The sequence below is a fragment of the Melopsittacus undulatus genome, chromosome 7, assembly GCF_012275295.1.
Source record: "Melopsittacus undulatus isolate bMelUnd1 chromosome 7, bMelUnd1.mat.Z, whole genome shotgun sequence".
Taxonomy (NCBI): domain Eukaryota; kingdom Metazoa; phylum Chordata; class Aves; order Psittaciformes; family Psittaculidae; genus Melopsittacus; species Melopsittacus undulatus.
In genome coordinates, this window is record NC_047533.1 from 41,711,504 (window position 1) to 41,783,592 (window position 72,089).

General features: G+C 37.2%; 2 protein-coding genes across 2 annotated transcripts in view; one reads left to right on the forward strand and one right to left on the reverse strand.

The window, feature by feature from the left end:
* Positions 1 to 11,418: 11,418 nt before the first annotated feature.
* MARCHF1 (membrane associated ring-CH-type finger 1) lies at positions 11,419 to 45,910 on the forward strand. The gene is made up of 4 exons (XM_031048819.1): positions 11,419 to 11,609; positions 26,823 to 27,003; positions 43,011 to 43,158; positions 45,609 to 45,910. The coding sequence occupies exons 1-4, from the start codon at positions 11,419 to 11,421 to the stop codon at positions 45,908 to 45,910; spliced, it is 822 nt and encodes a 273-aa protein (XP_030904679.1).
* Positions 45,911 to 56,861: 10,951 nt separating this feature from the next.
* TMA16 (translation machinery associated 16 homolog) overlaps positions 56,862 to 72,089 on the reverse strand; it is a 15,783-nt gene continuing 555 nt past the window's right edge. The window contains 7 exon segments of the mRNA XM_034065028.1: positions 56,862 to 57,080; positions 57,082 to 57,213; positions 58,812 to 58,854; positions 62,880 to 63,028; positions 64,110 to 64,194; positions 64,994 to 65,031; positions 70,514 to 70,626. Coding sequence (XP_033920919.1) covers positions 57,014 to 57,080; positions 57,082 to 57,213; positions 58,812 to 58,854; positions 62,880 to 63,028; positions 64,110 to 64,194; positions 64,994 to 65,031; positions 70,514 to 70,626 — 627 coding nt within the window. The 3' untranslated portion in view covers positions 56,862 to 57,013.

A 72,089-nucleotide genomic window follows, 5' to 3' on the forward strand; every position in this document is an offset into this window, starting at 1 on the left:
TTAAGCCAACTGGAATATTTACAAATGCTTTTCATGTAATTATAAAATTATGTACCTCTACCCATTAATTTTCTTTTATTTTTTGTTTTTACATGTATAGGGGTGTATTTCATCACTGTGGCAGGAGTAAGGCAAAATCCTATACTTCCAGCACTGAACCAATTACTGTTTTATTTGTGGGCAAGAGTATATGAACAGTGAAAACTAAGTGTAGCAGGGCTGTAGCTCCCACTGCCCCTGTAAGACACCATGCTTTACCCCACCTGCCTTTAGCCCTTCTGTGCCATACCTACATCATTTTGGTCAGTGGGAAGGAGGGAGAGCATTTCCCCAAACTAATTTGCTGATCCCTCTCTGGGTTCTTTTCCAGCTTATTACAGTGACCTTAAATATCCTGTTCGTAGGGGAACTACTGAGTTAATTGCAGGTGTTTGAAAGTAATCTAGCATTATTTTGTACTCTCATTCTTCCATACTACGCCCAGTTCTTTCTGCCTGTTTCATGGTACTCCCGACTGACAGTCAGTTGTGGCTGTCTTCAGGGAATGTTCATATGCAACATCTGTTTATATGCTTCACCCTATACATCAATAAAACTGCCTTGGGAATCCAAGAGCAACTACTTCAGTTGGTTTTCCAAGCAGAGGCAATTAGGAAAATGTGTCAGTGCCTGATTTCTGCTGCCTTACCAGTAATAACCTAGATTTTTCCTGTAGAATCAGTAACTCAGTAAGTCTTCTTTGCCTTCTGCCCTGCTAGCACTAGGAGTAATAGCTCATTCCTGGGACTGACCTGCATTACATATTATCACATAGTGACAAAATGGAGCCTTGTTTACTAACTAACTGTAGCTTTCAAAGCTAATCTACTGTAATACATATACATAAATAAATAAAAGTATTGAAAATATGAGTTTTGAACCAGCCTTGCTGTTTTGTAATTATTATTATATTTTTAACCCTTAGACTTTCCCACTCATTTTCCATGGTCTTGGTAGGAGAGACAACTTTATTATTCTGTGTAAAAGATAGTCTTGTTCAGTGTTCTGGATTTCAGAATTAATGTTATCTTACGTGGGTGTGTTAAAATCTAATAAATTAAAAACTTGACCTTCATAACCTATTTTCCACTGCTTAGTTTTGTGCACTATAGATGTTTTGTTAAACTTGTTATGTCTTCCTAAAAATGTGTATAATTTATGAGGAATGCTAGTCTGAGAAGGATCCGGTGGATTCATTTCTTTCTGTTGTGATTAACCAGTGGAACAAATTGAGTGTTCGAATTACCATGGAGGTTATGCTTATGTGTGTTTCTGAGGCTGCCTGGTTATGTTAAAATGCTTTCTGGAAGAAACATTTCTAAAACATTGTAATTATCTTTCTGCATGTTAACTATGATTCAAGAGCTCCTCAGAGAAGGATGCTCTCTCAGCGTTAGTTTTGAAATTCTCTGATGGTAACTTTAGGCTTATTTTTTAGTGCAGAGAAACTCAGGCTTGCCTGATTTCTGTTTTGGCTCAATTGCTTCTCAAAAGCCTGGAGCAGGTGTTAGAACACTTTTTATTTACAAGTCTCTGAAGCATCCATCTAATAAAATTCCATTGAGTTACATTGTGCAGAATTGGGGGTGATTGTTTTGGAATATTTTATGTGATAATATTCATTGGTCTAATTTAGAAATATGAAAAACAACAGAGAAAGGAAATAAGGAAATAATTGATTTTACTATATCTTTATGCAGTTTCTGTACTCATTTCTTATGTCAGGTTCGTCTCCTCTTGATAAGGTATAAATCAAAACCAAAAGACTCCAGCATGTCAAAATAGAGCCACTAATGTTTTAGATGAAAAATTTATTGTTGCCAGTGATTGATTGTTGATTTGAGGTACTCAATTTGTGATTTCAAAGTATATTTCACAAACTGAGTATCAATTTATGCAATATGTAATATAATGTTTTATCCTTCTGAATCATAAAATTCCATTTAATCTTTTCCAATAAATCGAGCCTTCTCTCACATGGGTTTTGATATTCTGTTATTTTTCATCCTTTCTCAGTATGAGGTGAATGTATCGAGTCCTGTATCACAATCTAGGTGATTTACACAACATGAAGCAGAGCTCAATATTATAATATAATGCTTAGAGATACTACCATGGCTTTAGCAATGATATCAACAAAGAATGCATAATATCATCTGTCTGCATTACTGTAAGCACAAATGATAGGCTTTATGGTGGAAAAAGAATAAACAAACTTAAAATGTTCTTTTAAAAGAAATTAGTATCATTAGCTTTCAGAACCTGAAAAAGTATTGCAACATCTCCAAGATACCTTTTGTATAACTGATTGCATTTTGCTACAGGAGACTGCAGTACTGTAAGTCTATTCATGTTTGTTATTCTTACTGGTCTTTTCCAATTTCATACTAATTATAAATTACAGTTCTCTTCTGGACTGGTAGGTTTTGTGGGTTTGAGTTTGATGTTTTGTTGGTTTATTTTTTAAAAGAACCAGGTAGCTTCTGGATTACTGTAATGAGCAGCTGAGAGGAAACATTAAAGCTTTCAAAACAGAATATAAACCAAGAAAATAAAAGTCCTTGCTCTTGTAAACTGTAAAATGTCAGCCTTCAAAATTGCTGTTACAGTGAATAATACCATGTATACAAAACCAGTATTAAAATTGAGTGTAAATGTTACGTTAGTCATCTAAATGATTCTTGCTCATAAAAAGAATCATTAATATCAAAGGTGAAGACTAACCAGGCACTTAACTCTCATTCACCATAAAAAACAACAGCACAAAGTAAACAAGTTAATGAAAAGTGTTTGGTTTATCAAAACATAAAGCAAGGAAAGGAAAAAAAAAACCCAGAACTAAATACAATGGCATAATAACTAGTGCTGTACTTTTTTTCTCTGAAGTGTAAAAGTTTGGGTTTTTTTGTCTAGAGAATACTCTGTGGCTTGTCCCTACAGTTTATTCATTATTTACAATAAGTTTAACAAAAAGTGTAACTGCAGAATTTATCTAAGTCTGCCTGAAATTTACACTTCTGGATAAAATTGCATTAGATCTATCTCAGTTCTAGGTGACAACCAGTAGAAAATAATACATTTTCTATTTATTCTTGGATACACTTGGTCTGTTTTACACTTGTGTTGTAATGAGAGGGAATACATACAAAATACAATTATATGTCTACAACAGTGCATATAATTATACAGATTCTGTTTTACTAAATCACAGTTCTTACCAACAGTGTATTCTGAGTTTATCTAAATGTGCCACAATGACACATTCATATAAAATAGCATATATGCTTGAAATGTGTTAAGTACCACAAAATTTGTGTTTATACATGCTTACTTAGCGTGTAACGCCTCTATAGAATTTCCATTTTTGTAAAGACTTTGTGTTATCGCAGATTTCAGTCCTATCCTATGACACGCAAGACTGTACAGGAGAAGCAGCTCTGATTTGTTTTCAGTAAATAGGATATGCAGCTTATTACATCTGCTTGTTACTCAGTTTTCAACAAAAACTATGACCTTTAACATAGCAGCTCCATATAGACTCCTGGAAAATTTTATATGACATTTATTTTTTTTTTTACCATGACACTCAGAAACACTTTTCAAGTGTTTGTCCTAAAAAGAATGAAATTAAGAAAATTATGTATCTATAGTGATTGGATATTGCATTTCCTGTTTTCTGTAAAGATGCATTGTCAGGGTTTCACTGTCTTTTAGCTTAGTCATTACAATATTCTTTCTACAGCTATTCTGCTGGTTTTGTACTGTAAATCATAGTATCATAGAAAAGTTAGGGTTGGAAAGGACCTTAAGATTATCTAGTTCCAACCCCCTACCATGGGCAGGGACACCTCACACTAAACCATATCACCCAAGGCTCTGTCCAGCCTGGCCTTGAACACCGCCAGGGATGGAACATTCACTACCTCCCTGGGCAACCCATTCCAGTACCTTACCACCCTAACAGTAAAGAATTTCTTCCTTAGATTCAGTCTAAACCTCTGCTGTTTAAGTTTCAACCCATTACCCCTTGTCCTGTCACTACAGTCCCTAGTGAAGAGTCCCTCCCCAGCAGATACTGGAAGGCTGCTATTGGGGTCTCCACGCAGCCTTCTCTTCTCCAGGCTGAACAGCCCCAACTTTCTCAGCCTGTCTTCATATGGGAGGTGCTCCAGTCCCCTGATCATCCTCGCGGCCCTCCTCTGGACTTGTTCCAGCAGTTCCATGACCTTTTTATGTTGAGGTCACCAGAACTGCACACAGTACTCCAAGTGAGGTCTCACGAGAGCAGAGGAGAGCAGGATCACCTCCTTCAACCTGCTGGTCATGCTCCTTTTGATGCAGCCCAGGATACAGTTGGCTTTCTGGGCTGCAAGCACACACTGAAGCCGGCTCATGTTCATTTTCTCATCAACCAACACCCCCAAGTCCTTCTTGGCAGGGCTGCTCTGAATTTCCTTTTTGCCCAACCTGCAGCTGTGCCTGGTATTGCTCCGACCCAGGTGTAGGACCTTGCACTTGTCATGGTTAAACTTCATGAGGTTGGCATCAGCCCACCTCACAAGCGTGTCAAGGTCCCTCTGGATGGCATTCCTTCCCTCCAGCGTATCAACAGAACCACACAGCTTGGTGTCATTGGCAAACTTGCTGAGGGTGTACCCAATCCCACTGTCCATGTCACCAACAAGATGTTGAACAACACTGGTCCCAGCACTGATCCCTGAGGGACACCACTTGTTACTGGTCTCCAGCCGGACATTGAGCCATTGACTACAACTTTTTGCATGCGGCCATCCAGCCAATTCTTTACCCACCGAGTGGTCCACCTATCAAACTGATGTTTCTCCAATTTAGAGACAAGAATGTCGCAGATTGATGTTTCTTTTATCCTTAGACCTGGAATAAGTAGCTATCAAATACACAACAGAGTTGTTCAAATGTACTTACATCCTCACAGATAGGATTTTATCCAGTCTGTCTCCTGTATAACCCAACAGAGCATATGGTGAGTGTATGCACTCACACACGTAAGTATGGCAGGAGAATGTCAGGAATGTCATATGATTGAAAACTGCTTAGCTTATAGAAACATTTTGAAGCTTTAAGTCTTGCAGACAGAGGGATATATGAAAACAGATGCCCTTTTAAATGGAAGAGAAAGTCTAAATTATGCTCTCTCAGTACTGATACTGACTACCTTTAGGACTAACGTATTGTTATCCAGTACCAAAGAAAACACATATGTTGTGCTTCACCTTTCTTGCAGGCTAAATTTGCATTTAGCTTCTTCCAGTCAAAGGCTGCTGGTCTTAGGTCTCTTCACTTTTGTATAAAGACCAGCACATCCTTTGTTTCAGTTGCCCATATCTCTGTAATTTTTCTCAGAACTCCAAATAAGACAGTGATAATGCCTAGAAAGATGCATCCTTGAAGAGAATCTTGAATGAAAAATATTTCATTGCTGCAGATCAAAGACTTTTACAAACTATAGTCCATCTGATAATTCAAGTTTAGCTAGCAGTGCTTCTACATCTAGAGAAATAGGGGATTTTTTTCCTAAAATTTGTACCTTTAAAATAAAGATTAATATAGATCTGTAAAGAGAAATCAAAAAGCTTATCAAATCTACAAATCAAAGGTGTAATTGCCTTTCATTTTTTAAATAGTAGGATAGTTTGCCACTTGCTATTTTGATTTTACTTCAATGAAAAGTAAAGCTGCTTTAGTGATTTAGATTTCAAACCATTTTCTAACAGAATAATATTTTCAAAAGTGCTGAATGATATTGTTCAGCAGAATCATATGGATATTTCCTCTCTTTCCCTTGTGTTACTTTTCCCTTTATTCCTTTTCTTCAGAAGCAAGGGGACAGAAGAGAAAGAAAAAGTTTGGGGGAGAAATGTGCAAGAAATAATTTAAAAAAATAAATTATGTGTAAGAAAATGTAAGATAAATTATCAATTAATTTAGTGTTGCTGTAAAGCTGTCAATTAGACTATAAGAACCTTGAAATCTGAGCACAAAGCAGGAACTCCATCATAAAAAAACAAAAGAAAAGAAAAAAAAGCAAACAAAAACAACAAAGAAAAAAACTCAAGCAGCAACAAAACCCATCAAGAACCCTCCTTTAAGCAAATCCATTTTCATTTGCCATCCAGACACACTTTGTAAGATATGTCTTGGGTCATTTCCACTGTGTTTTTGATCTTTTTAGACCTAAGATATAATCCAAATAAGTTTATAAAGAGGGATGTTTTCCATAAAAGGTTGCATTGTTTACAAAGCAGAATTTTTCAGATAAGAATACACAGACTAGATCTCCTGCTGAGCTTATTGCCATGCAAACTGTTCTGATCTTCTAAGGTAACCATTCCTTGGTGTGCCATTATTTTAATAGGATGAAGTTTCAGCTTTTTAACTGTACTAGCTGGTGAGATCTGGAGGATTCTGCAATGCATCACTGCTATAAAGCATATACTTAGTAGGAGAATAAAAGCATTATTCATATTCCCTGTCTGCCCTATCATCACTCAAATTTCTGCACCTTTCTGCTTAAGCAATATTGTAAGCGAGCAGCTTTTAGAAATGCCTCTGGCCATCCTTATTCAGCATCAGAAGCATTAGAGTATTCATTAGCCTTTCTGGTGACATCTCTGAGGCCATTTTTTATCAGCTGTTTTTTACATCTGGTTTGTTAGTTTAAAGCTCGACTCCATATATGAATGCTTTTTATTTGTGGGATGTTTTTGCTCAGCTTTTCTGTTAGGTCAAAGTAGAGCCCTTTTCTCTTTTTAAGAAAAGCACAATTTGACTTGTTCTTGGACTAGTTTTAGCAAGCAGTATTAAGCAATAGTCAGTGAGGATTCTGATTTCTTGTTATTATCTGGAATATTCTGTCAGATTCTGAACACCAATGTAAAGGCAATCTTGATTTGAAATTCTTACTGTTTTAATCAGTTGAACTTCATTCTGTCCCCCATGTCTGTCTTTGCTGTAGTCTTTAACATGGACACGTGTGTGATACTGAAGTCTGCTTGTGTCAGATAAATGATTATTATCTTGCTTGTCCTGAAAACTTTGTATTTACCAATATTCTTTTTGAAAAGCATACTATCAACTCCTGTTGAACGTATCAAAAGTAATTGTGGCTAAGTGCCCTGTCATGTCAGTTAATTGAATTGCATATCCTTGAGAAGAGCGTTCATCAAAACTGGCCAAGAAGGTGGTGACAGGGGAGTCTCTCTCAACTAACAATGTTTTTGAAATGCCAGACTTAATCAGCTGGAGTTGGCATTATCCTTCACACATCTTTCTCATGTTGATGGCACAGAGAAATTAGCTGCCTTGCTTATAAATGAATTGTTAAACAACTTTATTTTGAATTGCCACATTTAATTATGCAGATGATATAATTTGCTTTGATAGAATTAGTACAGTGTTAGTTTCGTTTTCCCATTCAGATGAGCTGTGCAATATAGCTGTATGAAGTAGTCATACATTCAAGGAATATTATTGTTTTAAAATATCCTTATTCTGCCTGCTAAGTGGAATTAAATCCACAGCACCACTCTGATCCCTCCATTCAATAAATATAGTATCTCAAAATATTCAGTGTGCTAAATAGCAGTATAGCAGTGGGAAAGGAATTATAGCAATAAGATCTGTGTACTCAATACTGTTTCCAACATCTGTAGTATATAAATTCCCAAAAGAGCTGGACTGATAATGATGTGATCAGAATATATTCATATGATCATGTTTTGGTTTTTCAGATATGCCTCTAATATAAACTTAATACCACTTAATAGATTTTGTATTTTGTTAATAAAACTAGTCTTAAAGATGATTAAAAATAAACGAAAGCCTATATTATGATCAGGGGTGATATACCAGTGTTTTGTGGCATTACACTATTGCAGAGACTCCAAGGTAGCACCAACTGAGTGAACATGGAACTTGTTCAGTACTTGGTTGGGTTCATCAGCCCACTCTATTGCTCAGAGGAAGCAAAATGCAGCCCTGATACAACTGTATCCCTTCTAGGATGTAGTCTGGAACTTCCGTATAGCTGTATGCTGTGCTCTGTAAACACAACACCTGACTAAATGCTACTTTAGGTGTCTTCATGGTGAGGCTGAACTTAAGAAAAAGAAGTATTTAAAGAATAAATAAATATATTTGCTTGGAATGTGTAGGCGAGATGGCTAAGAGGGAATATCACTGAAAGAAATGAGGTAAGCCCAGAGGTAGTGCTGGCAGCAGAATTCAGGCACAGTTTATGCTGTCAGAATGTGGGTAGGATGACAAAGCAAAGAGGTTTTGAAGTAAAGGTCTGGAACAAGCTTCCTGCTGAATTAGAATTTGCAAATTTTTAAAAACAGCTTGGTGAACTGTGAATGATTATATTCATATGGCATGTGGTAGCAGGAACAGACCTGACATTAACAGGTTCTTCTACTCCTGTTTCATTTACAGAGATAAGATTGGAATTATTTACAAAATAAGGCCCTTTGCTACGTGTAAGTTCCATAACTAAACATTGAATGATGAATATCAGGAGCATAAACTTTCTTGGTTTTAGAAATCACTTTATCAGTTCATTTCCCCAACACTGGACACGTTAAAGATTCAGCTGGTTGGGTTACTGGGCCATCTTGTCTAGATTGTGCTTTTGCCAAGAAAGGTTGGACCAGGTGCTCCTTTGATGTCCCTTCCAAATTGGTATTCTATGCATCTATGATTTAACCATTAAAAGTTACTTTAGGGTAAATAAAAATCAAAATTTGTATTTAAAAGTTGTAGAAACCTATTTAATGAATCTTGCTTACAGATAAGAATCTCTTATGCACAAGTATTCTCTTGTGCATAACTTGGCAGTTTACTTGCTTTGCTTTTGAAGATTTCAGTGGTGCATAGGCTTTTTGTCTGCCCAGATGTCAGGCTTGCTCCAATAGGGATTATACAAACAAGCATAAAGTGTGTGTGTGGGGGGGGTTTGTTGTGGGGTTTTTTTTAAGATTTTTTTTTAAACTATTTTAGAAGGAAATAAACCGTCCTATGAGTTACGTGCAACTAAACATAACATCATTATGCCAATGCAGGGGAACTAGAAAGTAAATTTGACTGAGCAAGGCTGAAACAGTCCAGGCCTCTTTACAGCTGAGAGTGAAATGTAAGATTTAAGTAATCAAGCTGGTAATGTAATTTTTATCTAAAAATAATTAGATTTCCACCTGTCTCCAGTTCTGAATAATAAGTGTAAAAGCTTTTCAAGGAATTTGTTTTAAGTTTTGGCTTGATTTCAGCCCTCTGAAGTAATGTCTAGCTAACTTCCTACCTTAATAGCTGCTGAAAGTTTCTTGAACTTGTGCAGACCTACTGTACGGTTACTGGGCCAGTTAGTTATTCTTCTTATCCCTTCAAAGGGTATAATAAATACTTGTGGCAGGGCAATACAAAACTTGTTTACAGCATGGGGATGACCTGGCCTGGCCACTTAAGATCGAGAGGAAACCTTGTAGTACACAGATCCTGAAATAAGCAATGGTAAGAGTCCTGCAGCTGTGAGGGGAAAAAGAAATGGAAACTAGGCACAAAGGATGGATTTGGGAATCCACACTTTACTCTAGGGCTGGATTTCTTCTTCAGTCCTTCATCTGTGGTTTAGTCTGGAGGGACATTTTTTCACAGAGCAGCAACATGTAGCCCAGCAATGTGGCTTGTGCTGATGTCTACATATTTCCTCATTAAGAAGCTTAATTTATGCCTAATCACTTAAAGTAATCACAGAGACTGAGGTAATTATATACCCAACCATACATATGCCATCTGTTTCTAACAGGTATGTAAGAAAAAATCTTATTCCTTTATAATACATGCAATTGAAAGGTTGCTTTTTTAACATACAATTTTTGTCACTGATACTTGTTCTTTTTCCCAGCATTAGTCTGCATGTTGACACACTAAAGTTCCTTCTCTGTCTGGTGGACCAGGCATCAAAATAACATTTGAACATAAGGATTGTGCCCAAAAATGCCATCAATTTACTTTCTTGTGTTGGCTTAGTTTTCATACCTGTGAATTTCATTTCATGGAACTGCTAGTAAAGAATTACTAGTATTTTTGTTGTTGTGATATTAATCAAGAGGTAAAAGGTTTTTGAATCCAAAAGCTGTAAGATTGTTTTCATGGAAAAGTACCTTTCTTAAGTCTCAGATGATATCCCATTAAAAGCAAAAATACACATAGAGGTGACTGGTGTTTCCAAAATATCTATGCATGAGATACAGTGGGTGGAACCATGGATAAAAGTGAAGTGTCAGCAGGAACTTCCTGTGTTTATTCATTTTTACTTGTACTGTTAATTTTCAAACTGACACCACAAAAATGTCTGTGAAAGTTGAGCTAGAAATAATTTTCATTATGGACTCTACACGTGACTGAATTTGATTTACTAGTAAAAAAGCTTGGGATGACAGCCTTTACATCTTTTTATTATTTGTACTTTTTATGATTGCTTAACAGTCGTTCTTCCCTTGTATCTGGTGTGTGATCTTGCAGAATCCTTAAGCTTATAGTATTTTGTCTCCATTTGGTAGTGGTGCTTATAACAGAGTAGGGTTGCGTACTGAAGGAGAATGTCCTTACCAGGTAAAGGAAGGTCAAAGCCTCAAGAATTATTTGTATGGAATGTTCTTCCCACAATACTATACCTTATGGGTGATCCTGAATCCCAAAGCCTTTGATTTAAATTTGGGTTTCATACAGCTATGCTGCCAGTAGACTGTGAGGCAGATTGAAATGGTTTGCTGTTGACACCATCAAAATGTATTTTCAGTAGAAGTATTGAGCAACTGAGCCTACAATTTGTAGCAACAACCTGATAAGCAAAATGTCACATACTAAATGTGGTTTATATCTCTCCTGCTGTTTGAGAATGTGATCAGCTCTGTGGAGATGTAGCCTGCACTTAGGTCTTCTCAGGCTCATCAGTTTAACATTTTTCAACTCTTCTAGAAGATCAGATTGCCTTGGAAACCTTTTCAAACACGCTTTAATTTCTGTGCCGTTCTGTCAGTCCACTCACCATAGGTTAGCTTTGTTCTCTTCATCACTCAGCATAATTTAAATGCACTTCACTCCATTTTGAAAGGAATCACCATGGTTGTTTGATTGCATAAAATAAAAACATCCTTTCCCATCAGACATTCAAAACCCAAATGAAATTTAAATGTTGAAGGCTGCTTCCTCAAACAGTGACAAAAAGTAGTCATGAGCAAATGAGAGCTGAAACACTTCAGTCACACTTAGTTCCACAAATAGGTTTCACTTCTGGTCAGGCTTCCTGTATTTTGTGAGCTTGCACGTACTCAACAGTGCACTATGAACAGCAGCAACAGTTACTTTAATTTTTTAATCATGTTGCAAAGCAGTAAAATATCTGTAATGTATTTCATGGACAAAGATTCCAAACTGTCTAACTTATTTCAACAGGCAAGCAGTCCTACAACAGGAACAGCTCCCAGGAGTCAGTCACGGTTGTCTGTCTGCCCTTCCACTCAGGACATTTGTAGGTATGTGCTGAGAAAAATATACTCTAATCTGGTTGATACTTGTTAGTTGTTTTTATTGCATTATACATAGCTCTTGCTTCTGCTTAATACTATTCATAATTTACATAGACTTTAGTTCTCTTTTGATCTCTTTTTAGTTGTGTTTTTGCTTTTCAATCTCATGTTTTTCAATTAAAATTCATGTTTTCATTTTCATTCTTTTTTTTTGTGATTTCTCTCCTTCCTCTCACCCTTACCATTTCCATCCCTTTCCTTTGCTCACTGCTTTGTCTAGATCTACTACCTTGCATGATTTGTCAGAAGATGAGCTTGAGCATGCAACCCCTGTTATGGTGTTGACCCCTTCTAATAGGGAGTCTGGTAAGAAACAAGTAAAACGAAGGTTTAGGAGGAAAAGAGAGACTGAAGACACTGGTGAGCATGCAGAAAAGCAAGGAAAAGGGAAAGACTGTAAATTGCATCCTGAGCCTGCAAGGTCCAGTTGGAATGCATCTGATTCATCATCATCTTCGGATGAGAGTCAGTGGGCTCAGGCTAGGAGGAGAGCAAGAGAAAAGGCCAGAATACCCAGGAGAGGGAGAAGGAACACTAGATCATGCATTAACCAGGATGGGTCCTCAAACAATAATGCTATTGAACTTGTCGCTTTGGGGACAGTGGGGAAAAACAAGCAAGAGGTATCTGACCCTGAGAATCCTACTTTAAATCACCATCGAAGAAGGGTTCCAAGGCCAAAGGAATCACAGTCTTCAGTGTCATCTCAGGAAGCAAGGATTTCCTCAAGAAAATGTGGAAAAAGCAAAGGGAAAAGCTACTATGGAGATCGGCACCCTGCATCTTTCCTTAGACACAGTAAAAATTTGAAGGACTGCTTTGCAGAGGGAGGCTCTGGGAGTGATGCTCTGGCAGTCCCCAGTAATGGAGCATCTGCTGGGGCAGGGCCCAGTGTGACAGATGATGTTCAGAAGCCTTCAGTGTTGTATGATGACTTATCTGATGATTTAGAAGTATGCAGGTTAGTCCCTAATAAGAAAGATTTAAAATTCTTAGCAGGAGTTTCACACTGCTGTGGGTTGAGTGTCCCTCTCTTTGTCTTCTGTCACTGCTTCTCAGTAATAAACTTCTAAGCAGACCATAAGAAATAACACAAAAGCCTTTGCTACAGAGAAGTTAGCATCTCTCAGGCTGGAGATACACTTCCCTAATTTAAAACCAGTAATCCTACAAGGGAACTAGATTTTTTTTTCTCTATTTTAGTTCATGAAGACAGACACTCTGTGTCCTATGGCAGCGTATTACTCTGTTCTAAATCTCCAGCCAGAGGCAAAGAATGAGAACGAGTTCCAGATAGCTCAATACAATGGGATATGGAGTTTTTCCTCCTTAAGTGATCAGTTCAAATCCAGCTTTGGTCCCTCATTGCTGTTTTTCATTGACTTACATGAAATAAATTTCTGGTCTTGATTTAGTGTCCTCTAGAACTGCCGTTATCACAGCAAGCTGATGGTCAGTGCCTACATGCTTTCCAGTCTGGCATAAGTTGTACAAGACTTTGCACTGCTGAGCAGCTCTGTACTGTGAACATGTATGGGCTCTTATTTTGGTACCCATGACAAGAATTAGAATGGTACAAAGGATGAGTGGGCACAATAAGCATTAAAATAGAGTTTGGGATAGAAAAAGCAACACCAGCAATTCTCTCTGTTTCTGAAGTTCAGGCTTCTGACAGTCTGAAACCCCTGGTGTGATGCATGCAATCAGAAGGTGAGGATATTCCTCTGGAAATGAGAGCAAGTTGGCTCCTGAGCAAAAGTCCAGATTTAGACAGCTGGGTGTACTTCGGTTACTTAACGTAGTGGTAAACGAAAATGTGCCATCCCATAAGTTTAACAGAACTGAAACAAGTATTTCTTTCTCCTTTCTCTCCCTCCCCCCCCCCCCCCCCCCCAAACTTGTGACCCAGCATCAAATTTTATCTACAAAGTATAAAAAGAGGATTAGGCTTAGTTTCTTTATAATGGTAACCCAAAACTTCTCACTTACCTTTGCTGGGAAGAAATTTGCATGGAAATGTAAACACAGTCAAATAAGGAAGTTCGTGATGCCACATCATGCAGTTTCACAGTATACTTCAACTTAGCAACACACTACAAATATCCTAGTTTTAAAAAAGAAAAGATGACAGATAAGCATGGTTCCTTTCACAGCAGGAGACATAGCCGTTGCTAATACAGCTACTGCTATGCACTGCTTGTTGCACTTGTCAAGCAAGAAGGGTTATTTCTGTTGTCTGACCATTGTTAGTCATGATCATTTAAGACTCTTCAGAGTAAAGCCCTGCTGTATTTGTACATCAGTTTGTACCAGGACCATATTGCTGGCTTGGGACCTCTTTATCTTATACAAATGCAGAGAAACAGCAACAATGGTAACAATCTTACACATTTTTTAAGCACTTCATATATGTTTACGTGGTATGATGCAGAGACATGCACAGATAACTACTTCAACAACTTCAGAGTTAAGAGTATGAGCTACCCAAAACCTGAAATAAATTATTTCAGCACAGTCTTTTATATGGGCTTAACTATACTGTGTTAATAAAAAAGAGAAAGTCAAAGTTTTGTAATTGTTTCAAGTAGATTAATCCTAATGGCTCCCCAAGTCCCCAGACTTAGGCTTTCAGATGGAAAGTGGACTCTAGTTTTTTATATCTTCTCAACCCATTTGATTTTATTACAGTTATTTAGACATTTTTTGTAAGACTTGAAGCTTAGTTCAAGAGTGGATTTTTTCGGATGTGCATGCAAACTTTTCTACTAGGCTTTTTTCTAGAAGAGGAAGGTCGAAACCTGTTGATAGATATGTGTTCCTAGGCTTACAGTCAGTGGAGATGCTCCTTGAATAACTAGAGTTAAATTCAACAGAGCTGATAACCTGGCCTGTTGTGCAATATTTGTCAAGAAAATCATAACTCATTTTTCTCCATGTCAGGGATAATGCTTTTTTGTTGTTGTTGTCATTAGTAGGTGTATCACGGTGATTAAAATGCAGCTACAAAAAACATTTTAAAAATCAAAAGCATGTTAATTTTTCACTATTGGTAAGTTGTCTTAATCAGTTTGCAGACAGGAGAAGACAAAGGAAGACATGTTTTTACTCCTGATTCATTATAGAATCATAGAATAGTTAGGGTTGGAAAGGACCTTAAGATCATCTAGTTCCAACCCCCTACCATGGGCGGGGACACCTCACACTAAACCATGCCACCGAGGGTTCTGTTCAAACTGGCCTTGAACATCACCAGGGATGGAGCATTCACAACTTCCCTGGGCAGTACATTCCAGTGCCTCACCGCCCTTACAGTAAAGAACTTCTTCCTTATATCCAATCTGAGCTTCCTCTATTTAAGTTTTAACCCATTACCCCTTGTCCTGTCACTACAGTCCCTAGTGAAGAGTCCTTCTCCAGCATCCTTGTAGGCCCCCTTCAGATACTGGAAGGCTGCTATGAGGTCTCCACGCAGCCTTCTCTTCTCCAGGCTGAACAGCCCCAACTTTCTCAGCCTGTCTTCATATGGGAGGTGCTCCAGTCCCCTGATCATCCTCGTGGCCCTCCTCTGGACTTGTTCCAGCAGTTCCATGACCTTTTTATGTTGAGGACACCAGAACTGCACACAATACTCCAAGTGAGGTCTCACGAGAGCAGAGGAGAGCAGGATCACCTCCTTCAACCTGCTGGTCGTGCTCCTTTTGATGCAGCCCAGGATACGGTTGGCTTTCTAGGCTGCGAGCGCACACTGAAGCCGGCTCATGTTCAGTTTCTCATCAACCAACACCCCCAAGTCCTTCTTGGCAGGGCTGCTCTGAATTTCCCTTTTGCCCAACCTGTAGCTGTGCCTGGGATTGCTCCGACCCAGGTGTAGGACCTTGTACTTGGCAGGGTTAAAATTCATAAGGTTGGCATCAGCCCACCTCACAGGCATGTCAAGGTCCCTCTGGATGGCATTCCTTCCCTCCAGCGTATCAACTGAACCACACAGCTTGGTGTCATTGGCAAACTTGCTGAGGGTGTACCCAATCCCACTGTCCATGTCACCAACAAGATGTTGAACAACACTGGTCCCAGCACTGATCCCTGAGGGACACCACTTGTTACTGGTCTCCAGCCGGACATTGAGCCATTGACTACAACTTTTTGCATGCGGCCATCCAGCCAGTTCTTTACCCACCGAGTGGTCCACCTATCAAATTGATGTCTCTCCAATTCAGAGACAAGGATGTCATGTGGGACAGTGTCTAATGCTTTGCACAAGTCCAGGTAGATGACATCAACTGCTCTACCCCTGTCCGTCAGTTCTGTAGCCCCACCATAGAAGACCACCAAATTGGTCAGGCAGGAATTCCCCTTAGTGAACCCATGCTTGCTGTCACCAAGCACCTTGTAGTTTTTCATATGCCTCTGCATGCCTTCCAGGAGAATCTGCTCCAAGATTTTGCCAGGCACAGAGGTGAGACTGACTGGTCTGTAATTCCCCGGGTCATCCATTTTCCCCTTCTTGAAAATGGGGGTTATATTTCCCTTTTTCCAGTCATTGAGAACTTCACCTGACTGCCACAATTTTTTAAATCTGTTGGCCAGTGGCTTTGCAACTTCATTCGCCAGCTCCTTCAGGACCCACGGATGGATTTCATCAGGGCCCATGGACTTGTGTACATTCAGGTTCTTAAGATGGTCTCGAACCAGATCCTCTCCTACAGTGGGCCCAAGGTCTTCATTCTCACAGTCACTGCGTCTGCCTTCCAAGACTTGGGTGGTGTGGTCAGAGACTTTACCAGTGAAGACTGAGACAAAGAAGCCATTCAGAACCTCAGCCTTCTCCAAATCCTGTGTAGCCAGTTCTCCCAAAAGGTTCCAGAGGGGGCCTGCGTTGTCCCTAGTCTGTCATTTATTTGCTATGTACCTATAGATTATAGATTGTAGGTTCTGTTTTTCAGGATGGGTCCATGCACTTAATTGGCTCATTATCTGTGGTATGATTTTCTTCAGATTCACTGTCTTGCATCTGAAGCAAAAAAATAATTGCTTTTCAATGCAGATGTGCACATACACAGTAATGATTCTTCTGCATGAAAAATAAAAAAAGGAGATTTTTGTTATGTTTAATTTAAGACTTGTTTAACATAGCTGGTTGTGATGTAGAAAAATTGTTTCATAGAGATGTGTTTCTCCAAGATCCAAGCTTTTTATCCTAGTTTATTCATATGTTCTAGTTGTGACCAAGCTGGCTGAGACGAATGGCTCTTGTGTGGAAATAGCAGAGAAACAGGGATTTTAAACATTTCCTGGTGCCCGTTATTTTGGTTTGAAGCGTTTGGGTAGGCAATTTTTTCCATTACTTCCTCATGAATTGCTGGCAGTGAAACACATTTATATGCACATGTAAAGGAATAAGCTGTTTCCTCAATGTGTGTTTACCGGAATGATTTGGAATAGGACAGGGCACATCCAATTCTAGCATAAGCACATATCAGATGAAGTATAGTACCATGGCATGATATATACTTTAGGTAGTTTAATGTAGACCTCTTGGTCACTTCAAGTGAGACATTTCCCCTTCTAGTGTCATTATTTTTCTGTTTCCAAAATGTTGAAACAATGTCATCAATGATGACTTTTACAATCTTTTCCTTGAACATACTCCTTCCTTCTGCAGTCCATTAGAAAGCAAGCTTTCTGCTTCTGGGATTATGGATGCATACATAAGTTTTGACCCTGCTAAATTGTTGGGATAGGCTTCCTAAATCATACAGTTGGATCACCCTCTTCCTAAGCTGCCCTTTGAGACTTTCTTTTTGTGTACTTTATTCTGGAATTTGCCACGTGGCTTGAGATACAACCTCAGAAATATCTTTCTTTGGTCGGCATGAAGGTAAACTCCCTGAAGGAAAAAGCTATGTGTGGAACATGATAAAGTGAGTGGATTATGAGGATTTAGTTCCATGGATTTTCATGTGGGAATTACTAAGGAAAGAAAATTGCGTAGTGATACTACCATTAGTGTATTGTAAGTGCTTTGTGTATTGACTCTGAACTAATCTGACGGTATTTTTATTATTTATGATAGGAGAACAGAAATATATTTTCTCTTTGACTACTTATTCTGTTGGTGTGAAATATTTTTGTAGTAGATGCAGTCATTTCAGCAATAACACCAAACTATAACTAGCTGAAAGAAACCGCATGTACTTAAATAAAGTGGAGTTACTCATTGTTAAAAAGATGCTTAGAGGAAGAGTAATTTTTATTTTGTTTAATCACAGAATCACAGAATACCAGGTCGGAAGGGATCTCAAGGATCATCTGGTCCAGCCTTTCTAGGCAAAGCTAGACTAGATGTCCCAGTACCCTGTCCAGCCAGATCTGAAAAGTGTCCAATGTTGGGGAATCCACCACATCTTTTCCATGTGACTCCTGGTAAAACAGGGAGTTTCCATCTTCTTTGTAGCCACCCTTTAAATACTGGAACATGGTAATAAGGTCTCCCCTGAACCTTCTTTTCTCAAGGCTGAACAAGCCCGGTTCTCTCAGCCTTTCCTCATACAGCATCTTCCCAGTCCTTTTGTCACCTCTGTGGCCCTTCTCTGGACCCCCTCCAACCTGTTCACATTGTCTTTGTATATCAGGGACCAAAACTGGACACAGTATTCCTGATGTGGCCTGACAAGTGCTGAGTAGAGTAGGATAATGACTTCTTTATCTCTGCTGGCGTTGCCCTTGTTGATGTAACCCAGGATCCTGTTGGCTTTCTTTGCCACAGCTGCATGCACACTGTTCGCTCATGTTGATTTTGTTGTCCACCAGAATCCTTAGGTCCCTTTCCACAGAGTTGCTCCCCAGGCAATTAGATCCCAGACTATGCTGTATTATTGAATTGTATTTTCCCAGGTGCAAGACCTTGCACTTGTTCTTGTTGAACTTCATCAGTTCTTGTTAGCTGTTTTCCAGCCCATCCAGGTCTTCCTGTAGGGTGGCTCTCCCTTCCGAAGTTTCCACTTCCCCACTCAATTTGGTATCATCAGCAAATTTGGTCAGGGTACACTTGAGCCCATCATCCAGATCACTTATGAAGACACTGAACAGCATTGAGCCCAATATCAATCCTTGGGAGACCCCATCTAGAACAGGTTGCCCATTTGAAAAGGAACTATTTACCATTACCATGCAGCATGTCAGCCAGTTTCTCACCCTATGAATGACTCTGTATGCAGTCAGAAAATGGCAGCCCCTCATCTGAGGATTAAAAGAAGAGTATGGCATGGCCGAAGACTGGTAGGAATGGGGAGAAGTAGTAAGGGAGATGTTGAAGTTGATTCATGAAATCTGCAGAATCTACGTCAAGTATAATTTTTTTACAAATCAGCTTTGAAATGAAAAGACCATTATAAACTTAGGAAAAGGCTATAATGGGAATTTCTATGTGTTAGCAGAATTATAGATAGCAAGAAATAGTGCATATTGTGCATGATGAGGCAATATGATTATGTAGTTTCTCTCTGTGAAATAGTATTATAATGGGTTTGGGTTTTTTTTTCATAATGTAACTTAGTAGGACCTGCAAAAGTAGTATCTTGCAGGAAAATACATCCTGAAATATTCATCTGGTAGAGTGTTCATAAAGTCAACAGAAAGCCGCCTGGGAGGAAAAAGTCCTTATAAACTTCAGGAAAAAAGAGAAAAGTGAACAGAAGATAGATACATAGGCTCAGATTCTACCATTGAATTTAACACTCATTTTAAATATTTATACTGAAACCATGAAGCCTGATCCAGTAAATAATTTAAATTGTAGAATATGTAAGTTTAAAATACAATCCAAAGCTTTCTAGAATCACCCAAAACTGGAGATCGCTGAACTGCCAGACTGTGGTGTTTGGCTGAAGAGGGTTTTTCACCTGTTTCTCCATTTTTGGCTCCTCACTCCTTCCTTTTAAAGAGCTGTGACTTCTGTTTACTCTCCTCTTCAAAGCCTTTTCACAAGGGGACTTTCTGATAGGAAAAGCCTGTGTTTTGAGGAATGTTCTCTGTATGATGGTCTAGTGGTTCATCAGTCTTGAAGCAGTATTAAATCCTGGTTAATTCTATTCTCTGCCTGATGGTTCAAAGACCCATCTGTCACCTCTTTAGCCATCTGGCTATGAAATCTCTTTTGGAAGCTCTCCATGATTCAGAAGGATGCAAGGAGAGTGGAAACAAGGCAAGCATGTCCATGCTGTGGTTCAGGTCACTAAAATGGGGGAGAACCGAATTTTGGTTTCTACTTCTTTTTCTCAAAACCTATTATTATTTTTAATGCAAATAGGTGAAATGGCACCACTTCCTGATAGAAAGCTTGGGTGAGGAGGCATTTGGTTTTAAGAGTCCTGTTATTAAATATTTAAAGCTTGCTTATGTTTTGTAGGGCGTTTAGTTACTTAAAGCTTTGACTTTCACTGGGTGGGTGGGAGAAAATGTAAATTCCTATTCAAGTTGCAATCCCTAGTACTTTGAGGTATGTTCAGTGCAGTAAATCTTGTCTGGCACATATCTTGACTTGTAGTGACAGTGCATCTGAGGCAGGAATTCCTTGTAACTGTTTAGATGGCCAGATATCCTATTTATCACCTATTATGGAAGATTAATAGAAGGATGAAAAATGTTGACAAAAGAAAAGATTAAGTGTGCCTTTGCTAATGTTGTTTGCTCTTGGGTCTCTTACGAATTCTGGTCACGTTTGCTGAAACCAAGAGAAAGATTTACCTAGGCCATTATGAAATTCCACTGGTGTGGTGCAACATTCTGGAAATGTTTTTTCCTCTAATCAGATAAAGACAGCTGACTGCATGGCATAATGGAAGGGCAGGAGTGACAGGGAAGGGCTATACAAATTGATAACATTCGGTATGGAGAATTAATGTGCTTCATTCACACCGTGTTTAAATGGAGAGAAAGGCCAATTTGTCATTTAGATTATCATTTAACAGTGGAAAGAGTGGAAATGAGATTTAGAAGAAGAAAAGAAAAAGCCTGCAAAATGAAACCAAGGAAAACATGGCGTGCTGTAGCCTATTGCAGGGTGAACATATTTAGTGAATTTACCTTTCTTTTTTCCCCCAAGTATAAATTATGCAGAGGCAGAATTGTTGATGTGGTTTGGGTTTTTCTGTCTATAAATGAGTTAATTATTTGCTCTGAGCTGTTCATAAAGTTGTTTGCTTTAATTTTAGGTTCAATATATCTAAAAGCACTGTAAGCACTTTATAAATTGTCAGAAAGAGAAAATGACCTTTTGGGACAGGAGGACAGTTTTTCCTGAGATGATCAGCAGCAATGACAGCAGTTTTGTGCATCCTTTTGCAAACCTTTTGCAAAAGGAATTGGTTCCTTTTGGTCCAATTAAGATAACCTAGGAGCTCATGGTATTTCATGCTGGCAGCTAATAATCCTCATAGCCAAAATCAAAGCCAAGCATTCACTTGGTCCAACATTTTCCAGCTATGCTACTTCTCCCTGACTAAGCTCCCTTTAGAATAGTGAGCTATAGCAACAAGATATACCCTCTGAAACAGGGTAAGAATTTATCTTTGCATACTCATTATCAGTCCAGCTATGCTTTCCAGTGAAGGGGAAGATTTTAACTGCCTTTGCAGTCACTTCTCACCAAAAATAATGGTTTTGGAATAGGCATTACCTTCCTTGACCGTATTTATATGGAGAAGATATTTCCCCCTTTTGTTAGGGAGATCTGTTAAAGGTTCAAAAGCATTTTTATTCTACCGGCATAATTCCATCTGCAGGAAAATAACAAAATGGATATTGTGCAACTGCATTAATTTAGTTCACAGTGCATAGAAATCACATCACAGTGCTGGTAAATATGTCACAGTCACAAGGCAGCATCTCCTCCTAATTTTGTCAGTTAGCATAGACATAGCTACATAGCGCCAAGGAATATTACAACACAATACAGTTTTACATAATTATGTCATTTATAGCCCTTAAACATTCCCATACATCTTTATCAGTATGCCCATGTACCCATATATACTTCTACTTTTGAATGCTTCAGAGGCATTCCTGTAGATTGTACATTTATTAATGAGGGTGAAATTTGACCTGCCATATTTTTAAATAAGTCTATAAAAAGTTATCCACACAATGTGTAGCTAAACCCTGTCTCTACATGTAAAAGTCAAAAATCCTTGAAAATTTTATCAGGTACCTATCTGAAATACGGTATCCCCTGAAAGAGTTCTGGTAGTGCAGAATTACTGCAAACTCTTTTCCACCGGTGCTGCTCCTAACGACAAGGCTCTTACATGGCTTGAAGCACAAGCAGGGACACACTGATTCATTCTTATTCTTAATCACCTTCCTTTGACAATAGTCATCTATGGAAATCAGCTGTACAGATACTGTCATAGAGGAGCACTTACCAGCTGGGTAGGGGTCAAGCACTAATTTTCACAGTGCACACAAGACTCCTGCATAGTGAATGCATTTTCTACTTCACTACAGCAGCAGAGAGATTGGCCCATTTTCTTAATTATAGAAAAGTGAAGTGGATTAGGGAAAGACAGGTTAGGATAACTGCTGTTTTTTCAATGAGGGTAGAGATAAGCAGCTATTCTCTTTAATGAGACTAAAATTGTTACCTTGCATATGAAGAAAAGCTACAAACCTGTTGGAATCTACCCATATCTCTTGCAATAAGAAGCTTAGATGGTGACTAACCATCTAGTAATTTTTGTTGCTATGGTTTTGCCAAACAGAACCACTGTCAGGAAAAGGTGAAAATTTTCCATGTGAACTCCTTGCTTCGTACTGATTTTAGCTGACCTTTTAAACTGAGATTTTGTAAGAAATATTTGTCTGTATGGAAAAAATTATAAAATCTTAATCTGATGAGAAGTGAAGGACAGTCATCCAGGATAGCTCTCGCTGTTTTTCTGAATACCAGCCTAAATCAAATTAACATATGAATGGCTGCAAGCTATAGCCGTTTTGTTTCCTACTTTCCTTCCTGCTAATTTTTGCAATGAACAGGACCAGGAAGAACTGTACATAGTCATGGAATTAAAGACAGCATGACAATACTACATTCTGAATATGCCTGATTTCTGAGTGCCTGGTTTAACAGCATCTCATGATTTTAATCCAGTAAGAAATTTCTCTCTTTTATATATGTATGGTGTCAGTATGCCCTTTAGTGAAGGAGACAGGGTACCTTAAACTACTGGCAACTTTACTTACTAATTTTGAATACTCATTATGGTACACAGTTTAATATGTCACATTCAGTTTCTCAATGAGGCATTGTACTATCAGTGAGTTTTTCAGCATCATTTGAATGTGCCTTAAATTTGGTTAATACTTTGAACAAAAAAGAAATGCTGAAAAATAATTATAAAATGTTCTCAGAAAACTTTAACTTTTCATTGTCACATAAATCATTCTCTAAAAAATTTCTAAATTGAACTATTCTGTTTCTGTTTGAGAATTATTTTTTTTCTGTAGGGAACATATAAGAAATCTGCAACAGTTTTTATATGGATTATGCAAAAATGTTTCACAAAGACTAATTTTGTTTTCAGTTTAGCATTTTTGATTTCTCCTGAAAAGTATTTTTTCTTTTTGCTAATTTATTGCATCATAAGTGAACATGCTATTTAAGAACATCCTTTAAAGAATTTTAATGGATTTTTGCTGATATATGCACAGTGTTGGCATAAATTTCTCTGGTTTGTACATCTGTGTGCTGAAGGTTGTAAAAATAAGTCGGTGGTAAAGATATGTGCTGGGTAATTAAAATGCTGGCATGTAAAGCAGAAACTTAGCAAAAGAATGACTGAACTGTTACAGCAATATTTCATAAAGTTTCACAGCCAACTTTCCTTAAAGAAGTATATTCTGTGATCTCAACATCTAGGTTGTGTATATAGGTGTGTATTTTATACACACCAGAAAAGAATTTTGTATATCTATCTGAATCAATAGTTCCTATATGCTGTCTGGTGATGATTAACAGAGCAAAAACTCCTTTGGAGCCTTGTATTCATCTTTTCCCGTAGCAAAGCAAGGTCCTGTTCATAGGCAGGAATCTTGAAAGCACTAAGCTGTCAAACTTACAAAAAAAATAAATCTAATCAATCAGGCTCAATTTGTGATAAAGGGCTGAGAACTAAAAGGATTTGGTCAAGTAGCAGCCATCCTTCCTCTCCATTTCCAGATAGCCATAAGTATTGTTCTGTAATGAAGGCCATTTATCTACTAAAGGACTAGAAAGTTGAGAAAAGCTGCGTATGTACATTCTGTAGGTGTCTGAGCAGCTGAAACTGCAGCTATTAAGCACAGACAGCGTTGGGCTACAACTTGTAAATAGATCAGTATAGATTTAGCAAGGTTTTTCTAGTGGGGTTTTTCATTCAACTCATTTCTTATGTAAACAAATTTTACTCTAAGAAGTAGTTCAGCCCTGTAAATAGTCTGATGGGGGAAATTTTGACAAGTTCGGATTGTGTGAAAAAAGGAAATCAGAATGGAAGTTCTGACTTGGTTTAGATAAGTTTTAAGTCTATACTTTGTATCCCTACCTCAGTTCTGTTCACACAACATATTTTGCAAAAACATTATTTACAATTTATTTTCTATAATTTGAGATAATTATCTTGTACATGTTGGATAAATAGAGCAAAGGACAAAGACACACAGAATTCTGAGTCAATAGTAATGGCTGAGCAACATATTACAGTTATCCCACCCAAGTCTTTAAAAGATATTTGAGCAGTTAGCCAAGAGTCTGTTTCAATAGCTGTCAGGCACACATGTATCTTAAAGACTGTGATTGTGAATTTAGGTAGCACTAATTTCTTTTAAGCTAGTTTCTTCTGGCTAAACAAATAATGAAGAGCTAAGTTGCACCAAAGAGCATTCAAGCTAATGAAAACCATGCCTTTGGTTATTTTCTCTGAACCTTAATTCCATTTGAAGTTTGTTTTTATTCTCATTACATATGTCATGGTAATAAAGTTAGAAGAGGCCATTTGATTATTTAGTTTGAGCTTCTGCATAATGTAAGCTCTTAATGTCTCCCTGTTATTTATATGTTTACCTTGTAACTTCTGTACAATGAAAGCACAAATAGAATGTATAATGCATATAGTGTTTTCGTGTAAAAGTATAAAGTATCCTTCATTTCAAATTTGCAGTATCACTTTATTTTAGGTTTGAATTTTAGCTCTTAAAATAATTTTACACAATTCTGGCAGTAGTAGAAAAAAACACTTTTGGGTACATAGATTAATTGTCTAATTCCTAAATAGTTTAAATGCTAAGCCTGTAAAATAAATTATGTATAGCTTGAATTTAAAGGAACATAGAATAATAGTTTCCCTTTGGGTAACAGCTTTAATTTTAAAAGAAAATTATGAGGTTTATGTAACTCTCATCTGGAAATGCATTTGTTAACAAAATAGCTATTCAGTGTTTTGAAACTTTAGTTCTGCCTAAGTTACAGGCTCAGTGAAAAGTCAGCATACAGCCAGTTTACACTTAGGAACTAAGCCCCTAATGCACCTTGTTTGGCTGGGTTAGTAAAGAAATGACTGCAAACTAATTCTTGTAAAATGTGTCTCGAAAAATTAATGTGTGCAAGATAGTTATGTGTATTTTCTTCTCCCATCCTCTGCCATGGGATATAAGATCGTGTACAGGTACCATCACAGATATTGAAACCTTCTTAACAGCTTTCCAGAGCTTCATTTATTTATTTTTTATTCAGCAAAGCAACTTCGTTCTGCTTTCCCAATATTGTAGATTTATTTTCTCATTGCTCTAGGCTACATTATGGAAGAATAGTGAAGCTGCTGGTTTTGATCCACAGATCTTCTGCTTAAACGTTGAAATGTCTTCCTCCCCCTGCTTGTAGACTTGGCAGCCTCAGTGCTATGCTGTAGGCAATCTTTCACAGGGTGTCTGTGCCAGGTTGCCTCCTCCTGATACACATCAGGTCCACCTGTGCTATGAAGAATGTTGCCCTTCTTCCCTAACCTGGTCAGTAGGAAGGCAACCTCACCAGACTGGCCTCGCCAATCTGTGCTGTTGTTGCTACTTCTCTATTTTGAAATAACATTTCTCCCCACCCCCACCTCTCAAGCTCCCCATGCCAATTTGACACTTCAGAAATTCATTAATGCTCTGGTGCTTTGTTGTGTTTTTCTGGGGTGGGGATGGGAGGGAGTTATTAGTTGTTGAGGTGAACTTCCTTAACTTCAGGTGTTTGGTTAAGCCTTCTGCTCACTGTAGAGCTTTCTCTGCGTTCACAGAGATGCTTCCTAATAAAGCTGTCACGGGGTTCGATGGGTGAATGTTTTTCTGATGTGATAAGGGGTCTGTTTGGAAGGGGGGAGCATCACAAAGATGTTTGGACATGTGCCACAGAAGAAAACCATCCCATTTTGATATTAGGACACTGATCATTTAATGCAAAATCACAATGTGAAAAGCTCTGTATCCCATTGCAAGGTAACAACAGTTCTGGGACCAATCTCTATAATAGTGTCTGCTTACATCTGTAGGGACTTTTTTTTCTCCTAAGTTACACAGCTATCTGGTTCAAAGGGATAGTGAAAAAGGAAAAAGAGGAAGGATCATAACTTTTTAACACCTGCAGTGTGTGTATACACTGTCCCATATGCATGACTCCAGAGTACTCAAAACTGTTCTCTAATCCTTTTAACTGTGTAACTCCAAAGAGGTATTGTAGAAACTTCTTATAATTTTTTATACTGGATATTTTCACCTTGGGTTAGATCCTGCTAACTTTGAGGTTGTTATTGGCATTACTTACAGGCCAAGAACTATTCAGCTCTTAGAAAGAGCACTGATATTTTTCTTAAAGGTTTTCCCATGCATAAAAGGGAAAAATTGTGTTATTTCTGTTGGTTCACCTTCAGACCACGTAGCAAATTCAAACAGAAATAACTAAGTGAAGAGAAATTGCTAAGTGGAAGAAGGGAATAAGGAATATGTCTCTGAGCCTCAATCTGAAAGGTCACATACCTGGTGTCTTATGAATGTCAAGTCTGAAAATGAAAAAGCAGTGAACATAAACCAGTGCGTTTGCATTGCTGGTCGGCAAGTTCCCTCACTAGCTCTTGCTGTCCTTCCTGTCAGGATCTGTCACTGTGAGGGAGATGATGAAAGTCCCCTCATCACACCGTGTCGCTGCACAGGGACCCTGCGCTTTGTTCATCAGGCCTGTCTGCACCAATGGATTAAGAGCTCAGACACACGCTGTTGTGAGCTCTGCAAGTACGACTTTATAATGGAGACCAAGCTCAAACCTCTTCGGAAGGTATGTTGCTTTTGAATTTCATTATCCTTCAGTGTCAAATAGCCACAATGGCAGTGCAAATCACTGGCCCAATTAAAGAAACATCTGCTTGTCCAAAATAGTTTTGTATTTGCTGTTGTTCAGTCATGGTGATTTTATGTCTACATTTAAATTAGTTAATTTACAGCAGCAGAGGATTTTGACTGAAGAATCTTTCAGAACACATGCAATGTAAGTGCACAAATAACAGTTTTTAGTGTTTAGAATTTTTATCTGCAGCTTTTTGTTACTGGCTCATCTGCATATTTTTAAGCCAAAAAGGAATTTTTCTCATCAAGTTTTGCTCCTGGATAACACAGACAGTTCACTCAGTAATTTTTACATTGAGCCTATAACTTCTAGTTGAGAATGATATACCAATGTGGAGACAGCAATTATGAAGTAACAACATCAGTCAATTTAGCAGCATCTGTTCTGTTACACTTGTGGGCAAATTAATCACTCGTACATTAAGGTTAGTTGATAGAATATAAACTACAGGGTGACCTTACATCCTGAAAGTCAAATGTACATTATCTGTGCTCATCTGTTTTCCAGGATAAATCAATATAATGGTACACAGGTTGGCAGTATAGGGATGGTAAGGAGTTTGTCAAACAAATGTGGGGTTTATTTTCTTTGGAGTGAATTATTTATTCTTTAATATCTCTTTAAAAATGCTCTCATAATTTTGGGGTTTTATCTTTGAAATTTGAGTCAATCTAGAACAGGGCAAGTTTTGATTTAGAAGAAATTTCAGTGTAAGAGACCTTGAAAAACATGTTGAAACTATTAGCTTATAGCTAGTATATGGCTACATAGTAATGTTTTGATGGCAAAAGACATTTTGATTTTGTAAGCCTCACAGAGGTAGCAGCAGTTCAGAGAAAGGAGAGCAAATGGAATTCCTTCTCATTTCCCATTCAGAGAAACTTTCTAGTCAGTTCCTGATGATAACCACTTTTGAAGAGAGAATTAGGATTGGTTTGACAAGCAGAGCTTGTGATAGGAAAGGACAGACTTCTCAAGTACCAAATAGATCTTTCCAGGGAGACTGAAAATTGAAACAGATGTAAATAAAAAAAGGATGACTGACGACTTAATTATATTGACTTAGGGCTTAGTAATTGCAGATAAATTTTAACTAATGTGACAAGAAAGAGATAACTGTATAAAATCCCCTTCCTGGTGTATGTCTTTTGGGTTTTTTTTTCTGAAAACAGGTTTTTATTTCAGTGTTTCCTAAACAAAAGACGTCAGATTTAGTTCCTGTAGAAGAGTACATATTTAGTTCCATATGAAACTTATTTTATTAAAACAAAAAGAAAGAAAAAAGAAGGAAACTATTTTCCCTACAGTGTAAGTTTCAGACCTGCTCCAGAAGATGTCATTTACATGGCCATTAGACCTGCATTGAATTGACATTTTAGAAGTGAAAGGGCCACATCTCTCAACCAGTTTTCATTTTAATCTCTACTCTCTACTCATGATGTGAGATTCTAAAGTTTTGTTCTTTCTTGTGCATTGCAAAATACAGACTACAGAATTTAATTACATGCATCTATACTTTTGTTTTTGCAGTACCACAAAAGCAGAATTTAAATATATACCAAACTATTTGATTTGAGTGGTATATTACCATCTTTATTCATGCCTCAGCCTTTCATGCATCCTCAATGTTTCCTAACAGCTTTTTATCAAAATCTCACAGCAAAAACATATAGTGAAAACGTTTGAATATTATATCATACTGCTGTTAGCACCCATAAGTGATAATGTGCAGCATACTGTTAGCATAAATCAAGATACCTTTACTAAATCAATAGGCTTGTGCCAATATGCTCCGCTTACTTAGTTACAGAATCCTTGAAAGCACCAGACATCAAATAAAAGTTTAATCATTTTAGTGAGTCTCTGCCTTGAAGTAATCCTTTTAAGCATTGATCAACAGGTATTGCACGTGTTTCATATATTTGAGCAGGTCTAATTATTTGGTTGAATATAAAATTAGAAATTAAATATTAAGCATTGCTTAGTGTGTCTGTTTTATTTCTCATGGTCTCTGTTATGTCTATCTATGGTTATAGTAATACAGTTACATTTGTAGCTTTACCTTTCAGCATTTGCAATCCATAATGCAGAATTTCTCATTTATAAAGTGACTTTATTTGTTATGAGTTAGAAAGTGGCAAGAAGCTTGTGGGAGTTCCTTATTGAGCTTTCTCAGATAATAACTTCATCCTGAGAAAATCATTTCCTCTTTAAAAGGATATAATCCTCGTAAAGTAACAACCTGCATTTCATATCTTTTGAATTTGGTGTTTGAAGTGTAGTAGAAACAGGAACTGAATGAAAATACTGTGAGTATGAGATGGATTAAAGTGTCAGATTAAAAGATGTTCAAAATGCAGGAATGTCTTCAAATGGAGATTTCTCCACAAGGTCTTGCTAAACTCCAGAATCATAGAATCATAGAATAGTTAGGATTGGAAAGGACCTTAAGATCAATTTTGCTGTCCAGTTAAGGTGTCTGGTATCTGATGAGATGTGTTACTTCGATGCATTATCCCAGCAGATTATTCTGTGGTGTTGGATGTCTGTTTTCTCTCCTGATTTTATTTAATCCTTGTTAATAATTTGGTTTTGTGAGGCATTAGCAATATTGCACATTGTAGCCATGTAGTTACTCTTGGTCATTAAGGAAGAGCAAGTTAGTGTTTTGTTCAGGGAAGGATTATGTACCAGTTAAGGTTGATTTTCTTTCTGAAAGAAAAAGTATAAGAATTCATCCCTTTCAACACTGGGAGTGTTCTTTTTTATAACAGAATAATAAGAGTGATAAAATGTCTGTGTCAGCTTTAACTCCTTTACAGGATCAAAAGTTTTAAGTCCCAGTTGGAGGCACGTGGTTTAGAACTTTCCAGAGCAGGGTATTTAGGTTCTGGAGAGAAGTTTCAGAACACACTAACTCAAATTTCCATGCAAAGCAAAACTCAGTTCAAGCATATCAGTGCCCCTTTGTGGTCAGATTAGTGATTAACTGGTTAAATCAGTTTGGGAAAGATTTCAGAGGTTTGGTGTAATGCTGATTATACTATTGGACCAAAAGCAAATATTTAGTTTTACTGTAGTAAGTTAAAGATACTGTGTCTGCAACAGGACCATCAGAACGGTAAGAGCTGTGTATCCAAGTAAGATGTGTATGCGCCAACAGACAGTTTCTGGGTAATGCCCATCTGCAAAGCAGAGGAATCAGCAATTCCACAGGCTCCTTAATAAAAATAATAAATTGAATCCCCTATGGAAGGAACGGAAGAAAATCAGAATGCGGCTTTGAGAGCTTTGATAGATGAAACAAAAGTCTTAATTAAATCTTTAAGTAACATTTCTCTTGTAGACTTGTTGTTTCACTTTGGAGGAGGGACACATCTGTTTCTGCTCTCCTTATTGGAGACTGCACAGGGGACTATTTTTTACAAAACAGTTGTCATCTGCACCATTTTAAATCCAGTTGTCAGAGCACTTAGGTAATGTGTGAGAGAGCCAGATTCAGCTCTCTTCTCTGTGCTCAACATAGTCCTAGAAAAGACTGCCTGGGGAATTTCATTCATAACTGGATGCTTTGTGGATAAATGTTTTTTTTTTTAATAAAATCTGGTAGCATGCAGGAAAAGTTCAGTGACAGCGAAGTATGCTAAGGGTGTTTATTTTTGGTTAAGTACTACCTGTGTAATTCATATTTACATTTCTTACTTATGAATACGGTGGTCACTGCCAAAACCGATATAGCCTGCAGAGACATCTTTGTGAAATCCTGCTATGAAATCAGAAGTGGTCACCATTGGAAACCATTTCTCCTACCAAAGTAGACTCCCAGAACCAGAAGCAACCTGCAGAGTCTCTCAGGAAAATAAAAAGAGAAACTTGGAGAACTTGTTATTGTAATGCTTGCTGTTCACTTCTTATTGCCCTGTGCTGTGAAGTATGAACCATCTGGCTTTTTCATCAGTTTTCTAATAAGGCTCATGGTAAGAAGTGATAGCTAATATTGCATAGGTCAGGTAGCATTGACTTGCTGTGGGATTCATTGCCTTGTAACCCAATTTGGTGGATACTTTGCAATCTTTAACATAGAAGATCCTACATTTCCTTTTAACTTCTTGTGCAGCTACACAGTGTTGTCAAGGCAACCTGCTCTAGTGTTATCTTTTTTCCAGTAAACTGTCTCAAAACATTGCTAGCCACAAATCATTTCTTGTAATATGTGGGGTCAGACACTTCACTAGTATGCACAAAGGCACAAAGCTATTACTTTCTTATTGGCTATCATGTCATTATAGTGAATAACTTTGTGCTCGAGGGAGAATGTGTATATTAAAGCTTTTAAAGTAAAAATAATTCTATAGCATTTATATCCTATTGTGACGCCTCAAGGATGCAAAGGACTACATTGTTCAGACAGTTGTATTCCCAATTTGTGAGAGAGAGTAATAGAACTCTACTGCTAATTTATCTGTATATAGACCGCATGTTGTAGTTTGCAGAGTAATGTTGTCATGCATTTTGTGCCGGAACAAGAATAATAGACCTTAGCTTTCTTGTAATGGTAGAATTTGGGTTAGCTTTATACCTCTGTATTTATTTCTCTTTCATTCAATATGGCTTTTATTAACACAGCTGTTCCAGTTCCCATGGAACTCTGACAACAGATTCTGACCTCATGTACCGCATACCTTAAAACCATCATAACATCCCCTTTGGCTTGCAAAAAGCTGTCTTGCTGTGATACTTTGCATTTGTGATGCTATTGTCGTTGCTTTGAACATGCATTCTTTTTAGAAGTAAACAGAAAAAAATCTTACACCATAACATGAAATTAAAACTGTCATCTTCTAATTAGCTGCTAGTAATCAAAGTTGCTCCTTCTGTTGCTTGGTAGCATGTACAAAAGCAAAAGGAATTCAGGAGACTGGCCAGATCTGGCTATTAGTGGTGTTACCCACTTTTGCACAGTACCATGAACATCAGGTCTGGAAGGTACAAATCCTTCTGTGCTTTCTGAGGCTGAGAGAAACAGTTTGGTCTGAGCTGGTTTACAACTTGGATCAAAATGTTTCATTTCCATTTCAACTAGTGGGTCCTACCCTATCTTGCAGTTCAGCAGCCTCTCATTTACTTTGTAAGAGCTTGGATTATTCTCGTCTCCCTTTTTTACACAAAATGTATAGCTACTAATATATCATTTTAAAAGCATAATCAACCCAAGAATTGACCTAAACCAGTCATTGTAATTCATGGACTTCTGTAAAAATTACATTTCTGCTGTTTAAGTTTGAAGCTAGGGATTTTACCAGCTCTAATGGGACTGGGCTGCTACTCATGTTCTGATCTGATTAATGTAAATATTAATTTCTCACATAACTAACATGTACAATTTTATAGTGATATTTGCCTCAAATTTATTTGACTGAGACCTATTGATGTGAGATGATCTGAATGGAGTTTTAGTTCACAGGCTGATGCTGGAAGGTGAAAGGCATGCAAAAAAAAGCCTTCTCTCAAACACAGGAACATAGTGATATTCTCTTGAACATAGCAGTATGGTACTTGATCTAAATTATGATCTAATGAAATAATAATCAGTTTATTCAGTATATCTTATGATTTAATGTTATTTTAATTTTCTTCATGTAGTTTTTTATTAAAATTATTTGGGAAAAAGAATGAGATTTTTTTTTCTCCAGGAATTATTCAGATCTTTATTCATCTTTATTGATTTATATCTGTCAAAATTGGAATGTAAAGCATTTGTTGGAGGTCTTCCAGACAGAATAGCTTCCCTCAGCTCTTTGCCAGAGCACTAGACTGTAGTTTTATGTTAATTACCGTAGTCTTTCCTCATCACCAATTTCATTTATTTCATTTTTATTTAATTGGATCAAAAGAATCTCTCTTGTGGGAAAATTAAAAGACAGGGAAAGTAACTGTAGCTATTCACTGAGAAATCAGTAATCTTGTTAAATTCATATTTATAGCTAATGAAGCACATTGGCTCCTTTTTTTTAATCTTTGTTACATGGCAGTTCAGATAGATGCATATATACTGTATATACAATTGCAAAAATAAGATGCATCTAGATGTGTTTAAACAGCAATGTATTTAAAATGACCAGGATTTTGGTATACATTTAAACTAAGCTACATCATTGTGATGATTCAGACTGCTTTGGTTAAGGGAAACTCAGAAGTCAAGTTACATTTGGTAACAATGTAGGTCAGTTGCTTTTACAACTTCAGGGAAAAAAAAGACCATTTAAAAAAATTAGTATTCAGGTTCACTTGTACTATTAAATTAGTGAGTGATGGGGGAGAGAACTGATAAAAGCACCTTTGATCTATAGAGATAGAAAATGAGTTTAAAAGACATGCAAGATGTTCATGAGGTTCATCCAACAGTACCAAATGGCTATTCTTCATTCAATGACCTTCAGATATTCTGAAAAAACAGCTTTCTGTTTCCAGTCAACTGTACTCCTTTTCACACAAGACTCCTTAGCCTGCAAGGGGACCTTTGTACCTTTCCTTCCTCCACTTGCTGCTCTTCTTCTCTCTGTTCCTGTTAAGATGCTGAAGGGCTTTGGGCTATAGTGATGTAACACACGCTTCTGTAGGCCAGGTTGCGCATCAAGTTCCCCAGGTAGTTCCCCTGGCTTTAGGTTTTTATTCTGTAAGACACAAACTGGAACTCTAAGGAATTTTACCTATTGGAAAGATTGTTTAAACTAGTTACGTATTAAATGGGAGAATCAAGGACATGATCAACAAACAAAAAAGACAAAGCACACATAGCACAAGGCAGTAATAAAAATTTTCATGCTTGCACTGTTTTAAGAGAAAGCAAATCTAGATGAAAAATATTTTCTAAGTAAGTGGACGATGGAATAACTAATATTCTGTTGTAACTCCCAGAGAAGACTCTGTACACCATTTATAACTACGGCTAAATAAACAGAAAGTATATTTGTTGATTTAGCTTTTTATGTGTCACCAGTTTTATTTCATCAACTCTAATTTTAAAATGCGTGCTTCGAGATACTTCCCAGCAGGCTAAACAATTTGATATCGAGGAAATTAAGCAGTGTGATAAATACTGAGCAGAAGGTGATGCAAGAAAAGACTGTAACAAAACTGTGACCATATATTATAATAACTATGTCTTAGGTGCCTAAGAGGAATTTCACTTTAATTGGACAGGCCTAAAGAAATTTGGAGAAGCGTGCCAAGACTATGTAATAGGATGTTGATTTCCAGCATGTTGCTATATCCATCCTTCTGTCTAATTCCTCTCCTTTTCCTATTTCTACCATGCTATCCCAGCCTTCTGTCCACATCCATCACACTGTTTAAGGCTAAAATACAATCAGATATGCAAAGGGAGCCCATGCTCTGGAGACAGAAACTTTGGTACAGACTGTTGGGAGATGGGTTGTTATGGCTTCTGTAGTGGAGGAAGGGCTCATCTTTGCTTCGACCCTGAAACAATCCATCTCAAATCTAGCACGGAGCATGTGTCATGGCTTCTCTTGTATTGCCTGTAGAGTACACAATACAAAATGCAGCGCTCCCCCCTGCTTTGTTTGGAAAATGGAATCTCAACTGGCCTTGCAGCAAAATTATGATCTGTGCTTTGTGGTATGGTAGTTAGATTGGTTGATTATTTTCTTTCATGTGCAGTTTTGGGGGGATTTTTTTGTGTTCCTAAGTTGTTATTTGAGGGCTGGACTGTGATTTATAGGCATTTACTACTTAGTGACTGCAGGAGAATGTCTGGTGTTCAAATAGGTGTGCTGCTCTTTTGGAAAGACAGAGAGAGAGGTTGAGACAACTAGCTGCAAAGAGAGTAAAAGTGACACACGAACCAGATCCTTTCAATAGAATGATTGTAGAAATACTGTAGGAAGAGCAAGTAAAAGCATCTATTCTTGTTCTTAACTGTGATAGAAATTAGTGGAGACATAGATTCTAGCCCCTTTTTTCCTTGCTTCTTTATGAGTTGCCCATATGTAGCTTGGTTGTTTTTTTTTATTTTTATTTTTGAGTAATAAATATGCCCAGTCACCTAATATAAATATTTTCTAGAGTTCTAGATATGTGTCTCATGTTTTCAGTACCAGATATTATCCATAGTTTTGCATTGTGGTGATAATTCATTCCCGACCAGTGGTTTAGTGTTTCACCTGCAGTTTATCTGTCAGGATCATCTTTTTAGATGAGGGAGATGAAGTGTACTGTGCTAGGATATAACGATCCTTTTCTTAAATAGCTTACAAGGCAAGAAGAGAAACAGCAGTTGTAAAAAGGAAGTTCATGATAGCACCAAAGTCTGATCATGTAGACTTCTAATGAACAAAGAACTGGTTAATGTTGTATCAGCATTCAAAGAGGATGCTTGGAAAATAAACATTTGGTAGAGTATTTTCACATTCTATATGTTGATGCAATAATTTCTAGCAGATGGGAGCTAGGAAGAAGTACCCAATATGGAGAGATTATGCTATAATTACTTGCCTGGGGGTTTCTTGCACATTTCTCTGAAGCATCTGGTGTTGGCCGCTGGCTGAGACAGACCATTGGATGAGAGGGACACAAGGTCTCACTAGTCCTGTATTTCCAAAGCATAGCATTTTTTTTCTTCTTTATTCTGTGTTGGGATGATGAGGATGCAGATACTGAAGTTCTAGTTGTAAATTACAAGTTTTCTCAATGGTACTTTCAGATTGCAAAAACATCTACTTCATTTTAGAAATTGTCTTCTCTAATTGCTTAATACCCCCATTTCACACTTTTTAAGGGTCTGCTAATTGATGACATACACAGCTAAAAAATCGCCTAAGTTTGTGAAGAGTGCATCCTGATTATATCGCTCAAGTCCAGCTCTTTTAACTGTCAGTTATTAAAGATTGGTTTTGATAAAACTGAACTATTAGTCTTTGCAGATGATAATCTTAAAGTGTTTATCAAAATGAGATTTTCCATTATGTGATTCTTTTATTACTCTAGGCCTGCATATCCCACATAAAGGCAAATTAAAGTGTGCTTGTCTTTAGATATGCACCCATTTCTGGTTCAGTTTTAAACTTTTAACAGGTGTTTTAAATACACCATAGATATTCATTTGAATTTCAGAGGGCTTTATTTACTATCACCTGGGGACAGAAATAGATTTTAGGCAAACTTCAAACAGGTTTGCCAGAAAAGGATTTGTACCAGCTCATCTAATGAGCTAAATAGATCAAGGTAGGGTTGTGCATTGATATGGCTCTATGATGCACCCTACAAGTTGGGATTTTTTAAATTGCTTTTGTTTTTGTGTACTATGGCTAATGTTACAGGTCTTCTAATCTTGATCCTTACAAGAGTTTTTTTTTTTTTCTCTGGGATGTACCTTTTGATGACAAGCAACAACAAATACATTTTCTTTGCTTTTATGAACCTGCTCAGTTGTTTGTCTCTAAAAGTGCTCTGGATGTGTTTGGGGAAAAGAACACAAAGGAGGTGTTTTCAGGGGCCAATCCCTTTTCTTTTTAGCCATCAGACCTGACACATTCTGTTGGACTGCATGAGGGGCGCTTCTTATGTTGGAGAAGAGTGCAGTGAGGCACGCATCGTCCCTCAGGTACACTCTAGCCACATGTTTAGGGTGGCATGGAGTGGCTTTTAGTCAAATTACAAGGTTTGAGGTCTCATCTCTCATCAGCACTTCAAATCTGCAGGAGGCTATTTTGTTCTCCCAATGTGTGTGGAGCCCTGTTGTCCTTTATTACTATTATTTCTCCCTCATCCACCTGCTGAACAAATTCCCTTCCTGCAAACTACTGTTACAGCTGCTTTCCTCCAGCTGATAATGAACAGGTTACTGTGGAGACTGAACCAATTAGTACTGCAGCAAGTGACCAGAAAAGCCTGCCTAAACCACTCAGTATACTCTAAGCTACATGTTCAGACTACTGACATATCTTGAGTGCTTGGCTCACTTCATCATACACTGCCCCAGTTCTTTAAAGCTTTTTTCAGAAGTGCTGGGTAGATCATTCAGGCCTGGTTTGAGAGAAGAAAGATGGTTTTTGTGTATTCCTAGTTTGTGTGCAGAGTGCAGTTTCTACGACAGCCCTTAGTAAATTATTTTAGCCTTCATTTTGCAGGCATGGCTATTCCAAAGTAGAGGTTGGCGCAAGGTCTTTCTTTAGATTGTAGAAAGAATCCAGGAAATGTTGCGTGATGACTTTAGCTCTAGGTGAGAGCAGAAGGACATCCTTCCAGCTGTGGGTACTGTTTACATTCCATTTGTTGTCATTTTTTTGCTAAATGATGGATAGAAATATGTCAGAATGGGAAAAAATATTTAATATTAGCAATGTCATGGCTGTATAAGATTCCTCTGTCAAATCTCCTTATCTGCAATTTTTAAAATCGGGGCTCCTGAAAATACCCAGGAGTTAGAAGTCCAAGCATTTATAGCATGTTTCAAAGCAGCCCATTAACTTCATCTTCAATTTGGCATTGTCAGTGATGAGCTCCTGTGAGAGTTGTAGAGGTTTGAACCTACAAACCTGCAGCAGATATGGAGTTGCTTCAGGACATCTATGTAGATGAACTGTCATGGCCAATGTGAGGGAAGATTACCACTAGCAGGAGGCAATGTGTGGACACAAAATGGTGGATGGGGGCAGGCAGGCAATCAACCTACAATCTGAAAGGGGGGGAAAGGAACACAAGCAGCAGTCTGCACGGTGCAATTCTGTGATGTGGTAATAGCTTTTGTGTATGAATCAGTGTGAATCTTTTGGTTCTGCATTGGGCAGTCATGAAACCACTTTGCAGAAAGCTTAAGTATGGGAGGGAATTAAAATTGCAGATTTGCTTCTGTTAAGAAGAGAGGCTGTATTGGGATCTCTAGGATATGAAGCAGACAATCTGTTTTCAGAGGATATTAAGAAAATATCCATCTTTAGTTGTTGATACTGATTACCCAACCTTCTATTAGAAGTGACGTCCAGGGAGGTAGATTTTGGTCCTTTAAAATAAACACCAGGGATTTTATGAGACTATGTTACAGGAAAGGGAAGTGGTTGGTTGCATATGATTTAGATGTTCCCTGTGAGTAGGCTATATTTTATTTTGGTTTTGTTTTGATTTTCTTTAACTTTACCCAGAAGACTCATGACTGCATTTTGTAATTGCAAGAGTGGGTTTTGAAATCAGTAACCATTCCCTTAAAATTTCAGAGTCTTTAAGAACCAAAACCAGAGCACGAGGTAGAAACCTTAGAACAGTGTTTTACAGCTGCCACTTTCAAGATTATTCCAAATTTATCCAGCAGTAAAGCTCAGGAATTCAGGCTGAGGTGCACATAGTTTTTTAGCAGTAGCTGTAAGTGGTGTTTGGGGTGGGAGGACTGTTTCTTGTCACATTTACAATCCACCTTCTTTCCTTCTGCAGTTCATTCTTCCTGGTAGGAGCCTCTGAAGCAGGCAGACAGTCTCCTGTCACCCTCCTGTGGTTTGCAGAGCACACTGCAAGTGTAATGTTCAGAAAGCTCATTCAGAAAATAGAAAGGGGGCTGGGGCTATTTCAAGCTTTCTTCTTAGGACATGTATCGTTGCGTTGTGTGTGGGGGGGGTTTGGGCGACTTGTGTAAAAGATGTTGCAGTCTTTAGATGTTAGAGTGTTTTGGCACACCTGTTGTGGCATACCTGTTCTGTGGAGCATAACGGTATTCAGACAATTGCTTGCATTTGCAAGACATTAAACCATCTGCATCTCTCATGATTTCCTGTCTGTGTCTGTATTGCTGTCAGGATTAAGGAATCTCTGGGTGAGGACAATTAGATGTACAACAGTGGAGGGGTGCTTCAGAGGTGGTCAGGCAAAAGTTACAGTGTTTGGGTGTCTATCAATTTAGAGTCTCAATAATTTGGAAGTCATTATAAATGTCTCCTCTAGCTGTTACAGTCTCTTTCATTTCTTTTCCCCCTTCAAGTCTCTTTATGTGTATTAACATATGGGTTTCCAAGGAAAATTGCATTTGGGCACTTATTTTTGTGTTTTTCTGTTCTTGGTGGCTCTGATATTCTATCCATGGCATGTGAGAGCATCACAGAATCATAGAATAGTTAGGGTTGGAAAGGACCTTAAGATCATCTAGTTCCGACCCCCCTGCCATGGGTAGGGACACCTCACACTAAACCATATCACCCAAGGCTCTGGTCCAACCTGGTCTTGAACACTGCCAGGGATGGAGCATTCACAACTTCCTTGGGGGTCATCACCCTGATGGTTGCACATTTTTCTGGAGCACTGATGAAGATGATAAAAGATGATGCATTTTATTTTACCTTGTTGTCATGAATGTAGAACTCATGCCATGAGAACTGCAGAACCTTCCAAATACAGCAGGGTGAATTTCTGAGTTGTTAAGGAGGCATTGGTATGCTCTGTAACATGGTAGCACCTGCCGAACTTATCCACATAACTTTAAGGTATATTGAGTCCTAAAGTACAAGTGGGTAATGGTTTCACTGCTCAATATATTGTGGCCTTTGCTGTGGATATTCGAGCAATTTTTTATTTCCCTACCTATGCTTTTATCCAAGAAAGTCTGTGCTAACAGAAACAATTAAATTTTTTATTTAAGCCAACTGGAAATATTCTAAAATCGTGAATTGCCTTTTTCTGCTCCAGGACACCATAAATTGTTGCCTTATCTACTAACATCAGTTGTCTACTAGGGAGTGACAGTAGTCATATAGTACTCTCTGTTCAGCCAAGCTAAAATACATGAGTAGGACAGATAAATTGCTGTGGCTACCACAGGAATCACCAGGTGAAAAGCGCAAAGTTTAACTGAACTTCCCCTTCTGAGTTCCGCCCATCATGACTGGAGTTGAGATGAGAACTGGGACTGCAGCTGTGGCAGGGCAGAACAAAAGCACACCTCTTTTACTCTTTAAGAGCATTAATTGCTCCCAAGTACTTTGATCCCCCCCGTGTCTGTGTGAGCAGGTCTCTAGGTCCTTTCTTGCATCCCAGTGGGACTCTACACAGTCCTCCAGTTCCATAATGACCAGCGTCCTGGTGGCCTCTCTGAGTCCCCTGCCAGCCAGCTTATTTCTGGTGGTAGACTAGACACACAGGCATGCTGTCTGGTGGGAGAAGTAAAGGGGCCAGAGAAAGGAATCAGAGTCGGGCAGGCCTTCGCTTGCTTTCTGGCTGGATCTGATCACAGGATGTTAGCAAAAAAAGTCTGCTTTAGCCCATTTCTGCTAGCTCCCTCTTCTGATATACCTTTCTTGTCAATCTCAGCAGAAGTCTGTGAGCTTGTTCCTTTATTTACTTATCCTGCCTGTTGGTCATTCAGTTTTGCTTTTTTTTTTTTTTACCCCACTTACAAAATGTTTGCATTTAGAGAAATTGGACCAACCTTCTTCTTTGACTTTAAAATGTCACATGAAATAGCTGTATTTGTCTGGGTGTTCAGATCGACATTAAGACTTTTGTGTATCCAGTGATAGGACAAGGGGCAATGGGTGTAAACTGGAGCATAGGAGGTTCCACGTTAACATCAGGAAGAACTTCTTTACTGTAAGAGTGACAGAGCACTGGAACAGGTTGCCCAGGGGGGTTGTGGAGTCTTCTACGCTGCAGATATTCAAGGCCCCCCTGGACAAGTTCCTGTGTGATATACTCTAGGTTACCCTGCTCTTGCATGGGGGTTGGACTAGATGATCTTTCGAGGTCCCTTCCAACCCTTGGGATTCTGTGTTTCTGTAAGAGTAAAAAGGCTGTAAGGAGACTGGAGGTATACATGACAGTGAAAATTTAGCTCAGAATCTTCTCTCCAGTAGACCAAAATGCATAGCATCAGAGTTGAGATTGCAAAAAAACCTTCTGTTTATAAACACAGTTCATTCTTTGTTATGTTCAGCATTGATTTCTCACAAAGCATCCACAGGTAAATGAAAGGTTAAGGTAAAATCTCTTCTTCCATGTGGACAAAGACCACTTTTTCTTTGGAAAGAAAGCCTTTTGCAAGGCCTGAATTGAATTTTCGCTGCAAAAAGGATGAAAGTCTCTAGGTCAAATGCTGTGTAACCTGGTGACGGTAATGATATGATAAGATTGATGATAATGCCACAGTCTGTTTGCTCAATACTACCTACATGAACTACAATGAATATAAGGTTCTGGGTTTTTTTGTTGGTTTACTTTTTTTCATGCCTCCCATTTTCCGAGACTGCTGTACAGAACCCAGGAAGCTTAGTTTTCATTTCTAAGTAGATGTATCAGAAAATGAAGTATTAGCTAGGAAATAAACTGCTAGCACTGTCTCTTTGTATATAACTCAGGAAATAGTTCAGTTCTTCTATATAATTATGTAAGCCTTGTGACTGTAAAACTCTAGTAAGGGCTAGAAAATGCTCCAGAGATTCTGTTTTGAGGCAACAGCTCTGAAATGTGCAAGTTTAACTGCCACTAAAGACTGAAATTTGTTTGGTCCAGTAACTACTGTTGTAAAACTAGGGGCAGGAAGAAGCATTTCTGAAAGTTAGCCGTCTTGGTGACATTGCATGAACGTTTTAGTGCAGTTGTGCTCCTTCAAAATGTGACAGGACAGCAAGCAGTATTCAGACAAGAACTGCCATACTGGTTCAGGTTCAAGTGTAAGCATCTAGCTTTAATGCTATCTCCAAAACTATACATAAGCAATTTAGGGGAAAATTGTTATTTTCCTATAACAAATCAAAACAAAATATAAAATCCAAGCCAGCCAACAAAAACAACAAAAAAAAGCTCCAAAGCAACCTCAAACAAGGAAAACAAAGCCAAACTCGTACCTTCAAAGCAAATTTATACCACCTCAGTGTGCTGAAGTGGCCAGTGGTTTTGATCCAGGTTTAGCACCTGAAAAAGACTAGGAACCACTGCAGGAGTGCAGTAAAGGTACATGTTGGCAACGAGCAGCTTTCCTGTGCTGGTGGTCTGTGCTAGGGCCTGCACACTGAAGCACAGTTCAGTCTTGCATGAGCACAACTGCAGGGAGGTGGCACTGTTGTATTGTGGTTTGTACTTGTTCCATGTATCAGATGCTAGCGACCAGCTCTGAGATTATTCATTGCAATTGAGGCATTTTGGTTTTAAATGTCATTCTTTCATCTGTTTTTCAAGGTAAGCATTTTAGTAGAGAAGAGGTTTATTTTAAAGAAGTGCTAAAAAAAATACATCTTCACAAGCAAGATGATTAAAAATTGGCCCAAAGAGTTGCATTGTTTAAATGCAGAGAATAGCTTATTTCATCTTAAAATAGCCTTAAGATAGGATTTATTGCCATAATTCACAGATGTATGATGGATTTAGGGCCATAATTCACAAACATGTGCCTGGAAGATCCTTCTTGCATTACCAAGGCAGACTGCTTTCATGTACAATCATTTCCATGTAATCATCTTTTCAAATTTATTGAATTTAATCCTCAATGCTGTTGCATTTCTTATGCTCGTAATTTACTGCTCCATACTGATTCCTCTAAGTTTAAGCAACTGAGAATAGGTGAGAACAGTGTAAGTATTAAAGACTAAAGTCTGGGTTTTCCTAATTCTCTCATCACCAGAAGTGTGCATCAGGTAAAGTTAAAATGAATATTCAGCTTCTTACCTGTCTATTAACATGTTTTGGCTGTGCTATAATAAGATTACTTCAGATGTCATTTGCAAGCAGACAGAAACGGAACTCTTCATTCCTCTGAACCCGTAAAAGTAATATCATTATGAATTTTACAGTGATGATGCACATACTACTCTAATGTGTATTATAAAAATAAAAGGATTTGTTAATTTTATTAATTACTGCTTTTTTTTTCTTTTTGGTAGAAAGAGAATCAGTTTATTGTACTATTTTAAAATTCTAACTTTGATTTATTTTTTTCATTACAGTGGGAGAAACTACAGATGACAACAAGTGAGAGGAGGAAAATAGTTTGTTCAGTCACATTCCACGTAATTGCAATTACCTGTGTTGTTTGGTCATTGTATGTTTTAATTGACAGAACCGCTGAGGAAATTAAACAAGGCAATGATAATGGTAAGTATTTTCTACCTTTCTCAGTCTTGTTGATAATGCAATGGATGGCTTTGAGAGGCAGGTATGTAACCAGTCACATTCTGTTCTTAAATAACAGCTCACTGATACATGGCTACATCAATTGCTTTAATGCAGAAGTAATGAGTGCATCAGTGTTAAAAGCCTGTTATGCCCTGCAGAGAGACCTCTACTTAGTGTAATCATTGCCATGGCTCAACTAGCCTGCTGTTTTTTCTTAGGTTAAACTCCCATTATCTAGATATTTCTGAAGTTCAGACAAAAAGCTGCTGAGTCAAATTCAAACAGCCCAGTGCAAGTTCAGGTCAAAAAATAGTGATTTGTTTATATTACCCACTTGAACCTTGATATCCTGTAAAACATGATAGAGCCCTTTCATCAACAAGCTTCCTCATACAAAGTTCCAAGAGACTGCGTTCCAGTTGTGTTAGTCCTTCATGTAGAACTTAAGAAATATGGAAAGCCATCCCTGCATCCTTTTAAATGGAATTTCACTGTGAATGCCAGTTGGTTTTATTGTGAGGGTGGTCAAACACTGGAGCAGAGAGGTTGTGGAGTCTTCATCTGTGGACATAACAAAAACCCAACTGGCCATGTGTAACAAAATATGTGTTTAACACAACTAGGTTTCTTTGTACCCCATGTGGAAACTGTGTTCCAAACTGAACTACTGTTTTCCATTTCAAATCTAAGTCTGTTTGGTCTTAAATTTAATCTTAAATATGATCATGATGATAAAAGCCTTTGTGTTGCTATCTGAATTAACTTTAAGCGCAGCAGAAGGACAAGGGTCTGTAGCTTTGTGATATGCTCTGAAGTTAACACAGAAAGCAAAACAGGCAGAGCTTTGTGCCTTGATAGATAAATATTTGATGATACTCCTGATGCTTGCCTTTCTTCCCTATGAGAGGAAAATATGTAACAAGCCTCAGTAACTCACAGACGAATGTATACTGTATAGTCTGTTTTGCCTTCTTTCTAGATGGGTAACTTTATTTTCCATATCTCAAAAAAAATGTTGGCAGAGGGGGTGGTACTTTTACAAAATCAAACCTCAGGGAGGAAGAGGACAGGGAAGAGCCATATCTGTTGTTTGCTTTTCTCTTCATTATCTCTCTTTAAATGGGAAATGCTGGGAAAAAGACAGTGAACACAGGAGGAAAAAACACTTTATAAACATCTTTAGAGGAGAAAATCTGAAAGCTCTGAGCACTAGTATTGTTTGTTAATATTGTGTAAGTTCAGATCTTTTTAACATGTATTTTAAAACATTTAAAGGGTTGTTTGATTTTGTTTTTCTCCTTAAGAAAGGATATGATACAAATAAATAAAAGTGTAAGCCTCTTCATTGGTAAAACTGTCACTGGTCAATAGAAAGGACAATTTAAAATCTATTTAAAATATTCTAAAATTTATATGGCACCACTGGTAGGAAATCACGTTTCACATAAATTTGCTCTGCATGAAGAAGAAGGTCTGAGCTTTACCTCTCCTAATAAATCTCAAGTTTGTTAAAATACAGCAATTCTGGAACATACTGCATGATGCAAAATTCACTGTGCCATACTAGTTAAGCAACAAATGACACTTTCTGTATAACCATGGATGAAGCAGCAGCAGCACATCTTTAATATTAAGAAGTGGAAGAAACTCTGAACGAAAGCAGAGCTGTTTATTCAGGCTCTTTCTTCTGAGCTCAGCACTCCAGCTGTGACTTGCCGATTCTAAGTGCCTTTACCCACTGGTAGGCTTAGTCAGATGCTAACCGTACTGTTTTCACATTTAAGAGCAAGAAAGAGACAGTGATATTTAAACCCAGTTATTAAAGGGGAAAATGAGAGAAAGAACACATCACTGGATATGACACCTTGGCAAAGTGTTCTTTGTTACTTCTTCTGATTCCAGGAACAGGGGATTGAAGAAAGGCATGACAAACATTTTGTGAACGAATTTAATGAATACATAAGGGTTTGTCTCTGGCAAGTTCAATTAAGTAGAGTAATAGCAGTTTAGGCAGATACAAAGTGATTTTCAAGGTCTTTGTATGCTTTCATTTTGCTGCAAATTAAAAAAAAACAGCTGGCACCATCACTTAATAGTTACTATTTCAAAGTACTGCTATGACAGAGAAAACTACAGCTATCAATGTTATCAAGCATTGTACTTCCTTTGTGCAAGTAGCCTTTCATTTATTATTTGACCAAATTGTGGTGAAGTCAGTTGAAAGCGGGAGGCAGATGTAGTTTCTTGGCTGGCCTATAGGATAGGAAACTGCTGCTATTTTCTGCTTGAGTCACAACTGCCCCAATAGCATGTACATACCCAGAATTCTTAGCAAGTAAGTGGCTTGTTTTCAAAATATTTTACTGAAACTCAGTGCTTGTTGTTCAATGTATAACAACAGTAATTTATATTAATGTTTTATTTTAAAGGTGTCCTTGAATGGCCATTTTGGACAAAACTCGTTGTGGTGGCCATTGGATTCACGGGGGGCCTGGTCTTCATGTACGTGCAATGTAAGGTGTATGTTCAGCTGTGGCGCAGGTTGAAAGCCTACAACAGAGTGATCTTTGTTCAGAACTGCCCAGACACCACCAAAAAACTGGAGGATAAGAACTCTTTGTGCACTCAGACCTCAGATATCAAGGACGCAGTAGTGGTGCCAGTAGCACAGACAGGTACAAACTCTCAACCAGAAGCTGAAGAAATGATGTCTGAGGTCATGCCAGTTTGACAGAGGCAGCATTATTTCTTTCCTGCAGAATGAGATGTAGTGTTTTGTACACTACAAATGCTAAAAGAGAGCAGAAACGACTGTGCATTTTTTTCAGTTAAAAAGAACAAAAACCACACAAAAAAACAAAATCCTACGAGGAAAATGGATCCAGCAAAGCAACTTGTTACTGTATGGAATGTGACCGTTTGTGAAGTAGTTCCTCAATTAGTCACCAAGTGTAGTAAAGTGGAAGTAAGTGTAGAAAGTGCAATAGAGAACAGGTTTAACAGACAATGCCAAACCAATGTGACAATAGTACTTCTTTTTTTTTTAATTTAAATTTGATGGCTGGGAAAGTAGGAAGAGACCTGATGGAATCATTTTGTTTACAGAAAACAAAAACTTTTAATCTGTTTACTACTAAGAGTTGTGTATTTGCTATTTATCTTCTTCAAGATACACTTCAAGAGGGTACCAGTCAAGTTATATGCATTAACTGAAGCGAAGTACAGAGTTCTATCTTGGTACTCACTCTCTAAGCCTCATATGGTAACAAACATTCATGTGACTGCAGTGGAGCCTGAAAGTTTGGGGAGTGCTGTCAACTGAGGATATTTGAGACATTTGAAGGGTAGTATTGTTCTGAATATGCCTGAATTTTTGAGAAGTAAGTAACTCCAACCAGTATAAACTCATGTCTCCATGAGCTACAGATTTTTTTTAAGTACAGCTGTCTGCAAAACAAAAACAGGAAGGAGAGAATGTGTTAGTACGTATTTAGAAGAGCAGCTCATCTGTTCATTTTTCTTTGTAAGAGTGAATTAGACATAATTTGGATACACAAAGATTTGAGGCAAAACTATAAATGAAAAAAATGCAGTTCAGTGCTGAATCACACAAAAATAAATAGCATATTATCAAAGGTCTGAAAAAGGATGACACATAGGGAAGATGGAAGCCAATTTTGGTTTTATTTCTTAAGATTCATGATAGAGGACAGTAGAGGTAAGAGAATATACCTACATATTTTAACAGAACATTAGTTTTTATCTCCTTGTTCTGAAAAGTTAGTTTTTATCTTCCTGACTGAAAAAATAAATCAGTGGTTTCCCTCTGTACAGGTAAACTTGAGGTGTTAGAGATTTACAGTTCAGTTAACTTCTTTGTGTTTTGAACAATCTCATATAAAAATGAAGTGTGAATAGCATTAAAAGGTGCAATAGATAAATGAATGTAGTTGTAATATGGTGTCCGACAGGGTGAATTATATATAAAGAACCATTTTTGTGATTCACTTCTCATATCTCTGATGTTTACCATCAGGACACAACAGCAAGTATTGGCCTGCAGTAGTTACGTACTGGCATGGACAAGTCTGGGGCCTGAAAGTAACATACACTTAAAAAAAAATAAAGTTCTTTTTTTTATCTTTTATTTAGGTAAAGAAGGAAAAGCAAACAAGGAAATAAAAAAACAGAGTAAAGAGGATAGGAAAGGACAAGTTCTTTCAAAGGGCGAAATCTGCCACAATTACAAGTGAATAGACTTCTACAGAAGCCTTGGTATATTTCCTCTTTACACACTCAAATATCTATAATTAAGTAACAGAATCAGTCCATTCTTGCAATTATCCAGGGTGCTGGGCCTAAGATGTATTAGGGTTCATATATTAGGCATTCCTTTGTGAATGTGTTCACTGGCTTAAGGATCAGGGAACACTGGAAGTGGCAGTATTAGCAAGAAATGTGTCTTTTATCAGACTATTACATTCTTTTATATTGGAATTGTTCATGTAATTTTGCTGTGACTAAGTGTTTGTCATCTGGCTAGACAGAACACAAAATCCTGGGGCTTGGACAGGCCCTCAATACATGTTAGTATTTACTGTAAGTTACTCCAGGTGAATTGGATTAATGTTCAAGTTTTTTCATATAACAATACACACTTTGCATATAAAATAAATTTCCAATTATACAATTTCAAATTAGAATTATAGCAGCTTCTCATTTGAAATTACAAAGAAGGGTAATCACATCATTTCTCTGTTTGTAATTATGGAGACTTCAGAAGGCCTTTGGAAAACAATGACAGTACTGAGGAATGCTTCATAACTGCACATGTTTAAAACAGCCTGCAAAGGCATGGTTTTCAAAAAGTGTAAATTTACTTGCCAAAAAGTAAATCTTAAATCTGAAGTCAGACACTTAAAATTACTAGCTGCATTCTAAATATTTGGGATGATGTCTGCAATAAAACCTGATGAATCATAGCAAAATTGACTGACAAGGAACATTATTATGGAAGATAAATTAACAGCTTTATGAAATAATCAGAGATTTTCTTACAAAGTGGCAGTAACCCTGCTTCCTTAGCCAACTTGTTCTTTGACCTACTATAGCATCATGACCCCATTGAAAATACATTATTCCCTATTTTGACAGTTTACTAGAGACCAATTCACATTGTTTTTTTCTTGAATAAGTATAAAATTCAACTCAAAGAAAATACCTGAGGCTGCTGTAGTATCCAACAAGATTACTATACATTTTTTAAAATATACTGGAGAGTCAGCCACAGAACAGACAACTTAACCTACAAATTTTATACTGATGACTTCAACTTCAAAATGCTATTTTGGCACTCCTCAACTACATGTGCAACTGGGCTTGCAGTTAGTGAAATACAAGAACAGAGAAAGACTTCATTTGAAATTCCTCCTCTCCCTTTGAAATATTCATTTGGACAGCAGGAAAAGGAGTGAAATGGGACACTGTCTGCTAAGACAGACAGCAAGTCTGCAGCTCAAAGCAGTCTTTAACCTTTTAAAGCATTACAGTATTAGCTCGTGCATCCCTTTATCTTCTTACATGCACTGGATGTTCTAGAGCTTTCAGGGATTTCATGCAGGATTGGAATTTGCTTCTGAAGTAGGATGCTACCTCTTCAAGAGGGCAAGGAGCTATTCACACCACCATGCCTTGGATACAGGTCTGCATGGATAAAGTGCACAAATAGACACCAGACTGCTGCTTACCAGCCAATGTTTTTTCATTCCTACATAAAGCACAATTTTCTCTATCAATTTAATAACCACAGGATTCTGTCCTGCAAAAAAAAAAAAAACAACAGTATGCTGAAAGTTTTAAGATACATTCTGAGACTTTTAAATGAAAATTACATGTTAAATAAAGATCCATACCAAACTGCCTGTGTAGACACAGTGCATTCTCGGGCAAAGATGCTGGCAGTGGAATTCAGCCTTGGCTAAACCCACAAGGGCAGAACCTTGCTCTGAGCACCCATTACCAAGAGCAGCTTAATCTACATTCTTTTTAAAAAAGTTTTAATGAAGGTAGGTAGAAGTAATCTGGTTTCAGATCAGATCTGGAATTTTAAAGAAGATACACTTAACCTGTGAATAAACACATGGCCTGTTTTAAGTTACAAGCATTATAAAACTTTTTTCAAACTGACGTAAACATACCACTTTGGACTATCATTAGCATTACAGAGATTCTCAACTAGTCCAGCTGTGCCATTCACACACTGCTCTGCCTGAAGGCAGTGTTTGTGGTGTAGAAAAGAAACAGTAATTCCCCATCACCAGAACAACCCATTTATAATTAATTTCTAATAATGCAATGAAACTTACTCTAAGATGAAAATATTTTACTGTGTATAATATTTGGAACTACAAGTTTGTGTTACTTGTTTAACTCCCTCTCTTTTGCGAAAGAAAAATTGTGGTTGAATGTGTATTGAAAGAGAGAAGATAAAGGAAACAAAAGTAATGTATCGCTTATTGTTGTGAAAAAAATGTATTTGTATTAAACAAATGACCTAAATTACTGTAGTATTCTACATTTGTCACTTTTGTTACAGAGAGCATCACATGCTGAACATGAGTTGTCAAGACCAAACTCTTGCAAGAAAGGTGAATAGTACACTCAGCTGTGTACTTAATGTTGACAAACCCGCTAACTCAGAGTGGCAATTCTGGGTACCCTGCCTTGACAAAATGCTCAGGGAAAATATCTCACAGTACAAAAAACACTTGAAAAGAACTATGTTTGTTTAACTTGCAGAAGGGAAGACTATGAGCAAGCTTCAACTGCTTAAAGAATGCACAGAAAACAACCTGTTTACGTTCATAACAAAATGGAAAACTAGTATAGGGATTCAACTGTAGGAGGATAAAAGGAAAAATGCTTCCTAAGGAAAGCATTGGTTTAGAATGAACTGTTTGTTATGTGTGCCTGTAGAATGTCCAAGAAGTTTTAAAGCTGGTTTGGACAGTTAGATGGTTTAAAGCTAATCCCACCTTTGATTGTCAGAATGGGTCTTGTTTCCCTTTTTATTATTTTAGACTTCTACTTTTCCAAAAACTCTAAGGATGCATTTTTTAAATGTAAAGATATGTTTGTATTATAAAAGAATCTGTACTTTCAGTCAGGTGTAAAACCAGAGAAAGTATCCTATCTCGATAAATATGCAGTGTTCCAACTAAACTACAAATTTAGCTCTCTTAAGAGCGTTGTACTTACCTACCCCATATCATTCCTTTAGACTGTCAGCCTGGGAGAGAGTAGACTAAGTTTCAAAACTTCACAGTTCTAGCTGGAATAAGTCATCGTATGGCTGCTAAGAATATACATTCGAAAAGGATAAATGAGAGAATGTTCTAACACATTACATGCCCTACATCCAAGGCCAACAGATTGTTCATTTAGCTAAAATTGCCCTAACTAGCTCACTCCGCAAATCAAAGATGGATTCACAAATCCCTACAAGATATAATACGGAAGAAACAGCACAACCAAATGAGTTCTAGTAATAAAAATCTACTAATTTCCATTTCTTAGCATATGGAAAAACAGAGCCAAATTTAGTTTTAGAATGAAAAGATAAGGGGTATATGTCACTTCTTGCTTTGCACACAAATATTCAAACCTCTTGATGGAGGGCACCGTTAAAACACAAAACACATTTCTGTCCAGTTTGCTCTCTATATACACATAAACAAGGAAATGTGCTATATGGTATTTACACTCTCTCTTTCCCCTGCCCTCCAATAAAATATTGAGGCTGCTGTGCACGAGCTTTATCTAAAAGTTTTAAAAAAAGTCAGTTAACAAACAGCTCACCAAAAGTACTTGGTATGGTGTGCTATATTTCCACTGCCTATGACATGGAGCTCAGAAAATAACCTTGGATAAATTTTACACCATAGTTGAGAACGGAATGATTCCAGTCTGCTGCAGGCTTTGGGCTCTGGGACAAACCTGCCTTTCTATTACTTGCAAATACTTATGAATGAGACTGAGTCACAGTTACCACACTGAATCCTTTCTTTTTTAAATGGCTCAGAGGTAATGTATGCGAAAATATAATAACCAGCACTATTCCAAATAAAAAACAAGTCAGAGTAATTTTTAAGTGTCTTAACTAAATTAGGTCTTATTTTAGCAATTGATAACTGCTTTTGAAAGCCACATGGGAAACTGTCCAGCCTTTCTGGCACAAAGGATAACTTTTCTTTAGGGGTCATCTAGTTCAATAAATGACATGGTAATTCTTTTTTTCCTTCAGAACTACCATATAGTTACAATGCCTTTCAACCTTGTGCACTTTATTAATTTGAAGAAATAAGGCTATAATGAAGCATGGATCATTACATCTGTGTATGCATATATCTGAGAACATGGTAAACAACATGTTCTAAAAAATTTGATAAAGGTTCAGAAAGAAAAGCAGCAAAATTTAGATGGGTTATATTAAAAAAAATAAACTCAGAAAAGAACAACAAACCAACGATCAAAATCTTAATGGCTCTCAGGAGCAAACTGCTACTTACAGGACGTGTGAAGAATGCAGTCAAAAGAACAAATCAGTCTAGAAGAAAGTTCAGGCAAAGGGTTTGGCAAAACTTCAAGTACCACTTTACCCAAATGCTTGCTAATACATTTTGAGAGCTGGAGAAAATGAGGAATATTTCATTTTAAAAAGTACATGTGAGAATTTTGGGCTAGTTCATATCCTAGCAATGGGCACTGTAACTTTACAAATTTTCAAATCAGCATATTACTGTCCTTCTTGACTATAGATGAAGTTGAACATGAGCTGACATTACTAGAATGCTGCCACCTTTCTATACTTATTTAGAAAATGCTTCTGGTTTTAGAGTAATGCTGGCATTTTGATCTATTAAAGTTTTTATAGTTTTAGTTTTCATTTGTAACAGGTAACTAGTTACATATTAAACTCCTCCTTTTTATGAAAACAAGGCAGTATTTTCAATACAAGCAGTTAAGACTTAGGGAACTTGATTACAGGACCTCCACAATAAGTCTCCCACCATCAGCTTATTTATGGAATTTCATTATGGGAACTCTGCACAGGATCTTGCTTAGCTGTATTTAAGGCAACAGCTTGAACACTTACGCATAAGCCACAAAGCCCCATTGGCAAAGTTTCTTACCTTCATAAAACTTCTGGGAGAAAGTCCAGAAGTCAAGAATAATGAATCTTTACTCTTGAAGGAGTAGATAGAAATATGATGTAGGCATTTTATTATTATTATTAAATTGTACCCTAACATACACATTTTTGGACCCCAGATTCTGTCCTCACACACAACAGTGTCATTACAGAAATAAGTAAACATGCTATTCCAATCAACGACAAAAAAATAAATCAAGCACACATAATGTACTGCCTAAGTATCTTCCTTAAACCTATTTAAGAATGGCTCATAAAATGGTTCATATACATTGCCTTTTTGACTTTCTGCATCCATTGCACATATTGGAGTTCCATAAGGAATGCTTTGACATAGGAAAAAATATAGCATGCTTTGGAAGAGAAAAGAATAACAAATACAATGCTAAGGCTAAGTGCTTCACTGTATGCTTGTTTCCGCACATCAGAACTGTGGAAGTCTCATCCCTTTAGAGCCAACTTTTTGGAGCAGATTGGAACGTCATGAACAATTCTATTAATTCAGTCACATTAGTTTCCAACACTAAAAACCTGTAAATTAATCAATCTACTGCATACAACCAGCCTCGAGAAGGACAGTGTTTTCTGAGTTTATGGGGTTTTTTTTTTGGTTGGTTGGTTGGGTTTTTTAAAAATCAACACTTGTTTTGTTTACATAAAAAAAACCCCATACTGCTACTGGAATTAAAGTCAGCTGGTTCTTTCCAGCTGAGACCATGAATAGAGTAAGTTTCAGAATCAGAGCACAAATAGCAACCCAAATGCTACTGAAAGTCTGAATGTAGTTCAACCAGTTCCTTAGCAAAGTCTTAAGCTCTCCAAGGCTGGCTGGAGTAAAAGTATACCTTAGTAAGTACACTGCAAAGGGTAAAAACTTAGCACATTTTAAAAACCCCGAAGTTCATATATAAAAGTGGCTTTCCATGTTAAAGTGTTCCTTTTTTGTTTTGGATTTTTTTTGTGTTTAATAGGAGCCCTTATAATTAAAGAAACTTAATTTTTAACTATTACAACTTCGCAGTTAAAAATGAAAAAATATTGTGAAGCAATATCTGACAATTTAAGAATTAAATTTCCATAACATTAATCTTTAACAACCATAAAAGTCCATCACAGAAAATTGTAACACAGCATTTAACACTGAAGTCTGTAATCCTCCGTTACAAATGAACAGAATTTTGAGACAAGTTTGCAAGAATTATCAAGTTTGTAAGAAACATCACAGAAATATTTCCCATTCCCACCTTTAAAAGCACCTTTTAAAGAAACAGAGTAACAATTCAGAACTCCTGAGCTCATTCATCATTTTTTTCTACCACAGGGAAGAAACTCATCAGCATACAGAACTCTAATAGCTGACTTTAAAGCACAGGCATGATTGGATTATGAAACCAATAGAAGAGATTGCACTGTCTTGTCTCAGTAACACATATGAGGCAAAAGACTCCCTCCAGGCCTCTTGGCACCAAAAATTGAGCACAAAAATTAAATCAATAAATACATGGCTTTTTTCTCTTTTTTCCTTCCCATTGCCACATTAGTATTCTGCAACAAAACTCGTCCGGTAAACTGGCACATCATCAACTTAAGTCTATATTACTTTTCAATTCAAATATGAATATCTGACAGCTGCATATGATTTTTTTCTGATAATTCAATATAAAAAGTTCACACACAGAACCTGTTCTTTGTTCATTACTTATACAGTAGTTCATCAAAACACTTTTAAAGTCAGCTAAACAAGCAGAGAAAACGTGGCCTTCAAAGGAGAAAATCCACAAACTCAACAAAGTCCAAATTGTAAACATGTTCTTGATGTATGAATAACAAATGGTAAAAAAGAACATCACTTCAAATATTTGACTATCACATCAACCACACAAGACATAATTACTTTTTTGCAATGTCTTATAACTGAACTGTTTCAAGGAATATAGAATATGTTATTCTTCATATCTTTGTGATACGATCTTTTTTAAAGCATTCACCTGTCATTACTGTGACAAGTAGTTATCTTACTCCTCATTTTCCTTTTGTATTTTACCCAATGTGATGGGAAAGTGACATTTTCTGCAATGTTTCTGCTTAAAATTTCAAAGCACATCAGATGTTATATACAAGCAAAAAGTTAAGATGAACATTCTGAAAAGCAAAATCTGTCAAAGCACTGAAAAACACATACACAGCTTTAGTTCAGGCCAATTACCCTGGCTCACCTTCCGCTAGAATTATAACCATGGAATGATTTCAATTGGAATGGACCTTAAAGATCATCTGGTTCCAACCCTGCTGCAACAGGCAGTGACACCTTCCACTAGACCAGGTTGCTCAAAGCCCCATCCAACCTGTCCTTGAACCCTGCCCAGGGATGGAGCAGCCACAGCTTCTCTGGGCAACCTGTGCCAGTGCCTCACCACTCTCACAATAAAGAATTTATTCCTAATACCTAATGTAAATCTCCCCTGTCAGTTTAAAGCCATTCCCCCTTGTTCTGTCACTACATTCACTAGTAAAAAGTTCCTCTCCAGATTTTCTGTTGTCCCCCTTTAGGCACTGGCAGCTGCTCTAGGGTCTCCCCAGAGCCTTTTCTCCTCCAGGCTGAGAAGCCCAGCTCTCTCAGCCTGCCTTCACTAGAGAGGTGCTCCAGACCTCTGAGCATCTTTGTGGCCCTCTTCTGGACTCGCTTGAGCAAGTCCATGTACTCTTGTACTGGGGCCTCGGAGCTGAACACAGTACTGCAGTTGGGGTCTCGGCAAACTTCCTGAGGGTGCACTCAATCCCACTGTACATGTGTCACCAACAAAGATGTTTAACAGCACCAGTCCCAATATTGATCCCTGAGGAACACCACTCATCACTGGTCTCCAATTGGACATCAAGTCATTTACTGCAACTCTTTGAGTGCAACCATCCAGCCACTTCCTTATCCACCAAGTGGTCTACCTGTCAAATCTATGTCTCTCCAGTTTAGAGACAAAGATGTCGTGTGGGGCAGTGTCAAATATTTTGCAATGGTCCAGGAAGTTCAACACCTCAAGTTTTATAAATCAAAAGCTGAATTCCGTAACACCGGTCAATTTAACAAAATTTAAAAAAAATAGCAAAGCCTGACCTGAACTTCAGTACACCTGATTCTAAAACATGAACACAAAGCAGTGATGTGACAGTGTAGAGATGTGGCTGATATCAGAGGACAAGACCTCTAGCCAGGTTTAAGATTTACAGTTCATCTGAAGATGCATTAGATCACTCACATGTGCTTCAGGTCTGTTAAATTTCTCAAGTTTCTTCTTCAGGTTAACTTGAAGAGAACAGTTATTTCTGTATTACTGGCTCTCTAAATCAGGAAAGAATAGCACAAGCTATTGTGTAAATACAGCTGTTCGCTGTAAACAACAAAAATCTTAATATAGATATTGATAGAATAACACTCATCAGTTACACTTACTGCACAGCTAAGAAAATACAAACCTAGAAAATTATCTGTAAAAGAAACCTGGGAATCCACATATCTGCTTACCATGACAACGCCTTGTTGTTTAACACACAGAACTGTATTGGGGATTGAGTACTAGAAAGATTATCCACCAGGAATAATTATTTCTATGTAATTTACAACCAGCTGAACTGTGACTGCTATGAAGTATACAGATAGTGCATCTGAACTGCGACTTCTGTACCCAATCTAATCCATGCAAAGAGATGTCCTACTTAATTCTTGGTGTGAAATTAGCCCTGGCTTTGCCCTTACCCTTTTTTTTTTTAATATATTTTACAGTATTATAAGTGAGATTCAGCTAAGAACCTTCCGGAAAGACATATTTAAAGACATCTAAACAGTTGCTTCATGAAGCAAGGCTGCTATTTAGAAGTCCTGGGTAACTTACTTTAAAAATGCAGAGCTTTCTCAACAGAGGGGGCAGCAAAGAAAGAAATCAAATGGACAAAAGGTATTTAAAAACAGACTGTAGGGATTTCAATTGCCTTCTGATCTGAATTCTTCAATACAGAGTGGTGAAGACAGTGTAATTCTCTTAAAATTCTCTTGACAAAACATAAAATACTACATATTTTTAAGTCTTTCCAGCTTTTTATGTTCCTGACACAGATTCTCAGGAGAGGTACAATGTAAGAGTTCTTCAGAATTAACTGATTCTCCATGTATCTCATATTCTGCATATACATTTCCACCAAGAGGAAGACTATTTCTTACACCCAAGGTGAGTGTTCTGGATTTTGTGAGATGAGTCCGACTACTGCTCTCCACAAAACTGCATATAGCTAGAGGAATCCCAGCTGCAACCACCACAAGTGATGCATTAAAGTTCATGCTAGGTGGCCCTACTGTTTACCAGGGTACCTGCTGTTTGTACAGAACATGACATACACTCTTGCCATTACTAAGAAAATCTGCTTTCTCAGCTCAGGAGCCTGCATCCTAAAGTGAAGGTACAATATGAGAAGGATACAATTAAGATTTTAAGTATTTATTTATATTCAGATTTTTGTATCCAACAATATACAGCTTTACTCAGTAATACACTGTTTAATGTTTACCATAGGTACACAGTGAGCTCATAAAAAATGCAACTAGAAAAGCCTTTGCCTTGTTTCTAGTGATCATTAAAATAGGTTTCTTACAATGTCCTTCAGCTCTTTCAGCTCTTCAATCAGCTGGTGCTCATTAGGCCATCTCTTCTGCTTTATTCAATTCTTCTTTAGCTTCCACATCTGCCACCTCAGGATTACTGCAAGCAGCATCCCTAGCTGAGAGCTTTTTCATTTTGATGTTTGGCAGTTTCCTCAGATCACCATCCCATTCTCTAAAAGAAAAAAGTAATGAAAATCCATTACCAATAAAAACAGCAAGAAGGAATGTGGCAGAGTTACTCTGCCATTCTTCAGAAGACGTTAACTCAAGTGAGGCTGCTTTTCTAAATTATACTCAGTCCCTGAGTATTCATACTGCAGTACAAATAAGGACCAATGTTTTCACCTGATCTGTATACTATAGCACCTGTAACATCTCTGTGAAGAATTAAATGCTTTCAGATTTGACATTCTGAACAAAAAATATGATTCACTTTATTCCCACAGGCTATTTGTCTCCTCAGCTACTTCAGGCCACCTGCTTTTCGATTTGACAAACTAAACTCCCAAACTTCTTTTTTGTTGCTTACACTGCAAGAGTTTCTTCATCTGGATGTGCCATTTGAAGAGCTAATACCACATGTACATAAAGTCTTTCATTAGGATGTATGGTAACTGTTAAAATCTTGTAGAACTGACTTCAAGAAGACGCAAAATGTTAGTAAGCATTAATTCACATAAGTATATTATTTCAAAAGGCTGCATGAAGGAGGAAGGGTTCATTTATATATGACAAGTCAAATCCAGTTCTCAATTAGTGGAATGCCTTCTTGATCACAGTAAGTGCACTGCATGGGTAATTTTTCTCAAGGGCAAAGACAGTATTTGCCAATTAGGAGATAGACACATTTTTGCTCTACCAAGATAATACAACACTTCCATCAGACATCCCAGTAAAAGAAGTCAATAATGTATTTATAAACACAGCAGCCAGAGGTCTGTTGAGTCATTCCATCATCCTCTAAGCATGACTTCTGGCTACATACCACCCCTAGGAGTTAGTGGTATAATGCTATATATTCCTTGCAACATAAGCATTCATAAGGCTCCTTTTTTCTTTTTCCCCTAAAGTACCTTATTTGACAGAGCTGTCAGCGGGAGTGTTCATTCAATCCATTACCAAGGCATACTGGCTTACTGGCCCAAATGTGCACAGCTCCCAGGTCTTTTAACTGGATGCAAGTCCTCAATTGGCTTAAGATTTACAACTAGTATGTACACACAAATACTTACTACACTTAGAAAATACGACTAAGACCTTAGTGCTGATTTAGTTACTTAATGGTAAGTTCTGACTTTAAATATCTAAAGTCACTATGTTATATGACTAAAGTTACCATCTGAAATCTCATTTTGGCAAGAAAACAGTGTAATTCAATTTATCAATAAATTCATGTCTTGATACTTAAACATTAACAGTAAATGCTAATTTTTTTGTAAATCAGTGAACAGCTGAGGTCTGAATTCTACATAAAGAGAAAATATTCTCTAAGAATACTGAAAAAAGATACTTAAGTTACAGAAATTTAATTCTACTTTTGAAGCTTTCTAAACTTCCTAGTATTTTAATGATTAACTGTCACCAGCATTTAACTTCTAACAGCTAATAAGTGCTGAAATAGCAACAGCATACCTAGTCTGCTTTTTTAAATGGCAAATCCTTTGACAGTTTTGCATAAATTCCTTTTTAAGAAAAAGGACATATAACATGTCAAATTCAGAAACACTGTTTTCCATAAACAGATTAGTAGTGATAATGAAAAGAACTTACCTGAAAAATTTAAGATGCTTTCTGTTCATAATGTCTGGGATCTCTAATGGAAACAAAATTAAATTCTATTAGATGCGTTACATTATTCATGAGTCTCATTTCAAAGAAAGAAATGTGAGCTAAAGGGCGAAAGTATTATTTCAGAGATTAAAAGCCCAAGAAAATGAGAATTCATTAGAAAGTTCATAAAGCAATATATAAACAGGAAGAACTTCTCACTGCTTCAGAAAAAGTGAACTTATACCTAAGAACCTGTCCAGATTTCAAATATACCATTTACTGAAAATCCTACCTGACAAATAATAAAAAGAGCATGCTTCATTTTCTCTGACACATCTGAGAAACAGCAGAATTTTAATCACAGTTTCCCTTTAGAAAAAGTTCAGTGAAAAAACTAACAATTAATTTATTATTTGATTTAAAAGCATAACTAACATCCTCAACCAAGATCAAGGTCTAGTTATGCTAGTTTTAACAGACATTCACTCACATAATAAAAGACAATTATACTTCTCAGAACTCACTACAAACATGCACAACAGATATAAGGTAAAATAAGAAAACTTAAGTTTCAAAGCTGGCCTAAATATACAGGCCTCAAGCTAAATTAATGAGCACTAAGTAGTCCACAAGTATTTTGAAATGTTTTTGGAAAAAAAATTTCAAAGCACTTAAGTCACCACTGCAAGAGAGATCAGCAGCAGTTAGGAAAGTAAATCCGGTAATTCAAGTAAAAAAATGTAACCAACAGTTAAATACACTTCATGAAATTTACCATGCAGTACAAGAATATGTGTGTTTAAAATACAAACACTGGGAAAAGTACAGCAAGATATCAGGTGTTTAAATAGAACACATTCTAATGCACTCTTCACAACTGGGTGTCAAATGCTGAAACATCCTAGCCCTTACAAGAGAAAGAAGTTCTTCCCTTGCCTCAGGTATTTTACAAGGAGCAATGACTACTTGGTTTGCTTCTAGGACACAGCTCAGTGATGTAAACAGTCAGTTTGGCAGAAGTGGCACCATGCTAACTTGGGCCAACTGAAATATGTGCCAGCTGAGATTTGTATTTGTTCCCTCTATTAAAGCACTGCTCCAACATTCAGTCCAGTGTTATTCTCAAACTAGGATGAAATGACAAAACTTTCAGCTGTCAATTGCTTTTTTGTGGTTGGGAAAAAAAAATAATGAAAAACAACCCCAAAAACACCAAAAAACAAAAGACCTTGTAAAGCATTGATACCTTTTATTATCTTATGAAGATCTTTTTCTGAAGAGAATATTCCAATAGTTTTATCTAGCCTGTCACCCAGGGCTCCCCAATATCACGAGAAAGCAGGCATTCTGAAGGTGAGAGATTCTGTGACCAAGACTTTGTACTGAATAGATTTTTACTGCTCTGGCAGTGGAAAAGTTTTTTGAAGTTACACTTACATGTGTGTTTGCAAACCACACATGCAAACCACAGAGTTGCCAGATTAGGAACAGAATTAGAAACTCTAGTCCTCTGTGTAGGAATAAAGTAATGACAACATTAGGAAGAAAACTGCAGTACAACTAATGTAGATAAACTTAAGGAATAAAGAAGTGACAAGAAGCTGCTAAGAAAACTCAACAACAGAGCCAAACTGAATATTCCCTGTGTAGGCATTTTTTTTAAAGAAAGACAAACATTTACTATTGTTTTGGATACCTACCACTTTTGTAAATAGCCAGTAAAGAAGAATTCCTTTTCAATTTACATACATCTGATATACAGAGCAAGCATCAACTTGTAGAAGGCTTTCCTAAATATAAGTAATTCATATCATGTAGTCTTTTCATAGCAAAAGCATATGCATACAAGAAATAACCAAGTTCAAGAATAGGGGGGAAAAAAGCCCAACAAATACTCAGTCGTTATAACAGCTCCACTCACTAGTTTTCAGGGATAATAATGAGCTCGAGCATAAAAGCAGTTTCCAGCTGTTTTCCATTTATCCCCAACCTCTAATTACAGTATCTGGCAGCAACTATTTTCTCTGAATTAATACTGTCCTAGACAGAGAGCAAAACCTGCAGCAGCTGTGATAACAAATAATGAATGATTTGAGAGTGTTTTTAATATGTGAAGTTGCACCATGCTCTCTGAATGATTCACTTACTAATACTATAATAACCTCAAATTTTGCTTACAATATTTCTAGATTTTTCTTTATTTTTATGTTGTGCTTGTGCACTTGACATCTTTCTATTTTGCTTTGCTGGTTTGTTTTTTTCTGTCAGCTTTCCACAAAACAGTATAGAAAAAATGAAGGACTAAAATTTAAAAGCAAAACCAAAAAAGAGATTTTCTACAACTGAGCTATTTGATGACATTCATAGTATCTATCTCCTATGACCTTTTCACCTTTCTAAGAAATCAAAGATTATGCATGAATTCATACAGATATTACTGAATTCCTCTGCCACTGCAGGCTGTGAAAGTACTAAGTATCACTGGCAAAATTTTGAAGCCATTGATCTTCTTTATTGGTCAACATAAGCTGGGGGAAAGAGGAGTACGACACACAACCCAAACATTGCTGTGCTTTGCATCCTTACCACAAAACAATGTAGATTTTTAATCTCTTCCACAATGTACTGTTAGAAGCTCTCAATAATACTTTAGCACTAAAGTTCATCACTCAACTCCAACATGCTTATTTATTAAAGCAAAATACATAAATTTCACTATTTTGACTTGATTCTTACTCAAAAACTCTGTTTTTTGCATTTTCATTATCCCTTTGTCTTTCTCCCTTATTTCACCAGATGACTGCTGCTTCCCTTCAGCCTAGTTCTAGCTATCTAATTTTTAATCTTTCATTTCTCTTTTTCACATGTAGCCTGTATCTGTGGACTACCTCCAATATCAGAAAACACTTTTGAAAATAATTTGTTTCCTCTTAAAGAAGATTATGCACCTTAAGAGGAAATTTTCAACTCTAATGATTATGTTGTGGTTTTCACACAACTGTTCCTCAGAATATTTTATTTTCTGCTGGCAGATGGCTACCCAAAGGAAGATAAACAGTAATAAAAAAAGAGTCAACAAGAATATCTGGCATGATCTTACTGATAATTGCCAAGGTGAATATTTTAAAAACTTCAAGTGCTTTCAACTCTTTTGCCCAAGAACAAAAGGCAAAATTTGTTGTGGGTTATCATTTATGCATGTAGAATAGAGCCTGTACAGCAGATGTGTCACAACAGCCCAGGATTTCTTCCTGGAATACCTCAATTTTAAATGCAAACTCCGAAATTTTGGAAATACATCAATACTACAATTTCTGCTGCATCATTCTCCCACATGAAACTTCTCAACCTTAGTAGAATGAAAGGTCTCTTTCTGAAGAGACTTTCATTTAAGCTCATGAACACTAAAATCCACTCTCATTATATGAAACTTGCTGAAGTTCCTCATGCCACTGGTCCACCTTGGTCAAAAGGGGCAAATTAGGCTACAGGCTTATCCCTAACAATAAGTTCATGTATTATAAAAAGAATGACAGAGAAAGCTGCATATAAAGATTTCATTATCACAAGTCCAGATAATGAAGACCACCTAAGAAAACTAATTTGTAGAGAAAGTGATGCTTGGCTATTCCCCACATGAGCAAATAAAGACTTCATGCTAATGTATGTTAAAACATGCATACCCACTGAAATGTACTTGTAAAATAAAAAATACTTCATATAAAATTAAGGTCCAAGCAAGCTGCTGAACTGTTTTCGTATTTGAGACAGGTGCATTAAATCTCAGTTTCAAAAATGGGTTATAAATGCCTGAACTAAAGAGGCAGTACTAACAAAAATGCACAAAAGTAATAAATGAGAAATCTGAGTCACATCTCCATCATCTTTTTACTTCTTTTCTTTATGCTGCCCACCTCCCAAAGTCGTCTGCAAAGTATAAGTACCTAGCAGTTAGTTAATTCCTTTAAAGAGAAAAATAAAGACAATACCTAGAAATTTCACCTAGATTCTAGCCTTGTAAGCAGGAGGACGTATGACCACAGGATTATTTGTAATGCTTTTCCATACCCATTCCATAGCCTTCATAGAGTTGTCTTTCACGTTCAATGGTCTGCTTGATGACAGTTTCCCGTGAACCATGCTGTCTGCCTTGTCTACCTTTAATACTGTTTTGTAATTCAATCTGCTCCAACTCGGCATCGAATCGACACATATAACTGAAAGAAATAAAATGCATTTATGCTAGATACAGTCATGCAAAACTTCTGCAAAACAGAATTACTTTGATAATCTAAGGGGTTATTTTACTAATTGTATTTATTTTCTAAATTAGAGATGTTTGTTACATTTGAACTACGACTTTAATCTTCAAAATGGAAGCTCCATTTAGAATTTCATTTGAATCATCTGTGGCATCCAGAAGATTATGGGTTTTTATTTGCCTTTTTGTTGGTTTGGTTTTTAAACTGTATTTGCATAAAACAAAAATCCCACATCATTATAATTCACCCGCTCTGGAAGACCGGTGTTAAATCTGAGTATTCCTAATTTTCAATTGCTGAATTTCACCACCTCAATAATAATTTTTAAAGTAACATTCTTCTTTAGCATGTGTTCTAAATCATCTCAAAAATACCCAACCAAAATCCAAAAAGTAAGTTCCTATTGCCTTTGCAGTATCACTAGCATTAATTAGCAGTTTACAGATTCCATGAACAGTGTAAGGAATAGTGCAGAGCTTCTGAAAGGGAACTAATATAGTACACCTATGTAAGAATATGCATATATTATGTTGTTTAGTTAGCAGATGACAAGCCACAGGTACATACATGCAGCAACAGAGAAATAACTGAGGTGCTGCTTAGCAGATTCAATTTTGGTATTTCCTGCCCTAAAAACTAACCCACCTCAGTACTGTTTAATCTTCTCTGCAAAGACAATTAAAGAATAAAGGAGTAAGTGGAATTAAATCTGTGTATTTAAATATCATCAAATAACCCAGCTAGCAAATTCACAGCTTTACTACTGTACAAATAATATTGGGTCATTCACACGCTACAAAAGCAGATATACTTAAATGATAGATCTCCAAACACATGACTTACATGAGTAATTCTAGTATGAATATATGCATCTTTCAATATATAATTCACCCCAGTTCCAACAAAAGCAACTACTTGATATTAGTAATATATAAAAAGCCCTCCTCTGAGTCATCATCACTTTACAGATCTTAATTAAGAGTATTATTTGAAGATAAATCAAGTTTTTCAATCCTGTTTTTAACACCAGTCTTACTTTTCAATTAGCTCGCCAGCTTGCTTCTTTGTGTATTCGATTTTAGTGGGGTCCAGGTGACTTTGAAACCACTGCAATTTTTCTCCTATAAGAATAAACATCAATGATTACACCACTACTGTAGCACCAACACAGATTAAAGTTCTTCAAAGCTTTTAAAGTAACCCCCATTTTTAAAGATTCTGAATGACATCATAGACTCACTGATATTGTGTGTAGCAGGTATGAAGGCAGCTGTAAAGGAAATATTCTCCCATCATTTCAGATGTATTTTATATTTTTCTTACAGAAAAAAAAAGACATTACACTTTGCTTTACTCCAAATTAGCGTTTAAAATACTTCTGTATCAACTGCTTAAGTTGGAAACCTCAGAAGGCCCCAAGGGGGAAAAAAAAAACCCCAACACAACGGGTCAGTGAGCTCTGATTATCACAATTCTTAAACAGACTATACTGAAAAGGTACAGAGTCAATCATAAAAGAGGAAAATATTCCAGCTTATGTCTCAAAGTTTTGAATTTACTTGCTAGCACTATATATGTCTGTTAACCTGCATATATTACCCTCTTTTACAAATAACTAAAAAAACATGGAGATAAGCACAATAAATACACGCACAGATGTACAAAACAGACATTTGGTCTGTATTGCACTGTTGTCATGTATGCTGACTAAAGATTAAGTAACACTGCCTCAAGGTCATTCCTGTATATACTACTTGAGTGACCATCTGGTATTTTAGCATTTCAACAAAGTCTTTAAAGATTACAGAGTCATCATCATAGAGAAAGATACCCTAACTAGAGCATCTACAAAATCGGTAAAACGTAAAATCTATGCTAAAAAGTTAAATACTGTATTCAATAATAGAAGTTTCTGCTTACCAATGATACTCAAACGCAAAGCTCTGTCAGTCTTCAACCTGGCAGAGAAAAACAGTTACGTTGACCATGAATGACTATTACACAAATAATAAGTTTTTTTCTCCAAAAATCATTTTTCTGGAATCACAATGAAAGTCAAGGTAAAGTTTCAAACAGAAATATGTGCCTAATTCAGAACAGTGTAAAACTCATTCTGCTTCATCTAAAACAAATCTACTTTTTGGTAAAATTACTATGTTGAATTTGTCTAGTTTACAGTTAAACAACGTCTTGGAAGAAACTGGGACACAACACTTCTCTTAGAGGACTGCAAGAGGAATTTCACAGAAGACCTGCATTGTAATAATTTTCTTAAGTATTACTAATATTCTGCTGATATATTTAATCAGGAACATTTAATTGCACTGCATCCTTGCAAAACAAGCATACAGAGTGAAAAATACCATTCTAGTATCTAATAAACTGGTGATAATTAAAGTTTGTCCTTAGTGAGCATTAAAAATTAATGTGCTAAAAAAACAAAACTAACAACTTTATTAAAAAAAAAAAAGGTTAAAAATCCATCTCAAAGTATTTTAACTCCACCTCAGTTTCTGGTGGGATACTTGAAGCTTCCTGTACTCTAGGGGATGTGTGTACCCAATTCATTTCGGGATTGATTTGCATCCTATTGAGCAGCTATCAGAGAACACAAGTTTTCTAACAGGTAATACAGTGCTTCATATGTTTTTGTCTTGAAGCTATCAGATTAAGTCTGCAGCAATGAACATTACTGAATGTCATTTTATTTCCAGAAAAGAAAACTATACATTGTTGGGATAAGTATGAAATTTGTCACTGGAAAAAATATCTTAGCCATCCCTGTTCAGTATACATATGCCAAGGTTGGTGTTATTACACAGTTTAATAAGAAAATTGATAAAGAAAATCGTAACTGGTAGCATCAACAAAGAACAAATAATGCCAAAAAACAACATTTCAAAACTAATGTGCTTCTTCATTGAATTCCTTGTACTCTAAATTAATAGAATTTAATAAGCATTTTAGAGTAACTGAAATAACTCAAAGCACAACAATCTGTTACCTGTCACAAAAAATATGTATCAAAAGAGAAAGTCCTACTTTCCAGAGACAAACATACTTGTTTCACTTGACCACAAACCTACATTACGAAAATAAAAATTAACTTTTTCAAGAAGTATTTAATCTTCTGAAGGCTGTCTAAAATCCACTTTAAAGCAAATGCACAGCATGTGTGAGCTGCTAAGAATTCCACTAGTGCATTCAAGAAAAGCCTTTTTACTTTTATAGATATTCTAGCATCTGGCATAAACATTTTTAATGCAAAAGTGTATAGAGGCCAAGTATGGGGTTTGAGTTTTATCACACCTGTCAAAAAAAAAGGCAAAAAACAAGCTGGTTGATTTAATTAAAAGATTATAGTGTTAAAACATAAATTACTCTTGTTCCCGTGGGTTAAGGACAGACCTGGATAAGCCTATGTAAAAAGAAGTTGGATTAGGAGATGCCTTAAGTAGAAATTGTGCTAGGTAGCCTACAGAGGGCTTAGAGTATGGGATTTTGAAGGGTAACAGCAACCAAGAAAAGGACACATATTCCACACAGTGGAACTCTGCACCAGCAGTCGTTGCAACTGGCAACACAGCCAGCTGAGCACATCTGCAAAGCGTTGCCATAGAGAAAACTACAATGCCATCTAGAAAAGCTGCCTGATTAGAATCATAAATCATGTCATGTATCTATGCTTTAAAACACTACAAATTATCATTTGCACCTGCAAGGGTCACTAGATCAGTTATTTATCAAGGCAATTAAGTTTATAACCAGGATTTTTTCCTGTAAGAAAAGCTTTCAGTTTCTAGGTGTACAAAACTTATCTCACAGTATGAAAAATAATGAATGATAGAATCAGATGTTGCGTTCTTGTACATTTCATAAAAACCTCACCTTGATGACTACCAGAAAGCAGTAGTATTAACAGGGAGGCTAACCCAATAAAGTAAGCCAAAGAAAACTCTTCTCATCTCCTTGCATACAATCAGTAACATCTTTTGCTCATACCAAAGGAAGGGTGAGAACAAGGATACGACTTTGTGGCAGACTGTTGCTTCCAAACGACTGACGCGACGTATTTCCTCATTTCTTGCTTCAGGTTGCTAAATACCTTAAATATTTCTCTCTACACGTCCTTTTTTCATTAGCTTACACTCCAATCAGTGGCTTGGTTAAGCCTTTTAGGATACTTCTATATGAAAATCCCTCTTTAAGAATTAAAAATCCCAATTTTCTTGCAGTCATTTCATTTTATTCAGCTCCACATAAAATCTGCAAGAGCACATCTCAAATCACTGTTACAAACAAACCTATTTAATTTCTGTCAGGATGACCTTGTACCAGCTTTTGACATTGAAGGATAGCAGTGCATTGTTTATGTGAAACTGGCAAACATATCTAGCCCTGGACCTTGGATATAAACCAGGAAAACTGATGCTGCAATCAAGAAGACTAGTCCAATAGCACAAAGCTGATACATGATTGAAACTTGGCAAAGAACTTCTGGGGGAAACCTCATTAAATGACCACTGATGACCATCAAAGACCCCCATAGAGCATGTGCAGTGATTAGGAAAAATGACAGCAAATATTATTACTGTACGTAAATTACTGATCAATCATTCTAACTGAGAGCGTACTACCTTGTAACTTTTGTATATGGATCTAACAAAGAAGCCAGCATGTGCCTGACTTGTGGAAATCTACCAAGCACCCAGGCCTGAATAAAAAGCAATCTCTCTTCTGTTCCTGTGCCAGTCTGCTTATTGCACAACAGGTAATGAATCTGCTTTTAGGATAACATCACTGCTGCAAACATCACAAGCAGAAGCATGGTGGCTAAAATGAGATTAAAAGGTTAAACAACAGAAAAGCTAAGGAGAAACAAAGAGCTCCGCTAGGAGTTATTTTAAGGTTACTGCTTATTCCGATGCAGTTACTTCATGCCAGATCAAGAAATACCATATAAACTCCTTAGCCCTCTTATCTCAGAGCATGGCAGTATTGGACTGGTATATTTGTAGTGAAAATCCACAGACTACTAAAAAATTTACAATATATGCACAATAGAAAAGGTATATTTTGACTCTGGGGGGAAAATGACAGGGAAAAAAAAAAAAGACAACAAAACAGTGATAGCAACTTTAGCTACGAAAGCCAGACAGAGATTTCAGCAGCTGCAAACAAAACATAATTGGTGGTGGTACATCACTAGTAAAAGAAGTTACAGGAATATCCGATTATGGTCTGGTTTCCTAAAGTGTAGAAAAAGCAGTGTTCTGGCTCCAGTGAACAAGCTATTGCTGTTTCACAGAAATATCTTTGTAATTATGTAACAGAGCAAATAAATTGCCTATAGGAATACAGATTTACATGTAGATTAAGAGAATAAATTGGTAGTAATACACTGGAATTTGCTCCTGCTCATTAGACCTTGAGAATAACTAAAGAGAAGGATACAGGAAAAAAGATTAAAATAAATAGTGTGGTTCAAGTGAAGAAGATGACTTCTTCAATCGTAGTCAAGTTTTTGAAACCAACTAGTCTGTCTCCTCCTATTACAGTCAAGACTGGTCTTTCATAGTGCAGCCACAGTTTCTGAACAATAAGCTTATTATTACTGTCATATTTCATTGGGAATGCTTACATTGAAAAGTATGTGGACAATGAAGGCTGTAAAAGACTCCAGCAATTTAGAGCAGAATTTCTCCTCCCTTTTTCCTACTGCTGCACTACGCACTGAAATTCCTTGTGGGTAACATCTTCCTTTTTTTATTGTATTGGTTGGGCAAAGATACTTGAATATGCATGTCATAACTAAATGCAATTTCCTTTCCTGTTTTAACATAAACAGGAATATTCACAGTACTTATTTCTCTTCCTCCATCACACAGGAAGGTTAAAAAGTAAGTATAAGCCTGTCTCAAATCCTGAATCCTGTCTCCAGCCAACAACCCCAAACTCAAATCAAAACATGCAACAGAAAAAAACAAAAGAAACAAATCACACAAACCCAACACAAACATTTACTGATACTTCTACAAAAGACATGCTCACCTTCCAGTAACTTGCCATTCAAGGACTTCCTACACCTGACATAATACCCTTGTATTAAATAGGAATCAACAGATGAGATGTCCCTAGGCTCCAAAAGTATTTGTGCACCAATTTAGCCAACCACAATTACAGCATCTTTTGGCAAGTAAATCTACAGCTTAATTAAAATAACAGAGATGAACCATATGAACTTCCTAGATTCAATGACTGTCTTTGATCCAGTTTTTCCATGCTGCAGAAGTGCATTAGCCTTTAGAGAAAAACTACTCTGTTTACTCAGGGCTAGTGATATACTGAAAACACTGCTTCCAGTTCTGAGCCCTACCTGCACTGAAGACAACTTGTTTCTATATTAAAAGGCAGAAACATTATCAATTTGTATACAGGATTAACAAATAAAATATTGTAAAACTTGTAAATACTGCTACTCATAAATTTTTGCCTACATAACACATCTATGCTAGGCAAAGGGCCCCTTTCTAGTTACAGCAACATTATAACTTTGCTGTGGGTAGCATTTGTACATCCATCCCCAACCATAAAATTGCAGTCTCTGAAGAACTTTTCAGCTGCACCAGGAGTTCCCAAATCAACACTTGCAGGTGTTTATGAATATTTGGGCTCAGATCACATGGTCCATCCAAATACTAGTGTACTTCGACAGATAGTGATTTAAGTGTACACTAATAACTTTCTAAATAAGAAATCACAGCATATCAGCTAGGAAGCTGTTGTGGTTTAACCTACACCAGCTACTAGGAAGAAAAAAAAAATAACTGTCACAACTGAAACCAGGACACAAGCCAAGACATAATGGACGTAAAGGCCAGTATTAACCAGCTGCCTTTTCCCTCTGTAGAAGGCGGAAGTAAATCTTGAAAGCAGAACACCAAACTTGCCATGGAACAGCAGGTATCACCAAAGAGGAGCTAACTATTCAGTTTTATTCAGAAGTCTCTTCTGCAGGAAGGTTTCTGGGTTTTCTTTTCTATGAACTCAGCACCTCAGCTGAAGAAGCTAGACTCTAAACTGGATTCTTACTAAACCTTGGAGCAAAGTCCAACTACATGACTAAGCTTCATGTGTAAACACCAGCATCATGCCATTCATGCCAAGGATGTTGTAAGAAGAAACCTATCTGTAAGAAGAGTACTTAAAATTGAACAGCAGAACTATATACTTTGTATAAGCTGATTTCATTAATTTAAACTTGCCAGTGCACATGGCCCAGCAGTAGTTACACAAGCCTTTCTTTTCCCTAATGCTGAGATTCCCTAACCTCAGCACTAACAGTCCCTTTATACCACCACTCCCCTCCCCCCCCCGACAAGAAATATTACTCTGATATTATCCTTTGGTCTGTACACAAATTTTGTACAGTCAACTTACTTTTCTTTCTTTTCCTGTTTGTGTGCTTCCCTTGCAAGCTGTGCAGCTTTTCTGCTGTAAGGATGGATAGCTTTTTTCTCTTGCTTCCCCCCTTGGTTTTTTCGTAACTTGGGCTGAAAAAAAATAAAACATACAATCTTAGAATCATAGAATGATTTGGGTTGGAAGGTACCTAAAAGATCATCTAGTTCCAACGCCCCCTGCCACAGGCAGGGACACCTCCCACTAAACCAAGTTGCTCAAAGCCCCATCCAACCTGGCCTTGAACACTTCCAGGGATGGGGCAGCCACAGCTTCTCTGGGCAACCTGTGCCAGTCTCTCACCACCCTTAAAGTTTTTCCTCATATCTAATGTAAATCTCCTTTCTGCCAGTCTAAAGCCATTTCTCCTTGCTCTGTTACTACATGCCCTCGTAAAAAGTCCCTCTCCAGATTTCTCATAAGCCCCCCTTCAGATACTGGAAGGCTGCTCTAAGGTCTCCCCAGAGCCTTCTCTTCTCCAGGCTGAACAAGCCCAATTCTCTCAGCCTGTCTTCATAGGAGAAGTGCTCCAGCCCTCTGACCACCTTCATGGCCCTCCTCTGGACTCGCTCAAGCACTTCCATGTGATTCTTCTGCTGAGGACCCCAGAGCTGAATGCAGTACTGCAGGCAGGGTTTCATTAAATTCCAATATTCATTAGTAAAGCTAAGTAAATATTAAAGGGAAGATATAAGCAAACCCTATAGTAAAGACTTTAAAAGGTCATGTATCAGTATCTCAGAAAGCCCTTAACTTACAGTATCAGTTTATTAATTCTGTCAGTTAGATTCCACCCCCCTCAGTAAAAACAGAATTATTGGAACATGGTGCATGCTATAACAAAACTACTGGCGCATAGAAAACGCTCTAAGAAATCTTACACAATGAAATACCTATTTTGTAAAACCCTACAGCTAAGAAATGAAGATTGCCTCCCTATACCTTTACAGTAAATGTCCCCATTCAAGCTTCAGTCTGTCACATCTGGGTTTCTGACAAAGGCCATATGCAATTTGTACAATGTAACAAAAAGGATTTTCTTGCCCCTCCTGGCAGACCATGAAAATAACCTGCATCAAGGAGCAGCTAGAGGCTTTCCTTCTCTAGCTCTTCATGCAGTACAGAGCAAGGGAATATTACACGATTTTTTAAAATCACGAGTAGAGGATTATTACAAAATTATCAAACAATATACAATTTAAAAGTCTTTTACTATGTGTAAAATAAACACCTTAAAGTAAAGTAGATCTATGTGCAAAAGTGATGCAGAAAACTGCAACTGATAAACAGAGACTTTATACATAATAAATCTGTTAGAACCTTAGAATTATTTGGGTTGGAAGGGGCCTTAAAGACAATTTAGTTCCAATCCCTCCGCCACAGGCAGGAATGCTTTCCATAAACCAGGTAGATCAAAGCCCCGTGCAACCTGGCCTTGAACAGTGCCAGAGATGGGGCATCCACAGCTTCTCTGGTCAACTCCTTCTTCTCTGGGCTAGCAACAGCTTAGAAATGGTGTTTACGGTGGCGAACAAAAGATAAAGACAAAGACAAA

Coding starts and splice junctions, on each gene's coding strand:
- MARCHF1 (XM_031048819.1), top strand. CDS start 11,419: ATGAACAGCAGCAACAGTTACTTTAATTTTTTAATCATGTTGCAAAGC. Junction 11,610..26,822: donor TCCACTCAGGACATTTGTAG/GTATGTGCTGAG, acceptor CCTTCCTGTCAG/GATCTGTCACTGTGAGGGAG. Junction 43,159..45,608: donor TAAACAAGGCAATGATAATG/GTAAGTATTTTC, acceptor TTTATTTTAAAG/GTGTCCTTGAATGGCCATTT.